Source organism: Pleurodeles waltl, chromosome 4_1 (genome assembly GCF_031143425.1).
Source record: "Pleurodeles waltl isolate 20211129_DDA chromosome 4_1, aPleWal1.hap1.20221129, whole genome shotgun sequence".
Lineage (NCBI taxonomy): Eukaryota > Metazoa > Chordata > Amphibia > Caudata > Salamandridae > Pleurodeles > Pleurodeles waltl.
This window is the reverse complement of record NC_090442.1, coordinates 1,021,640,926-1,021,713,014: the sequence shown is the minus strand read 5'-3', so window position 1 is coordinate 1,021,713,014 and position 72,089 is coordinate 1,021,640,926. Positions and strand designations below refer to the sequence as shown.

At 44.3% G+C, this 72,089-nt stretch overlaps 1 protein-coding gene across 2 annotated transcripts; it reads left to right on the top strand.

Moving 5' to 3' along the window:
• The first annotated feature begins 11,773 nt into the window (after window positions 1–11,773).
• On the top strand, window positions 11,774–61,631 carry LOC138288363 (zinc finger protein 250-like). Of its 2 annotated transcripts, XM_069229920.1 has the most exons (7): window positions 11,774–11,978; window positions 12,748–12,782; window positions 34,338–34,464; window positions 36,147–36,248; window positions 52,290–52,403; window positions 52,561–52,674; window positions 54,195–61,631. In XM_069229920.1, the coding sequence occupies exons 3-7, from the start codon at window positions 34,431–34,433 to the stop codon at window positions 54,941–54,943; spliced, it is 1,113 nt and encodes a 370-aa protein (XP_069086021.1). In that variant the 5' UTR covers window positions 11,774–11,978; window positions 12,748–12,782; window positions 34,338–34,430; the 3' UTR covers window positions 54,944–61,631. The 2 variants fall into 2 exon arrangements, with proteins under 2 accessions (XP_069086021.1, XP_069086020.1); XM_069229919.1 differs by lacking the exon at window positions 12,748–12,782.
• Window positions 61,632–72,089: the final 10,458 nt, after the last annotated feature.

Sequence of the window (72,089 nt, the reverse complement as noted above, 5' to 3'; positions counted from 1 at the left end):
AAGCTTCTGCCGAAATAGAATGGGTCTGCCGGGCAGACCGGAAATGAGCCAGGCCGAGATGGTTAGAGAGTGGTCGAGAATGAGATTGTGAGGGCGACCAAAAGGATCTAGAATGATGGACGGGAAAGTCGGAAGTAAGATGGGAAAATCCACCGTTAACTCTAGAAGAGGAGGAAACCAAACTTGGGATTGCCAAAAGGGAGTCAACAGAACAATGGAAGCCTTCTGACGTCTGACCTGGTTCAGGACTCTGTTGATGAGGATAAATGGAGGGAAGGCATAGTTGAGGGAACCGGATCAATCTTGTAGGAAGGCGTCCGTGGCTAACGCTAGAGGGTCCGGGCGCCAGCTGAAGAAGAGAGGAAGCTGGGTGTTGAGTCTGGACGCAAAGAGATCTACGTGGAAAGGACCCCATTTGCGTTCTATCTGATAAAAGACCGACTGATGTAATTTCCAATCGCTGGAAATACCAGTCTGCATTGGAATTTAGCGAACCCGGAAGATATTCTGCTAGTAGAGAGAATTTGTGGGACAGGCAAAATTCCCAGAGGCTCTTGGCCAGAAGGGCCAGGGGTTTGGATCTGGTGCCCCCTAAATGGTTTATGTAACGCACGGCTGAGATGTTGTCCATACGGAGCAGAATGGAGCAGCGTGCCCTGTTTTTTGTGAAGCTTTTGATTGCAAAGGAGCCTGCAAGAAGCTCTAAACAGTTTATGTGCAATCTGGACTCCTCTGCGGACCATATACCGCCAGTCGATATTGACCCACAGCGGGCGCCCCAGCCTGTGAGACTTGCATCTGATTCTAACACAAGATCGGGCACAGAGGGGAAGATGGATCTGCCGTTCCAAGCCTCTAAATGGGATATCCACCATTGAATTTCCAGCTGGGATTCCTGGTCTAGAGAGACAAGGTCGGAAAAGGCCAGACCTCGACGAAGATGAAGGATTTTGAGGCGCTGGAGGGCACGGTAGTGAAGGGGTCCCGGAAAGATAGCCTGGATAGAGGACGAGAGGAGGCCGACTATTCTTGCGAGAGCCCTGAGAGAAATAGTATCTTTTTGAAGAGTTAAGATAAGTTCCTTTTTTATTGCGGAAATTTTGGAACGAGGAAGGAAAAGAGCCACAGAAACGGAATCGATTTGGAAGCCCAGGAAGTCTATTTGTTGACAAGGCAGGAGAACTGACTTTTCGTAATTTATTAGGAAACCAAGATCTGACAGGAGCGTGGATGTAAGCCGGAGATGGGTCAGTAAAGATGATTTGCTCTGATGCATGATCAGAATGTCGTCGAGGTAAATAATGAGTCTGATGCCTAGGGAGCGAAGGAAGGTAACGACTGGTTTCAATAGTTTTGTGAAGCACCAGGGTGCTGAAGATAAACCGAACGGGAGAGAGGAAAAATGATACGTTTTTGAGCCCCAGAGGAATTGCAGAAACTTCCGGTGTGACGGATGAATAGGAATGGTAAGGTATGCATCCTGTAAGTCTAATCTGACTAACCAATCGAATTGGAGCAAAATGTCCCTGAGATGGATAATGGTTTCCATCTTGAAGTGTCGATAGACAACAAATTGGTTGAACGATCGCAGGTTGATGACCGGCCTTAACTTTTTGTTCTTTTTGTGAACGAGAAAAATGGAGCTGATGAATCCGGAAGGGTCTGGAGAACAAAGGTGAATGGCGCCCTTTCCTAAGAGCGATTGAATCTCTGAGGATATTAGAGAGGACATTTCTAGAGAAAACTTTGGAAAAAGAGGAAGGCAGAGTTGGACGGGAGGAGAGAGGAATTCGATCTGGTATCCCAGAACTGTGGAAAGTACCCAAGGGTCTGTAGAAATTGACTTCCATTTCGGAAGAAAGAAACGAAGACGCCCTCCCACGGGAGGGCCAGAAGGTAGGCTTACCTGAATTAACGGCCGGTCTGGAGAAACGTTGGCCACGGTTGCGGAACCCTCTAGATCGTTGCGGGTAGAATTGTGGTTTGAACTCGTGGTAGTATGAATTGAAGGAGGAATTGGCGGATCCTCTAGAGCCTTGATTCCTGTATGAGCGGCCGGTAAAGCGGCTCCTACCTCTACCGGCCCGGGAAAAAACACGCTGGTTAAAGACCTTTTTGAGATTCTGTTGGGCTTTGTCCAGAGAAGAGAATGTGGACACGAAACGACTGACGTCCTTGATGAAATTGTCACCGAAGAGTTTTCCTTCAGCTTGAATGCCAGGATCTCGAGAGGCGAAGTTGGCTAGCTTGGGATCCATTTTGAGAAGAAGGCCCTTACGCCTTTCATGAATAATAGCAGCGTTAGCATTGCCCAGGAAACAAAAGGCTCTTTGAATCCAAAGAGAAAGGTCCAAGGGATCAATAGGAGAGTCATCTAACCTGGCAGATTCAGCTAGGTCGAAAATTCTTGCCAGAGGACCCACCACATCCAGGAGCTTGTCCTGGCACGTGGTCCAGGCCTTATCCACTCCTTTGCGAGGGTCCTTACCAAATTTAGTAAAGAAAGTAATAAGAGAGTCATCAATAATAGGAGTTGCAGTAATATTAGAATTTAAAGACGGTCTGGGGCATTCAGATTTCAATTTGGATCTTGTCTGTTTATCCAGAGGGAGACGTAAACGGGAGGCAATGTAATCTCCTACATGGTCCAAAGGGAGCCATTCCGTCGAGTTCGGGTGGTGTATGAGAGATGGGTCGAACATAGGGACACCCTCCGAGTCGACAACACTAGAAGAGGGGTCAGCAACCAAAATTTTCCTACGTTTGGGGGAAGGGGATGAAGGAGAAACACCCTCCTCAGGAGTATCAGACTGGGATAAGACATCCATGTCCTCGTCATCTGTGTCCAAAATTTTTGGGATTACAATCTTTTTAGGCGCAATAATATGTTTTGATTTTGCTTTGCATTTGGATTGAGAAGCCGAGTTTTTTGAAGGAATCCCCTCCTTAGAAGGAGGCCTGGGAGGAACCAAGGGCCAGATGTAGAAAGATTCCAAATTGCGATTTGCAATTTGCGAGTCCCTGCGACTCGCAAATTGCAAGTCGGAATTTGGAATGCAGAAAGGTGTCTCAGACACCTTCTGCAACTCGCTATGGGGTCGCAAAGACCCACCTCATAAATATTTATGAGGTGGGTCCCAGTTTGCGACCCCATAGGGAGTCTAGGCACTCACGAGGATGGCGGCCTGCTGGAGACAGCAGACCACCATCTCCGTGACTGCTTTTAAATAAAGCAGTTTTTTTTTTCTCTTTGCAGCCCGTTTCCCTTAAAGGAAAACGAGCTGCAAATAGAAAAAAATACCGAAACCTTTTGTTTCGGTTTTTTTCAGAGTAGGCAGTGGTCCATAGGACCACTGCCTGCTCTGAAAAAATTATTTTGTGAGCATTCACAAAGGGGAAGGGGTCCCGTGGGGACCCCTTCCCCTTTGCGAATGAGTTACCATCCACTTCAAGTGGATGGTAACTGCGAGTTGATTTGCGACCGCTTTCGCGGTCACAAATCAACTTAAATCGCGGTGCGAGTCGCAAATAGGAAGGGAACACCCCTTCCTATTTGCGAGTCGGAAACACATTTTGCGAGTCGGTTCCGACTCGCAAAATGTGTTTCTGCATCGCTTGAGGGCTTTTGCACCTCGCAAACGGCGTTTTTCGCCGTTTGCGAGGTGCAAAAGCCTACCTACATCTGGCTCCAAGTCCTCAGTCTGGCGTGAGGAAACCTCACTTTGTTTGTGCGCCTTTGCTCAATTTAGAAGAAAATAGCTTTCGTTTTCTGCTTTCCCCCGCAGAATGGGCCATAGATTTGGACACCATGGACAGAACAGAGTTTTCAATGTTTTTTGACATCTTGTCCATGGAAGCCTTCATGGCTTGCTTGACAGAGGACTGGATAAATTTATTAAGATCCTGTGAAAAGGATCCCTCATCCTCCTCAGAGGCAGACCTGGAAGGGGAACTCCCCAAATCCATAATACAAAGAAAATGTGCCAAAACTCAGTAAAAATACAGCTAAATACTGTGGGCAAAAAACGCCCTCAAGAAAAATGGCAACAATGGGGTTAACAGAATTAATAGGAGCAACACGCTCCACAAGCTGAAAAATGACTCCTCCCCTGGGCGGGGATTAGACGCTGTCGAAACACGGAGAAGAACGAAGAACCGCTAAGGAGCGGTCGTGAATTGCTGAAGGCGAAGCTGGAGGCGCGCGGAGAAAAAAGAAGAGTCTGGCCGCTGTCCGAGCCGGACGCACGGACGAGAGCTGCGGTCAGGAAACGGTAAGATTCTTCTCGGGCAACGCGCAAATAAACGCGCTGAGGCAACGAGGGAAGAGCGCAATAGAACGCTCAAGACGGCGCGCGGCAACACGACGGTTTAAGCCCGGGGGGCTGACACAAAATAGTTAAAAGGCGGAATAACGGGTGCAAAGCGGCAAGAAAGTAAGATAAAAGCCACATTCAGAATGGGGACAGTAAAATATGCAAACTCAAAAGGATAAGAAACAGTAAAAACAGAATAAACAGAGCAGTAAATATCAAGACGACCAAAGAGAGTACTTATCTTGACTGCGAGCAGCAAGAAAAGAGAGCTGCTTGCAGTCAAGGGTACTCTCTATGGTTTATGGCCAGTTCCTATTGGTCTAGTTTTAGTTACTGTTTTGCTCCCATTGGTTAGTCCAATCCTAACCTTCATGGGAGTTGTAGTTTCTTGACTGCTGCTGTTAATATTAAGCATGAAAAGAACGCATAATAGAGCCTCCGGTCTTGTCATAAAATTGATGTAATCACTCAAACCTTTGTGGTGAGGAAGATTTCTTTTTGAGTGGTAGTGCAAAGAATTAACAACTGAACTGCGAAGTTCAAGGTTTTAATTAAAATTATATTTATAGTAAGTTTACTACCCGTGACAAGGTGTTGAAGAGACAGTTATGTCAAAAAAATAGCATAAAGTTTGGTCTGGGTATTTCCAAAATCTATATTTTGGAAGCACCATTTTATCTTAAACCTTTTTGTGCATTTTGTAGCAGACTACATTGTACTGTGTGTAATGCAAGTTTAAATGAATAACTTCATATATTTTCAAAGGCTCTGACCTCCTAGCACTACAAATATACAAGTCACTATTCTCCACTGCACCAATCAAAAATGTTCTAGCATTCGCATAAAGAATTTTCAATTCTATTAAGGACATGCAGGAGGGGATTATGCTATCTCCTTAACTAAGCAAACACAGCAGCCAATAGAAAAAGTAACTACATATCCCATGAGACCAAACAGTCTCCACATGACCCACCAGTCAGGGCCCACCATATACTATATAGTCCTTAGCAAACACAGTCCGTCCTCTTTCTTTGCTCATCACAGTCCGATGATAACACATTGAGTTATAACAATCCAACTGACAAAATAGAAGCTCAAACCGCTACTAGGTCTCCTCTTTGACGAATGGCGAGAACCAGCACAACCAACGCTGAAACCTCGTCACTTCTTCAACTTTGGATAGACTTCAAATGAGAGTTCTAGGATTTCTCATCTGTAAGAAAAAATAATGTTGTAACATCCAAGACTAGGAGAATATCATATCATGTTAAATCTGGCTGGAGAAACAATTTATCATAACACAATAACATGATGACATGAAAAATTGCCCATGTCTCGGGTGGGATAATCCTCGCCTCCGTGTCCTTAATAGAATTTAAAATTCTTGGCGCGAATGCTATACAATGTTTGATTCTGTGTCAGGACCAGAGGCTTCAGATTATGCTAGTTTAAAGCTGAGCGATAATACCAGAAGCAACATGCACAATAGGTTTATGATATAATAATTTAAAAGTTGAATCTGACTACCAATCAGCCGCTGTCATAATATCTTCTAATCTTGACCCTGAAGCAAATGCTTTGGAAGCCATAGCTCCCCTCAGTGAATAATCCCCAAATACAGTTATATCTGTCCCTGCCTCCTGCAACAACCATCTTGCCAGAGTCGCTGAAGAGACAGGACCAAAAGGTTTCAGCAAAGAAATCAACAACTGACCAGCCTGATATCTGCATAATTCATGAGTAATATCTTCGCATACCTTTATGCATTGTACCACACACAATTTAGTATTATTTCTGAAACTCGGATAACTAATACATTTGGAATTTGATTTGGTATGTTTAGAAATGTGGAAAGATACCCCGGTTGGGGTAAAAACTCTACCTGCAATGTTAGAGCTTTGACATCAAACACCCTCCGACAGGAAATCAAGCAAAGCAAGATTGTCAGTTTAGCTGATAGTTGTTTTGTGACAAATCTTCATTCGCCAGCCAGGCTAGTAAGAATTTTAGAATCACATTAAAATCCCAAAGAGATGAATACTTTGGAAGAGGCGGCTTTGCCATACACACACCACGCATAAGCTTACAAATTAAAGGATGTTCCCCAGTTGCCTTACCGTCAATGTGAGGAAGTTTAGCTGACATGGCTGACCTAAAATTGTGGGCCAAACTATGCAACGCTATGTGAGACAAAAAAATTAGCGATCATTTGCACCGATGCCCCGAAGGGATCCACATCCCTCTGACTGCACCAATCTAACCATCGCTTCCAGGCTGAGAAGTATCTCTTATGTGTAGTAGGCGCCAGGGACTGAGAGATTAAGAACCAAGTATCATCCGAAATTTCAGCAATTTGTTCAGGTACCCTGAAAGCCTCCACTCCATGTGCGGCAATTGCTCCTCTAGAATTAGAGGATGTGGATGCCCCATCGGATCTAACAATAGATCCTCTGAAGTCAGGATCTGCACTGGCTGGGCACAACTCAGATCTAGTGCTACTGGAAACCACAACTGAGCTCTCCAACTTGGGGTTACTAGAACCAGCTTCGCCATCTGACGGCAAACCTGGGATAGAACTGTGTGAATCATGGAAAAAGCATAGTTCAGTTTTCCCGTCCAAGATTGTAGGAAGGCATCTGTTAGGACTGCTAACAGATCCAGAAACCAAGGAAGGTGGGCATTCAGGCGGGACGCAAATAGGTCCACATAACATGGACCGCAAAGTTGATCCAGGAACTAAAACACCTGGGGATGCAATCGCCAATCGTTGGGAGCCCGGAGATACCGAGAATTCTAATCATCCACTACTTTCACCATGCCCAGAATATATTCTGCTGTTACTGAGATCTGATGCTACAGACAGAAATGCCAGAAATCCTTTGCGATTTCCGCTAGCATCTGGAATTGAGTTCCACCCAGTTTGTTGATGTACCTTACTGCCGAAATGTTGTCCATCTTCAGGAGAATACAGCATTTTATCTGGATCGGGGAGAGGGTCTTCAACACAAAAAACCCTGCCAAAAGCTCTAGTCAATTGATATGGTACTGAAGTTCCTCCAGGAAAAATTGGCCCCCTGTATCCAGCTGGCCACATCTGGCTCCCTAGCCCCATCTGCTGGCGTCCGACTCTATAACTACTTCCGGAATTGAGGTGAAAATCGCCCTGCCATTCAAGGCATCCAAATGAGTCAACTACCAGTAAGGTTCTGTTCGGGCTTCCTGAGACAAAACAATCAGTTCCAAGTAGGAGAGGCCTCTGCGGAGATGCAGAATCTTCAATCTCTGCAAAGCCCTGTAATGTAATGGACCCGGAAATATGGCTTGGATGGACGACACTAGAAGGTCGACCAACCAGGCAAGTACTCTCATGGAAATCAAAGAAGCAGACAAAGCTTTCTTCAATTCCTTCTTGATAGCCAGTCTCTTGGTCAGGGGAAATTTAAGTTGGGCCAAGACTGAATCTATCCTGAAACCCAGGAAGTCTATGCACTGGGATGGAATCAATTGGGATTTTTCTAAGTTGATAATGAATCCTAGATCCTGAAGCAATTGGATCATCCAAGATAGATGAAGGAGAATAAGACATTTTGCCTGTGCCATGATGAGGATATCGTCTAGATACACTATCTGACGAACACCCTTCTCCCTGAGCCACTGCATTACCGGGCGCATGATCTTGGTGAAACACCAAGGGGCGGAAGATAGACAGAAAGGGAAAGCTGAAAATTCGTTCCACCTGTCTTGCTAAATGGGGAGGAAAAATAGGAATGGTGAGATAAGTGTCTTTGAGGTCCAGACGCACCATCCAATCTCCTTCTTGTAAAAGGTATCGGAGGAGGTGAATGCCTTCCATCTTGAAATGCCGGTAGACAATCCAAGAGTTGAACTGATGCAGATTGAGCACTAATTGAGAACCCCCTCCCTTCTTTTGGACCAGAAAGATTGTACTTATGAAGCCCTTGGGATTGGGATGAGTCCGGACAACAGCTCCTTTTTGGAGAAGAGATGCTACCTCTTGATCTACAAAGCACTCTTGAAGGGAAAAAATGAGAGGCGGGGAGGGGACGCCTGGAAAGGATTTGAGTAAAATTCTAGACCATAACCGGTTATCATGTCAAAGACCCATGCATCTTGCGTAATCAGTACAGTTTTGAGCAAACAAACCCACTCAGCCCCTCAGTACCACATCCCCGGAAGGAATAGGCGTTACCTGCTCGAGAGGAGCTCTGGTTGTATTGTCCTCCTCGATGAGACCCTCTGGAGTAACGGCCTCTATATCCGTGGCCTTACGATGGATTGAAATGTGAATTTCCTTGATATCCAGACTCCCCTCTTCCTCTGAAATATGAGCGAGAGATCTGAGGGCTGACACGGGCTTACGCTCAACTTCTGGAGCATCCAGCCCAGTGAAAAAGGCCACTATTAAAAACTTTTTAGATCGAACTTTGGCCCTTGTCTAAAGCTGAAAAAGTAGCTACATATTTGGCCAAATCCTTTATCAACTTGTCTCCCAATAAAAGTCCATTAGCCGAGGGTCCAGCGCAAGAGGGAGCCATTTCCACCAATTTGGGGTCAATACACATCAATTGCGATTTCCGTCGCTCCATTGAGATGGAGCAATTGGCATTGCCTAAAAGGCACACAGCCCTCTGAGCCCACTCCATCAATACGTCTAGCTCGATGGGTTCTTGAGCGTCTTTGGCTAAGACTGCTAAGTCTAGTATTTTAGTAAGCAGTCCAGATAAGTCTAATAACTAGTCCTCGTATCCGCGCCAAGCTCTATCTATTCCTTTCTTAAGATCTTTTGCGTATTTCTTAAGGAAGGTGACAATGTGAGGATCTAGCTCTGGGGTCTTCACCACCTTGCCTGATAACGCAAGGCGAGGGCATTCAGACCACAATGTATTGCGAAGCCCTTTCTCAAAACCCTTCCTAAGACAAGATTGGACATATATTGCCATTTCCTGACATGGGGTCCTCTCCGTGGACCTAGGGAGCACAATATTATTTGGACTGAATTGCAGATTCTTGCCTGGAGGAGGGGTTGACAACCTCTCAGTATGGTGCATTTTGCGCTTACATTTGCCCTTCATTCTCATCTGAATCGGAGGTGGATTGATCTGTAGAGGGCTTAGAAGTCTGAAAAGAGGAGATGGCCTCTTGACTCTGAGAGGAGCCACAACCATGAACATTTAGGGATTACTCAATGGTCTGTTCAAAAGGGTCGGAGTTCGACTGGTCAGGCTCATTCATATTAACCTCTACTGGGGTGGGAGATCCCGAGCCTGCGCCAAAGCGCCTTAAGCCAAAGTTAAAAATATGTTGTGCAAAAGAGTGCAAAGCTTTAACTAATGCTTTATTGACTCAGTCTTGAACATAAAAGTCTAAAGCTTCACTAGGCGTTCCTCCATATGCTGGTCATACTGGTCATACTTCCCTGCAGCATAGTCTCCATATTGGTCATCATCAGGGAATTGTTGTTCCATTTTATGCAAGTTTGTGCAATTCGTTGTGCAAATTCGTCTGTCAAGAGTAGAGGTCTTCTATTGCACTTCAATATTTTTTTTTTGGGGGGGGAGACCCAGGTGCAGCAGGACACTACAAACAGGTCCCAGATGGTATTTGCCAGAAGAAGCAGGAGGAGGGGGCACACAAATCCCCTAGAGCAGGGCTCTCCTGTATTATTGCAGACCGAAGGTCTTTTCTGCTAGGGACTCGTGCTCGCACTAAATCCTAAAACCGGAGTTATGCGCATGGGCAAAGTCCGTGGCTGAATGAGGACTGCTCGAATGAGTCGCACAACCTCCTCAATCCGCTCCTCACCAGCTCACAAAATATATAGAATTAAGACAGCATGCTGTCTCAGAAGCATGGCGATTATAATACGGGTCACCAATCAAGAAATATGACAGGCGCTTGAAGGCAATAAGCCGTGCCACGTATTCAATACCGTTAATGATAGGGATTACTTGAAAAGTACTCAGCTCTGTGTAAGTAGCAAAGAAAGAGGGTGGACTATGTTTGCTAAGGACTATTTAGTATATGGTGAGCCTTAGCTCTGTGTAAGCAGCAAAGAAAGAGGATGGACTACGTTTGCTAAGGACTATTTAGTATATGGTGAGCCCTGATTGGTGGGTCATGTGGAGGCTGTTTGGTCTCTTGGGATATGTAGTTACTTTTTATGGGCGAGCGCAAAGCGCTCTCTCCATAAAGTACTCTCTCTTTGAGCTTCAAACCACGCCCAGGTTACATCAGTCTCTTTCATTGGTTCCTGGGCTTGCTCTTTAAAATCTGCTTGCTTTCATTTGTGAAAGGCATGCCTATGTCATGCCTTTTCCGGTGTTTAGCCCGTCTACACGGCACCGGTAAACTACCAAAAACATACGAGGTTTGATGTTTTGAGCCTGGGATCCGGACTACTTTATCTTTTAATTTTCCCCGCAGCGTGATCGCACTGGGGTTTATGTAGCGTGATGGCACTCAGTTTTTCCATTTTCAATTGCAGTGCGATTGCACTGCATTTTACATAGCGCGATCACTCTGTGTTTTTTTTCTTTTAATTTGTGTGGCAAGAAAAGTTAGGTTAGGAGTTTACAACACAAATAGCTCCAACTCGAGCAAATGCGAGCCCCGTTGCATTGAAAATGCTTGTTCTATCGGCTGCTGTGTTTGCTCAGTAAAGAAGGAGATAGCATAAGCCGAAGCCTCCGGTCCTGACATAGAATCAAGATTCTGTGGCCCTCAGGTTACACATAGATCTCGGCAGCGCATTAATTAATAGGTGTTTCATTATATACTACAGTGCATTTCCCAGGAACAGTTTTATTTATTTTTCATTTAAGCTGAGTTCCATTTTATATGTAGCTACCTGGCAGTGAGAGACCAAAAAACACGTACAGAATAATTTGTTGTTTATCAACACCTTTGACCCCGCCCCCATTCTCACTTACCCCACCTTTGCATGCAGTATCACAGTTCCCATACTGTTTTTTAATGCACTTCGACCACTGAACCAAGTACATGATTGCCTGGCCTTCCTAAAGAGTAAAACTATCCACACGGTATGATTCTTTAGCTGAAATGAGGGGGTGGGGGATAAGGGTTATTCGAAGGTTATCCCCCTTTGACACCTACTCCCAGCGAGATGACAAAAGTGACAAAAGATGTTAGTGATGGCACATTACAGAGTAAGTATTGAAGCTCTGTTATTTATGAGCAAGATGACTGCTTTTCCCTACACCCCTCCGCACGTGCGCTTCCCTCCCTGGTGAGACTAGTTTATGTTCAGTCAAATCATGGGGCTCTGTCGCTTTAAGTTCGCTCTGTGCCTCCTCCCCTAAGTAGTATGCCAAGCGGCGCGCAGCTGTAAAGGAGTTATACATTGGTTAGCGCGCTTGCCCAAAGAGTAGTATTTCACAGCCTATGCTTTCGCGTATCACACACTGTGCGCGTGTCTTTGTGATTAGTATCTCTTGGTGCGCACGCAAGTGTTTGGGGTCCAACGTGGTCGGTCACTTAAGTGCTTTTCAGTGAATTCTATTCATGGTATCAGAGTTGGAGTTTTTTGGGTGTGTTTTGCCAAATTCCCCGCATGTTTACTTGCAGGCCCTTCACTGAACGTTCACGCGCACAGTAAAGCGCCAATCCCGAGAGATGTCTGAGAAGGTAAGTGCCGGTCTGCGGATAAAGCGGAATTCGTATGAGTTTTTTCAATTTACGGGATTTTACGGGGTGAAAGGTGAGGGTGGGGCGGTTAAGTTAATTTTTTGACATGAGCAAGGCAAGCAGTGTGTTTAATTAAGTGGGTTCTTTGAGACTAACAGAAAGTGAGATTGCACTCCGAAGAAGAAGAGTTACTTACTCCGGTGAGTGACATAATTGTTTGTGGTAAAACTGTACTTCAAAGTGGGAGACAAACACCCAATCACTAAAGGTTTGCGAACCATCAAATTAACAGGGAGAACCGTTCAAGGGGCCCATTGTGGCCCAACGAGCTCGTACACATACCGAGACATGAACATATTTGGCATGTAAATCCTCGTATAAACAGCATGTCAAAATATGATAGTCTTTAAAAAAAAAAAGTTTATTTCTGTAACATGTGGAGGCGTGTTAGATTAGTACATCAGATCACTGCATTGAAGCTTTTATTGAAAGTGATAGTTTTCAGCGCTTTAAATGGAAAAAATAAGTGCAGGTACTCATCAAAAGGGAGGGATAAACTGGGGTGGAGTTTGGGGGAGGGCATACGGGCGGAACAAGGGGGGGGGGTATTTTTTTGACCTGTTTAAGCTTTGTATGCAAGAAATCTGCATGCATTGTTAGAGTGCCAAATGTATCTGTACAGTAATAGTTTTCTGCTAATAACCATTTATATATCACCTACTAATAATTGTTTATCACTACCCAAAGTAACCTTTTTTTTTTTTTTTAGCAACCTTAAAATATGAAAAGATTGAGTAAAAAACAGTAAGCTTCTACATATATGCCTTGTTGTTTGGAATCATGTCCTTGATGCAGGGTCATAACTCACTAAGTAAGCTATGTTACAAGGATGTTAACTTGTGACCTACAAGTAACACAGGGATCTATGCAACGCAAACAGTAGCCAACTAAGCTATCGCATAAAAAAAGCCCACAGAGAGATTACAACAGGGACAAAGCGCTTTGTGCGCTTAACTCAAAAATATTGGTGGGGCCCGTTCACATGACCCAATTTTTAATATCTTTTGAGATGAACTACAGGTATGACGGGTGTGGCACGCTTGACCACAGGTGAAATTTAAATAGTTTTAACCATTTTAAGGTCGGGGCAATGTTGTTTATTTCTTGGTCAGTTTTAACAGCTGCCCCATCTGCAAACACACTATCCGTGACCCATATGCTCACCCAGTGCCCCCTCTGCTATCTGACACATTTGCTCACCAGTGGTGGCTAGTGATCTTTCAAAGTGGCATGTCGTAATACTTGCTCGGAATTTCAGTAGGCAGACTAAACAAGTGAGTCAAACTTCTTTTCAGAGGGTGTGACAGTTCTTCCCCTCCCATTCATTTTTTCTTAAATAAAAAAAAAAACAGGGTCAAACTATGCATTTTATTAAGGCCCATTTTCACATACGTTTGTTTAAAAAAAACAAAAAAAAAACGTTTTGACTCTGAAAAGGCACTCAGTAAATATTCCATTACTTTTATCTTTTATCTTGTGTCAAGGAAGCCTGACCATTCCCAAGTGTTGACTGAATGTGCCTTGCGGTCTCCCTATATGTCTGAAATTACCTCCAGTGTTGCCATGGCTAGAATTGTGTCACAAGACTTCCCCTTCCCATTTTTATGCAAGCAGGAGCGTTTTGTCATGGGTATCAACTTCATGCCAAGAATTGCATACAATGTGCCAGCACCAGAATTTTGCCATTGGTTACTCTTGTATACCATGGGTGCCCACATGTAAAAGGTTCCTCATGTATGCAAGGGTCAGCCTTTTGGCATGTGTACCCATGCCATGGGTGCCCTTCCCCGTATCAAGAATGACATCCAATATTTCAGTGCCAGCATTTTGCAATGAACACCCCAATCTACCAAGAGTTACTCTACATTTTACCATGGGTAACACTCCCACACACATGCTGGGGTTGCCCTTCCTCCTAAGCCAAAACGTATCTTCAGTATGTGCGTCTGATGAGTGCACTTGCAAGTATAACACACTCAACCCATACAATCTCACATATGACATTTTCTCATGCTGTTTCACGCTTATAATCACATACGCTCACTCAAACCCCCACTGCCACCTCTGTCACTCTCTCGTACTATCAATCTCTCGCACACGCTCATTCACCTACTCTGCCACTCAAACTCCTGTTTTCTTGTTTTGTGCTGTGTTAGAATGGTTGCACTGTTTTTTCCCCTCATTTGCTACGCTCATCTCCAAATTACCACTTAGATCTCCATCTGATGATCTGTCCTGCCCCTGGAGAGAGCTAGATTCCTCAGTTGGGGAAGGAAGTTCTGAATTTTAGGGGTTAAGCTTTGCTCAACACCGAGACCTAAACCCAGCCGGTATGATCATCGGACTGCAGGGGAGATGGATATCTCTCGAACACACCTATCTTGCCCTTGAGCTGCTCTCCCTATTTTCTCCTCCCAACAATGTAATCAAAGGGGCTCACATTCTAGTTTTTATGCATGGGCGCTGCTCGTGTCCATCTTGCATACATATAAAACTGAACTCAACCATTAAGCCTTAGAAGGAAAAGAAGTAGATATCCACTGCTTATATATTTTTCTTCTCCGTAGTAGGATTAAATAAAGCAACTTATTGCTGTTGACCTGGAGTAATCATGGTTCTGGCATACACCCACAAACAATCGTCTCAAGGCTTACCTCAATGCTCCTTTGGAATATAACACTCAGGTCCTCCTTACCTATCTCTCCCCAAAACTGCGGTATATTAGGACTGGTCACAAACATGTGAAAGTCATTGGCATCACGCAGCCAGCACTTTCTGCAGAGGGCCTTCTCTGACCCCTGCAGCCTGGCCATTCTCCTAGGTGTCCAAAACGCTTGGTGGAGGGAGAACAAATTATTTCTTTTAAAAAAGCAGGTTTTACTGTGCTATAAAGAGTATGCATAGATACTAGCCATATATGTTTTATTTGTGACTTCAGCAAGTACTCTTCTCACAGGATCTGGGGCAGGCAGAAGTCTCCATCAACGATGTCCAATATTAACCAATACCATACTGACACCTTCTTTAGCTGAGGCCCGTTCACCAAACGCTCTTCCAGCTCATTCGTGCAACTACTTTTTTCCCCCAAAGCCCGGGCCCAGCTATTCAGCTGGTAGAACTTAAATTTGGATCCCCTGGTCAGTACTTGAAACTCCTCCCATGAACAGAGTTTCCCCGCCTGGAGCAACTGAACCCATTTTGATATTTCGGCTTATTTAAGCTCAATTGCCATCCTATCCTCCAAACACTCGGAGGTGCCTGAGGGAATCCCATAGTAGGGCATGCCTACTGTATAATGGCAGTCTTGATGCTCGCCGGATCAGTGCTCCAAGCAAAGCCACCGCTTGTAGTCATTTTAGCCTCCCCTTTTTGAAGTATCTAATTTCTCCAAAATTATACAGGAACTTGAATGCTCCTCCTTTACCCTTTACCACTTCGACATTGCTTTAGTCAAGTGGTTGCCCCCTCAGTAACTTAAATCTGTTAGTAAGGACCTGACATTTTTAAGCAGGAAGGACCCAAGCAGAGTTAAAAGTCTGGCAACCCAATATTTCCTTTGTCATGTTTCCTATGCAGTTGCTTCATGGAAATTCTTGAACCCTTGGAAGCCCATATAAAGGGGTTTATTCGCCTGTGCCATTTTTCTAACCAGAATCTCGGAAAATGTAGGGGTATGGCATTGAAAATAAAATTACATTTTGGAAGGATAGCCCTATTGAAATGTAATTCAGCTATTTTATCCAGAGTTTGACTGATTGTAATGCCCAGATATTTAATTCTGTTTTTATCAATTTCCTTCTTCCATATTCCACACCATGATTTCTGCCTTTGATGGATTTACCTCCTATACAAACACTTTTTTAAAGCCAGATATCAACCCATCCAGACTTGCTAGAGTGCGGGTAAATCTGCAGTCTAAATCATCACATCATCAGCATATAAAGAAATGTTCTTTTCCCAGAAGCCACTCGTAAAGGGCTTTATTTCCTTCTCATCTCTGATCTTACAGGCTAAGGGCTCGATTTACAGGTTATACAGTAGCGGGGAGAATGGACAACCTTGCCTGGTCCCGCTTGTTATATTAAAGCCCGCAGTTAATTTGCCATTTAGAAAAATTCTTGCAGACGGTGCTTTATAGATCTCACGTATCACCCCCAAAACATGTCCCCCAAGATGTTATGTCCTAAAAGTGTATTCAAGTATTGCCAGTTCACCCTGTCAAATTCTTTGGTGGCATCCAATGTTAAGATGGCAAATGGTGCCTTATTCACTAGAGCAAGATATATAGCCCCTGTCAGTTCATGCACAAAAAAGATTGGTTGCACTGTTGCTGCCACTGTTTTAGCTGTCAGGCCTGCTAGTGAACGTTAAAAGTCAAAACAGATGGCAGTCAAATTAGTATGTGAGGATCATTCAATCAATCAATCAGGGATTTGTAAAGTGCACTTACTCACCTGTGAGGGTCTCAAGGCGCTTATCATTCAATAATAGCATTGTAAATTAACTAAGTCACTTTACACATGAATAAATCTACGTTTATAAATGTATCTTTATGAGTAGGGCCTCTAGTGTCTAAGTGATCTTATGTCATGTGTGACTCCTTCATACAGTCCTGCCTTTTAGCCCGGGACACTTTGCATTTTGGGATTTCCACCTTCTGCTTACAACATTTAAAAACTGCAAGTACCAGAATGCAGCATTGGGGTGCCGGAAAAAAACAGGAGGATAAGAATTTGTCACACAAGATAATGGACCCCTTGTAATTAGCACTTATGTATAAAAAAAATTAACAAATCCAGAGTCTGTCTGTCTGATTTTTGGCCTTTGTTCTTTGTGTGTTTAATGGTTAAGTGTGTGTGTGTGTATGTCCTAGCTCAAAATCTGGAAGGTATTTACCTACAACTGTATCACTTGTATGCATCATAAATACTCTTCTAGGCATTTTATGATGTGTAGTGGGCTTTTTGTAGTTTGATTTCTGATGAGCATTTTACTGAGCTGTATTTGTTTTCCTTTCTTTAAATTGTACAATATTTGCTGGGCATTTCATGGCAATGTTTTGCTTAGTCATTATATCGTAATATATCTGAAAAGAGTTTCATAATGTGGTTGTCTAATAAGTGTTTTAAAGTGCAGTAGTATTTCTTGCATCTTGATGGTGATGGATCAGCTGGTCATTTCTGTGGTGCTACATCTGCTTATCATTCAATATTTGTGAATCGCAGGGGCATTTCATAGTACAGAATTACTTGGACTAATAATCCTGCTCTTTATCAAAGTCCTTAGATAGTGTTGTATCTGAAGGTCTTTATAGTTCAGTAACTGATGGATGTTTTTCAGTGCAGCATTATGAGGACAGGGCTAGAAAAATCTACTCGACCACTGTCAAGTTTCATTTTATGATGTCGAGCTATTTTTAGATTCCAGGACTCTTATGGCCCTGGACAAAGAACAGGTTTTCTGTTCAGGTAGAAACTGAGTTAGCAATTAAGATGCCTTTAAATCTTATTCTTGTCACATTTGCTCTGTGTTCAGAGACTGAGGTCAAAAGTCAATTTGTCTTCTTGCAATGAAGATACTTTTCCCTGTGACTGCAGAGTTCCAGGATTTTGTAACGTGAGCTGTCTGACCTGTGAGAAATGAAAGGCTTTTGGTATCAGTTTTTTCCTAACACAAAACATTTATATATCTACATCAACTTTACAAACATTTCAAAATATATTTCAGTAGCTGAGAAAAACCATTTGTTCTACTTCTGTGTGATGAAAAATATTTTAATAGAATGAAAACAAATTCAGAACACTTTACTTGGTGATGTGCAAATGATAAATGTTTTCTGAAACCCACTTTTCACAGATTATTGTTAATATACTAAATAGTTTTATCAGTAAAGCTGCAAGTTAGTGGGAAGGTTTTTGGACATTTCTTGGAAATTTACTGTCTGTAAATGACAGTGCGCCACCACATCAGGCTTTATTAAAATATTAAAAGTGAGTGTTTAAACATAAACTGAGAAACACTCCGGCCCTGATGGCAAAGTTTGTAGAACCACTTGCCCCTGGGGGCCAGCTGGTGGTGCAGGGCCCACCCTAAGTCTATGGGCTCTCAGAATCAGGAAAGGAGAGACCACACCAATCTAGAAACGAAGAAAACACATGTTTATTAGACAATAGTACAGCACAATCTCTAGAGAGGGAAGAGTGTCCAAGTCCACATCTAGTGCAGGCTCAGAGACTGTTCCGCCGATGAGGGGCACACAGCGTCCTTTTATAGGGCGTGTACACTCCCCTGTCAGTGCGAGCAGCTAGCCAGAAAGTCACATTTTGTCAAAACAAAACGTACTGATGATTGAAGTCCAGGGCTAATGGAACGTTTGAAGGTTGATGTAGATAGTTCAGACAGTCGCTCAGGTGCATCGATGTTTGCTTGGTTTCCTGTGACAGAACCTGAAGCCGTGATCTCAATCTCAACTGTTTTGCATTCTCTGTACGTGGAAAGTTGGTGACCTTTGACGGGACGCTGCAGACGGCAGTTGAAAACTTGTTTGGTTACGCAAGCTGCCTAGCCTGGGGCGAGTCTGATCATTATCAGTCTTGCTTCGTAGAACATCATGTGAGCGTAGAACACAAACATTCAGAGTTTGCAGCTGGGTTAATCACGCAAGCAGATTTAGAAAAAGCAAATGGATGATTATGATAGGAAATGGAGGAGCACATGGCAACTTAACAGAATTTCGTTTTCACAGTCCCTCCTTTTGCCATGGGCAACTCCTTAGGAAATGTCAATGTGTAGCATTGCGTTGACAGTCTCTTGATACAATATTGCTGCATTTTGCTGTTGTTGAGTGATAAGTGGTGGTTTAGGACAAATTGTTATCAGGGTGCAAAGGGTAGTGAGACAATGGACGCAGAGGCAGCAAAACAGGATAATACCAAGTGGTATTAATAGGAACATTAAGGCCTCGTACACCAAGGCAGATACTGTGTACCAGAACCAGCTAGTCCAGGTCCAGGAGCCGGTGTCCTGATGTATCTCTTGGGCTATTTTGTGTAAGTTCTTTATTGCCAAGTGGACAGAGGGGGCATTATCCGGCATATATATATTTATGCAGCAGCTGGACCCTATTATGCGGCATACACCACCACTGTCAGCTAGTATCATGTCTAGGGCGACCCTATTTTGAAGAGTCATTAGCCTATTTGCCTGCATCTCAGCTGTTATGTGGGCCAGGGCTCCTGCGGTCTCCTCCACGACGGCTTCGACTACACGTGTGAGGTGTTTTATGTCTCTGCTGGCAAGGCCTGCTCCTACTGGGAAGAATAGACTGAGGAAAAAGTCCTTTGTGACTTATCCTTGAGTGTCCTTCCGATCCACCTCTCTTTTGTGCAACTGGTGGTGCCTATGGTAATCTTCCAGGGCAGGGTAGACAGGAGGTTCCAGGAAAGCAATAAAACAAGTGCCTGACCAATGTTTTGGTAACCAGGTTTAGGCAGCAGCCCCACATATAAAATATGTGTTTGTGGATGGTACAAGCAAGGGGCAGCTGGTACAATTCAACGTTATCACTGAACAGTCGCTGTTACCCATGGAATGAATGCCATAGGCACGGATACATAATCTTCCTTTTACAGGGAGGACAGATATAGGTATTTTCTGTGCATTGACAATATTGTGCGCTTTGTACTCTATTAGTCAGGCTATTGAGGAATCATATTCCTCTACTTCCAGTGCCATACCTCCCATACAATTGTGCAAAATTCCATCAGACCAGCACATGTTGTAAATGTCGTCTAAGAAAGTGCGCATCCAATTATTCTGTCTCTTCTCTGTTGAACTAACCACTTTTGTTATTTCATAGTAAGCTCAACATGATCCATTTTTGGTGAAAGAAATGGGAACAAATAGGCTTTTTGTATCAGTAGAGTGAGGTAACAACCCACAGATGTAATAGTTGGATTTGTTATAGGCCCTCTGTGCGGCTTCTAATATTTTAATAAAGGTGTTGTTGATGTCTTTCGTTCTGTGGGCCTCCTTGTGGGGGGCCAAGGTGATGAAGTGATGTTCAAGAGGAGGAGCAACCGTTGGTGGGAGAAGGTGTCGGCAGACTGGGTATACTTCCTCCAGTATCCATAGAGGTAGGACCAATGTGACTGCTATTGAAGTCAGGACCAGGAGGGTACAATTCTTTTTTCCCAATAATTTTTTCTTTTTCTTGGTATTTTTGTTGAGGGGGGCTGCAGTGCCCTCTGTTCGGACTGTTTCCGTGCTCAGTCCGTTGAGATGTTGTATGTCACATTGTTCTAATTGTCTCTGTGAGGGATGGGTTGATAAATATGTTGTTCCATGGGGCACAATTTGTTGTAGTATCCAGAGGGTAACACTGTGTCATAATCATGAACCGTTAGTTGCATCATCGTATCCTTCTTCCATGTTGGTGTCGACAAGTATCCTGAGAGTACTGTAGTGACCATAAGAACTGCTGATAGTTGTTGGTATCTTCACTAACTGAAATATACTCCGGTCAACCACTAGTAGGAAGTACCAAGAGCCCTCAGTCGGTCTTTTCTACTGCCCTTCAGCAATGGTCAGCTAGAGTACTAACGGCCCTTGGGAGCCTTTGATCGCAGATAGTATCCGTCGTCACAGAGTTGGAGTTCAGGCTCAGAGTCAGGGTCACAAGGGATCGGTCTCTCATGAACCAGCACTTCCTGGTGCTCTGTAATGTCCTCTGCAGAAAGCGGTAGTACCTTTCTGCAATGGGACACGTGTACCCAAGACTTCTTCCCTTCGACCCGCACCGCCGTTCGTGTTGTTAGTAGTACAAGGAGTGGACTCTTCCACCTGGGTTGCAGAGATTTGGTCCGAGCAAAGTTCTTTACAACGATGAAGTCACATGGCTGAATATGGTGTCCCGGTCCCTGCATTTTACCAGTCATGGAAGCGCTGATAGTCTCATAAGGAGTGAGGTGGGAAGTGGAGTGTGGGACCGATCTAATGGATAAGAAAGCAAGGGGCAGAGCATTACCCAATTTAGCCCCGTTTCTACTGTTATTTTTGCCAATTTTTCCTTCAATATTCCATTATAGCGTTCCACCAGACCAGCTGCCTCAGGATGGAATGCGGCATGGAATTTCTGTTTTACACCCAACCCTTCCAAAATGTGGCATATAGTCTGGCCAATGAAATGTGATCCCCTATCGCTCTGAATCAGTCTACAAAGACCATATCTCGGGAAGAATTCCTTCAGCAGGACCTTTGCAGTGGGGATAGCAGTATTATCTTTTGTGGGTAGGCCTCCACCCATTTACTGAAAGCGCAGACCACCACCAGGACGTATTTGAATGTATTTACTCTGTCCATCTGAATGTAATCCATTTGTAAGACTCCAAAAGGCGCGGAGGGTAAAGCAAAACCTCCCATTGGTACTTTAGTGCCTTTGCCAATGTTATACCTGAGACAGGTGAGACCATTTTTTTTACAAACCTTTCTGCCATTGAATGTAGTTTCGGGTTATTCCAGACTTCCTTTAACATTGTTAACATAGCCCGGGAACCGATGTGTGCTGGTAAATGTCATTGTTATTAAGGGCAGAACATAAGCGTCAGGTAATTTCCAGGTGAAGGTGTTCTGAGATATGCAACACCCCTCCTCATCCAGAGCCCCACTTTCCCCCAATTTGTTATTTCTTCACTTGTTGCGGACCCCTGAATGTCTTTTATCTGTTTTCTAACATCTTGCCATTTTTCGGCTTGGGATCTCTGGACGTATACTGGTGCATTTTGTCTTCCTAGTGCAGCTTTTCGTGCTGTAGTGTCGGCCAACGCATTTCCCTGGCCTATCTCGTCCACAGTTATTTTGTGTGCTGGGCATTTTATAACTGCTACAGCAGTGGGAAGAGTTATTGCTTCTTAAAAAGCAGAAGTTAGTTCCCCATGTTGAATAGGTGCTCCGTGGGAAGTAAGAAAACCTCTTTCTTTCCATAGTTGTGCAAAATTGTGAACCACCCCAAAAGCATACTGGCTGTCCGTGTATATTCACTCTCGTGTGCACTGGTAATGCATGCACGGGTAAGGGCTGTTATCTCGGCAGCTTGGGCTGACTTCTGTAGTATTTGGGCTGTTTCAATCACTATTGTTGCTGTGGTGACAGCATATGCAGCTGATGTGGTACCGTCTGGAAATTTTAGACCGGAGCCATCAACCAACAAATGTCCTTCTCCATCTGGAAGTGCTGTGTCTTTCAGATCTATTCTGCTTTTTGTTTCTGCCTCTGTTCGAAAAACAGTCATGTTGTGGTAGTTTGTGTTGGGAATCGGTACTGAGTAGGGGCAAAAGTGTGGCTGGGTTGAGGGTAGTACATCGTTGTATGGTAATATGTGGATTTAGCAATGTTAGTTCATAACCGTGTAACCCGACACTAGTAAGGTGTTGAGTCTTTGTCCTATTTAGCAGGATATCTACAGCATGTGGTACCAGTACAGTAAGAGGCGAGCCTAGCACTATTCCCTCAGTTTGCCAGACTGCAACAGCAGCTGCTGCCACTGCCTGAAAACATGTAGGCAGTGCATGTGCCACTGGATCTGGGATAGCGGAAAAGTAGGCACAGGGTCTTTTGTGTGTGCCATGTGGTTGACAGAGCAATGAGAGGGAGCAACCTGATAATTCATGTACGAAAAGAAAAAATGTTTTTTGATAGTCTGGTGTCCCCAACACTGGAGCTGAACACAGTGCTTGGCGTAATGTTTTGAAAGCCTTATTGTGCATATCTGTCCATGAGATATGGTCTGGGGTGTCTTTTACTATCAAAGAAAACAGTGGCTTGCCAATGAGGGAGAAATTCAGTACCCATTGTCTACAAAAAGAGGTAAGTCCGATAAGGGCTCCGACATCTTTCTGTGTGACTGGAGTGGGAAAATTGAGTATTGTTTGTATCCTGTCTGGTGTAAGAGTGTCCCTCCTTAGACAATAGGTGACCTAGGTAGGTGACCTGTTGTCTACAATATTGTAACTTCTTCTTAGAAACTTTGTGACCATGTTGGGCTAGAAAGTCGAGAGTCTGAAGTGAGGTCTGGCGACATGCATCCATGGTGTCTGCTGCTAGGAGGATGTCATCAAAGTATTGTATGAGGGTCACATTGTCGGGGAGTGTTATTTGGTCTAGTTCTTTCTTGAGGGCTTGACTATAGATGCTGGGAAACTCAGAAAAGCCTTGAGGAGCACGACAGAACTGATAGGAAGTGTTTAATAGGGTGAACCCAAAGAGGTATCTGGAATTGTTATGGATGGGAATGGAGAAAAACGCATTCTTGAGGTCAATGACTGTGAAGGTCGTGGAAGGAATCATGGTAAGTATAGTAGTGATATCCAAAACAACTGGGAATTGGGGAACCACTATCTTATTGACTACCCTAAGGTCAATGACAAATCGATATTTTTGGGTGTCTGGTCCTGAGAGTTTGAGCACGGGGAGTATAGGGCTATTGCACGTATTTGAAGGAACTTGTTGTACTACTCCTGCTTTCATCAGGTCAATGACTGTCGTATAATGCCCGTTCACCTTCTTTTGATATTTTATATTGGGGTAAGCGAGGAAGGATAGCACCTTTTTTTACTTGTATGTGGACCGGGGGCATGTTGATGTTACCCACGTCGGTGTCTGAAGTGGCCCATAAATGCAGAGGTAATGGATCAAGGTCTGTTTGGATGTTGTGTTGTTGTAGAAGTTGCTTCGGATATTGACTATGCATGGGATTGTCATATAGTATAAACCTAACTGCATCTGGGGAACATCTAATGGTAGCCCCGAAGTATTTCAGCATATCTAGCCGTAGTAAGTTTTCAGGGCAATGTGAAGACAGGAGAAAAGTGGTATGGGTGCCATTCCCTCCTATGGAAAAGGGTGTCAGTTGAGACAAGCTATTCATTGAGGGCTTACCATAGAAACCAATGGACGTTATCTGTTTACCGGATGGAGGGGCCCTCTGGATCAGTGGTGTTGTTAATGTGGTGCGAGTTGCACCCGTATCAACAAGGAAACATCCCGGTGTGCCATTGACCGAGGCTGCTACATAAGGTCCCTGCTGATTAACAGGCAATTCCACTGGATCCTTCCCCCATCCCTGACATCCCTATGACCAATACAACTCCGTCATGTCATAATTGTCAGTAGCAAAGTCCTGAGCTGTGGCCTGATGTTCTGTCCTATTTTCAAAGGCGTTGTTTCTCAGCTGTATGTTAGATTGGGGCGTAGAACGCTGTTGAGGCGTTCGTTGTTGTGTTTTTCCTGAAGCTATGTTTGCCGCTAGGATCTGGCAATCGTTCTTACAGTGTCCTCATTTTTTGCAATAGGGGCAGACATCAGAAGGCATGGGCCCTGTTCGCTGTTGTTTTGAAGTGTTACTGGTGGACGCCTATTATTATAGGACATAGTTTTTGAAATGTTAGCATGTGGTACTGAGCGAGTTTGAATTTGGCTGAGCAGGACCTGCTCTTTTAATTTTTTCTTCTTATTTTCCCTGTCCTCTTCTATCAATTTATTCTGATTCTCATAATATTGAGCCATAGTGAGGATTGCTGCCAGCATTGCAGTTGGCCACCTGCTCTCACTAGCTATCAATCTGGAGTGTACCTGAGGTAATAACCCTTTCACAAACGTTTGTACCAACAGATGTCTACCTGTTTCAGTGGAGACGTCTTGCCCACTGAAATCTGTAAAGGCTTTTGTTAACCAGGTAAAATAGTCCGAGACTGTTTCCCCGTCATTTTGTTTGCATGCTGTCAGTAATGTCCAATCTATTTTCCGCGCCGGTGCCATAGTTTTTAGTTTTGTTAATATCCTGTCTGGCAGATCTAATATGAGTTGATGTGGCCGCTCCCCTGGCTTTCGGCCTTTGTCGTGTGTCTCTAACTGAGCCCAGGTGGCTCCCAATTCTGCTGTGTCATCTGTTGTCTTAAGGGGTTTCCAAATCTCTGGTGGTATGATCATGCCAAAAAACTGTGTTAAGTCCGTTAATGTAAGGGTGTAAGTGTCTAACACTTGTTGCACTTGTGCATAAAATCCCGTAGGATTTTTCCTAAGGTCAGGTATTTCTCTCTTTAACTGTAGTATTTCGGCTTTTGTCCAAGGGGTGTACACGAAATTAAAAATCATTCTTGAAGCAGTATTCGCACTAAGCGGATTCACGGCATTACTACCTTCCCTTCTCTGTGGTACGAATATGGGGGCAGCTTCTTTTACAGGCATCTGTTTAGAGGGTATAAGGGGGTGTGTGGAGAGTTTGTCAAGGTGAACTTTTATGAATGAAAATAGATTGTTTCTGTCTTCCTTGCTGTCCTCCCCTCTCTCCATCTTTCTGTATAAGTTACAAAGTTTGGGTGGGATGTCTAATGCGCGTGTCTCCATTTCTGCCATTAAATGATGAGCCAAACGCTCAAGTAGATAATTTCAGTGTGATCGTATGCTTCTCTTGCGGAGCTTACAATCCAAAGTGGATGGTGACGCCTTTCTAAATGTTAAACTAGCAGCCTTCATGTCTAAATTTGTTTTATCATCTGTAGTGACTCGGTGACTCCTAGCAGTGGAAATTACTTCGGGGGGAAAGGGACAATAGTTGGTCTAACGGGGCGTCTGCGTACATTGATTCAATGGAGGAGGACGATGAGTGTTTATTTATTAGCTCAGTCTTATTTCCGGTCGTTTTCGGGGTTTTGTGCCTCGTGGGAGAGCAGGTATTTGTGCCGGAGTGGATGGCGGGACAGAGACAAGTGGAATAGAAATTTGTGGTGCACCTGGTGGTGTTACAAGCACATGTTCATAATTTGGCTTCTTCTACTGAAGTGGCATACAGGGGTGGTCTAGCCAATAATAGTGAATCTTCGTCATTAATTTTTTTTTGGCAGGACAGGATAGAACCCTGTCGTATCTAACTTATGCTTTCTGTCAAATCTATGTTTCTTGGGCTCTCTTGAACCCTGAGTTGGGCCATTTTGTCGGGAAAAGTTCTATCTCTTTCCTCCTGTGCTTTCGCTGCCTCCCTTCTGTCCCTTTCCCGCACCTCTTTTTTTCCACCATCCAAAAACATCATACATACTAGCACGTACTTTCTTATCATGTAGGTGTTCCTCTAAAAAACTAAGTTTACTTTGTTCAAAAGACCCGTACTCGGGCCATTTGAGTTCTTTATTGTGTTTTGGGGTTTCTGGCTGGCTAGGGTATGCACCTAAGCCAGGCAGAACTCACCACTCTAGTAAGCGCTAGGGAGTTACACACCCAAGATAACCCCTGCTCACTCCCTTGGTAGCTTGGCACGCACCGTCAGGCTTGTCCCAGAGGCAATGTGTAAAGCGTTTGCACAACACACACAACACATGTGGCACAATAAATACACCACAAAGGAAACACAACAAGTGTACACCAGGCTAAAATGGCTTTATTATGAACAAGGTAGAGCGTTGTTTTACCATTCAGTTAAAGAGCAGATATTCTCAACTTACTATAGTGTTCATCTATGATGAAGAGCACTGGCACTCCCTTCTCACACACACTCAGCTTCTTTTTTTTTTTTTTTAACTGTACAACAGGAGTTCCTTGATGTACTGACCCTTGTCCATCCTTGGGTCGCAGCGGTCATCCCAAGTTGAGGCCGGCTCGTGCCCCAGTGTACTATAGAGCGCGTGCCTCATCCGCTCTTTCCGGGACTGGTGGCTGTTCTGCTGCATCATCCCAGGGAGGACACAGGGGTGGGAAGAAAGCACACCTGGGGACCCAACCACACCTGCTCGGACCAACGGAGCGCTTTCCTTGCGCTGGGGAAAATAAGCAGTAAAGCGCCCTTCTTGCGCTTTGAGGAGAGGGAAATGCAGGGGAAAAGGGGACACACCACCCACCCTCTGGAGGCCGCATTGGGGCACAGGCCTGCAGGGTCCAAGCAAGCAGGCCTGCACAAGGGTTCAAATGCAGTAGCAGTCCCTCTCAGTGACATAGCAGGTCACAGGTCAGCACCACAGCAGAGCAGTCTCAAGGTGGTTCCTGGTGAGTCCTTCCAAAACCTTCCCAAGTCCAGTTCATTAGTCCATTAGTGTCTCAAAATGTGTGGGAAAACCCCCTGTACTTATTCTCATTTTTTTGCAGCCTCCACAAAAGAGGAAGAAGGGGTTCCAACCACAACTAACCTCTTCCAGGGCTGCCTCTTTTCTTCTCCAGCACTAACTCCAGATATCAGCAGGAGTTAAACAAGCCTTTTGTGTAAGTCCAGGGCACAGCCTTTACAGTTGCAGGTCTGCCCTGCCTCTCCCAGCCTAGGAAGACCATTCAATATGCACATACACTCTTGTGACAACTTCACCCTCCCTTTGTACAGGCTGTCTGAAAAGTATGTACAAGACAGCTGTCACTGCTCCAGATGTGGATTGGAGTCAGTCCTCAAAACACCAGAGCCATGAGCACAGAGAAATGCCAACTTTCTAAAAGTGGCATTTCTATAATGGTAATCCACCTACACCAGACAGCAGCATTTCTCCCTACCTTTCAAACCATACCAAACATGCCTATGCCACCCCTCATAGATCAGGCAATATCAGTTAGACATATGTCAGGGCATTTCCAATGCAATCCTATAAGGGAGGCAGTACCCACAGTAGTGAGAAACCAAATAGGCTGTTTGTCACTACTAGGAAAGGCCACACAACCAGGCACATCTCCTGCCTTTTACCCACACCGCACCCTGCCCATAGGGCTAGCTAGGGCCTACCTTAGGGGTGACTTATAGGTAGTAAAAGGGGAGTTTCGGGCCTGGCAAGTAAATTTTGATGCCAGTTCCATGTGGCAGTAAACTGTGCACGCAGGCTCTGTGGTAGCAGACCTGAGACAGGTTTGAAAGACCTGTTTTGTGTGTGGCGCAATCTGCGCTGCAGACTCCCTAGTAGCATCTAATTTACAGGCCCTGGGTACGGGGATACTACTGTACAAGGGACTTACAGGTAAATTAAATGTGCCAATTATGTGTAAGCCAATCATACCAAGTTTAGAAGGGAGAGCACATACAGTATAGCACTGCACAGCAGTGCTAAAGTGCTCAGAGTCCTAAAGCCAACAAAAAAAGGTCCGAAAAATAGAAGGAAGAAGGCAAAACATTTGGGTGTGACCCCGCAAAAAGGGCCAGGTCCAACAAGTACCATGAGTGCTTCATAGTTCACTAATAGTTGTTTATTAGTACAGTAGTGTTTCATGGACAATTGATAGTGCTGTATCTGAGGTAAGGATTTCCAGTGGGAAGAAGAGCCTGGCGAATACATGGAGCCCCTGCCCCAAAATAATCTTATCCAAAGCAGAGAGCGGTGATTCCGAAAGGTAGACTTCATATATTTAATGGGTGATTTCATGGTGTTCTATGTGATGGGTTTCGAATAGTCTGCTGTCTGGCGGGATTTTATAGTACAGTGGCTGATAGAATTTACATTAAAAAATTTCAAAGCGGCCTCTTATTGTGTAGCATCTCATGTATGTCATTGTAGTATCTACAAGATTTGTTTTAGTCTAGTATCAAATGGAATTTTTAGAGCACATTGTTTGATTTTAATTGTGCTGTATATTAAAGTTCTGATGTGCATAGTGCAGAATCTGGTGGGCATTTTGTTGTGCTATTTGTTGTTTACTTGCACAGTACCCTATGGGCCTTTGTCACAAAGGTACACTCACAAGTGTAGATTTACGCATGTTTAATCTCAACGCACAGTGACAGTGTTTCCGGTGGAAGATATGGCACCATAATTTTGAACATTGTTTTAAATTTGGCACAACGTATTGAAGGGATATTTCCTGCCAGAGTAATAGAAATGATTCTCACAGTGTGTCTCGTTTTTCCTTGGCAAGCTACTCCTGTCCCAAAAAGAAAACATGAACATGGATTGTTTCTGGGCTTTTTTTACCACATAACTGTCCATCTCCTGGAACAGCAGATTGCCATTTTTCCTTAAAGGAATTTTGTGGCACTCTCAGTGGTGGGCTTTTCTTAGCAATCTCTCTGATTGGGCATTATATGGCAGTGTGCATAACGGGTCATTTCGCAAGACCTACCTTATCTGGGCATGCAGTTTCTGACGTGCGGTTTTTAGCTCGAAGCCTACCAGATAGCACAGATGGCTAGTTTGCCACCGACTTCTTGTGGGCATTCTAAAAGCTTCCCTGAGAATGCATTCCGCCCATTGTTGACCATTGGCTTTGTGTTTTGTAACTCAAAGTTGCATGCTGTTTGCTGGCTTTATTTACTTAAGGCTGTCCAGCGTATGTTCATCTATCTGGTAGAGTATTCCTTGTTTACTGTATCCTTCTGAGTGCCTCCTTTCTGTAATTAGGCCTTTAAATCTTGTACTTATCTTGTCACATTTCTATGCATTCAAAGACAGAGGCCAAATTCAGGCTCTGTCTTCCAGGAAGCCTTGTGTTTACTTCTCTTTCTCTGATTTAAATGTGAGAAAATGCTTTTACAATCTTGCTGTGAAACGGAAAGGCTTTTTTTCTAGCACACAACAAAAATTAACTGTGCTGATATTTCACAATATATCAGAATTATGAAAGTATAAATTACATTTATTTTTTGTATTCCTGAAATGTGGTGGAAGCAAATATTTGAATATGAGCACAGCATGCTAGGTGATGACATTACCACACATTATCGTTTATGCTAGGTAAAACTTCATATCTGTGCAAATGTAATAGTCATTTCAATTGAAAATATGTTGTCTGTGATGGCAGTGCGCTACCACACCATGCATGCTCCACACTGTACCACTGTACTTTACACTCTACTCCACTCTAAGCCCCTCCACTCTACGCCACTTCATTTTACATCACTACACTCTTTGACATACCCCTACACTCTGACATGTCAACCCATTCTCTGACACTCCACATCACTCTACTCTACGACATGCTACTCCACTTTATGCCACTCCACGCTACTCCACTTCACTCTATGGCCCTCCACCATACTCCCCTCCACTGCTTACCCTACTCTGCTCCAATTTACCCCATCCACCACTACAATCTACCACAATCCACTCCAGTCTACCCCAAACCACTCTACCCCAATCTACCCCATTCCTCTCTGCTCCAGTCTACCCCACTCCACTCCAATCTACCTCACTCCATGCTACACCACTCCAATCAAATCTACCAAAGTCTACCGCACTCCAGTTAACCCCAATCTACCCACTCCAGTCTACTCTAATCCACCACAATCTACTCCATTCTACCGGACTCCACTCTAGTCTATCCCACTCCACTCCAGTTTACCCCACTCAACTCCAATCTACACCACTCCAAACTACCCCATTCCATTCTACCCCAATCTGCCCTACTTAACTTTCCACAATCTATTGTACTCCACTCCTGTCTACCCCACTCCAATCTACCTCATGCCACTCTACCCAATCTATCTCACTCTACTCCAATCTTCTTCACTTCACTCTAGTCCACTCCAATCTCCCCACTCCTACAACATCTACCCGACTTTACTCGATTCTACCCCATTTCACTCCAACCTACCCTACTCCACTCTACTCCAATGTACCCCCACTCCTGTCTACCCCGCTCAAATCTTTTTAAACTCCACTCCACACCAGTCTATTCCCTCCACTCTACCCCACTGATGGCTGACTCAACCACAACAAGGCACAGATGTTTAGCATGGTAGCCCCAATGTGAAAGAGAGATTAGCAAGATAGTGAAAAAATACACTCCCAGATAATCACATGAACTTTCACGCGAGATAAAAGAAAGTTTGACGAAAAGTACCATACTCTTCAAAGCAGAATACACCAGGCTAAAAGGGCTTTATTATGAACATGGTAGGGCGTCGTTTTACCATTCAGTTAAAGACCAGATATTCTCAACTTACTATAGTGTTCATCTATGATGAAGAGCACTGGCACTCCCTTCTCACACACCCAGCTTCTTTTTTTTTTTTTTTAAACTGTACAACAGGAGTTCCTTGATGATGTGACAGCGTCAGGGTCAGATTGGCCTATGGAACAGTCAGACAGGGCTCATAGATCTGGTTCGACAGGTCAGTGTGTTGTACAGTTATTTTGCTGTTTGTGGGCATGTTGTGTGGTGTGGTGTGCTGAGCTAGGTTTTGCTGTAGATTTCACTAATTTTCAAACAAACATTGTCTGCAGCAAGCTTAATTCTGTGCAGTATTACATACCTTGCAAAGCACTTACGCAGCATATCTTTACAAGTAAAGAAATTGTCACAATCACTACTGGGAGCCACTTCTATTTTGCTGGCCTATTTTCTGTCCCAGTCCCGATCTACGCAGTAGAAAAATCCTACCTAGCCAATTTTAAGATGCCACGTTTGAAAGAAGGAAGGGAACTCCTTTAGCGTGAAAAAACACCTGATGAGATCTGGGATGCAACAGCTGTTTAGCTTACAGTAAGGGTCGTAGCTTAGTCATTGAGATTTGGGAGAGTGAATCTAAAATTTCCTCCCAGCCAATAAGTGTCAGGCCACAGAGTGAAGGGGTGAGATGATCAAGGTTCAGGATGGACAGTTCCCATGAGGAGCAGTGTCAGTACAGATTTACGTTCGGTGGGCCTTTTGTCTCCAGTAAAAGGGTGGGTGAAAAAAAACAACGGGTTAGAATGCTACCCAGAGTGATTGCCACTGGTTAGACTCTTTGAAATCATTCATCCCGTCATCTTTTGAGTGTTTGATTGCCATTAGTGTGCCTGGATATCAGAGAAGGTTGCAACGTTTCAAGCCTACTGCAGCAATGTTTATGAATTCTAGAAAGAAGTAAATCTGCACCCATTCAAGGAGTACTTTCGTGGGTTCAGATTTACCACTTTTTTTTGGTAAATTGGTCCATATATATATATATATATATATATATATATATATATATATATATATATACAGGGAGTGCAGAATTATTAGGCAAGTTGTATTTTTGAGGATTAATTTTATTATTGAACAACAACCATGTTCTCAATGAACCCAAAAAAATCATAAATATCAAAGCTGAATATTTTTGGAAGTAGTTTTTAGTTTGTTTTTAGTTTTAGCTATGTTAGGGGGATATCTGTGTGTGCAGGTGACTATTACTGTGCATAATTATTAGGCAACTTAACAAAAAACAAATATATACCCATTTCAATTATTTATTATTACCAGTGAAACCAATATAACATCTCAACATTCACAAATATACATTTCTGACATTCAAAAACAAAACAAAAACAAATCAGTGACCAATATAGCCACCTTTCTTTGCAAGGACACTCAAAAGCCTGCCATCCATGGATTCTGTCAGTGTTTTGATCTGTTCACCATCAACATTGCGTGCAGCAGCAACCACAGCCTCCCAGACACTGTTCAGAGAGGTGTACTGTTTTCCCTCCTTGTAAATCTCACATTTGATGATGGACCACAGGTTCTCAATGGGGTTCAGATCAGGTGAACAAGGAGGCCATGTCATTAGATTTCCTTCTTTTATACCCTTTCTTGCCAGCCACGCTGTGGAGTACTTGGACGCGTGTGATGGAGCATTGTCCTGCATGAAAATCCTGTTTTTCTTGAAGGATGCAGACTTCTTCCTGTACCACTGCTTGAAGAAGGTGTCTTCCAGGAACTGGCAGTAGGACTGGGAGTTGAGCTTGACTCCATCCTCAACCCGAAAAGGCCCCACAAGCTCATCTTTGATGATACCAGCCCAAACCAGTACTCCACCTCCACCTTGCTGGCGTCTGAGTCGGACTGGAGCTCTCTGCCCTTTACCAATCCAGCCACGGGCCCATCCATCTGGCCCATCAAGACTCACTCTCATTTCATCAGTCCATAAAACCTTAGAAAAATCAGTCTTGAGATATTTCTTGGCCCAGTCTTGACGTTTCAGCTTGTGTGTCTTGTTCAGTGGTGGTCGTCTTTCAGCCTTTCTTACCTTGGCCATGTCTCTGAGTATTGCACACCTTGTGCTTTTGGGCACTCCAGTGATGTTGCAGCTCTGAAATATGGCCAAACTGGTGGCAAGTGGCATCGTGGCAGCTGCACGCTTGACTTTTCTCAGTTCATGGGCAGTTATTTTGCGCCTTGGTTTTTCCACACGCTTCTTGCGACCCTGTTGACTATTTTGAATGAAACGCTTGATTGTTCGATGATCACGCTTCAGAAGCTTTGCAATTTTAAGAGTGCTGCATCCCTCTGCAAGATATCTCACTATTTTTGACTTTTATGAGCCTGTCAAGTCCTTCTTTTGACCCATTTTGCCAAAGGAAAGGAAGTTGCCTAATAATTATGCACACCTGATATAGGGTGTTGATGTCATTAGACCACACCCCTTCTCATTACAGAGATGCACATCACCTAATATGCTTAATTGGTAGTAGGCTTTCGAGCCTATACAGCTTGGAGTAAGACAACATGCATGAAGAGGATGATGTGGTCAAAATACTCATTTGCCTAATAATTCTGCACTCCCTGTATATATATATATATATATATATATATATATACATTTTTGCTTTATAAAACTGCAAATACACATTAATAGAACCACAACAAAATGAATAACTTGTTTTTACATATTGCCTCATAGCGCACCTCTAAACGCTGCAAATAACATGGGACTTCGTGTACTGACGTTCAGGAGGACAGAAGGCTGAGTCGGCCTTATCAGGATTCAAACTCGCCACATGCCGCTCAGTTTTGTTGCAGCTTGGCGTGATATCCTCATTCAGTTAGCCCTCCATATGAAGATGACATTCCAGACTTTTATTGTGACACTTAGAGAACACCAGTGCACACACCTGTAAATTGACAGTACAGGCATATGTAAAATGAATATCCCGACAATTGTAAAATGACGACACGATTGTTACAATATCCTTCTGTTAGTTAGCTCCGAGTACAAGGGTCCATTTTTAGACGCCCATCAACTCAAGTCTAACACTTGACTCCAAGGCCAGGAATTGTGCATCAATGGAGATCCTTGCTGCCTGACAGTTCCTATTTTATTTTTAGCTTCGAAGAAACCGCTTTAGGTTTGAGTAGGTCGTTCAAAAGGGGTACTTTAGAGACCAATCTGTTAATAACTTTTCCACAAGTCCTAGCTTCGTCGTTGGAACGTACGTGCACCTATATGCCTTCCTGGCATTGGTAGACAAGGATGATTGAGAAAATGGGATGGCGAAGGGATCAGAGAAATGTTAAAGCCGACCATATTCAAAATGAATAATTCATTAAACATACATTTCCACGGCTCGAACCACTATACCTGTCATGTATAATTTTGTTTTTCAGGTGTCGAAAACTAGCCAAGATGCCACAGCCTATTTTTCAGACGAGGAATGGAAGCTTTTGCACGAATGGCAAAAGGGGCTGTACAGGAACGTGATGAAGGACATCCAAGAAGCTCTGATCTCTCTGGGTGATGCAACTCTGTCTCCACGGGGTTTATAAACGGTTCAATGCTCAAATAACACTACTTTGAGAACATGATATTTTCAAGATCTATTTACTTTCCTTGGGAAATCTGAAAGAACAAAGGCATCTCGCTCTCCTACGGTAGAACGCCTTTCGTAGATGGGCATGAAAGCTGAGCTTAAAAAAATGAAAGCATGAACATAAGTATTATGAAACAGTGGTTTTCTATGGGGTGGTACTATGGGGTATTATTTAATGGGGTAATATTAGCTAGCCCAAACGTAAGTATAATCATTACAATAAATATTTCAAAATACCTATTGAGAAAAACATACTCTTTCACAGGAGATTATATGAAAGTAGTAACGTGCTACAGTAGTGAGAGAATGCAGGCAATATATACTTGCTTCTCTCACCCCATACATCTTTGTAAAGGTGTTTTTTGCAGTTTCTAAAATAAAAATCTATTCATGAATCTTTTATAATGTAGTGTATTTAGATGAATAACACATTGTTTTTTAGTACCATCTGAGATTTTCATCTGTTTCCACCCAGCTTATAAACAGCCGTCGCCTACTATTTTGGGACATATAAAAGAAATGCATACATTTGGCTGAGCTTCTTGCACAGTGAAAATTAAAATGTAAAACTTCGTAAATGTCCTGAGATGAGAAATATAGAGTAGGCGGCATTGTTTCGGCCCTTGTGTACACCGCAATAAAAATATTGCATATCACTACATCCTTCTAGCGTGATGTCATTTTGTGCTGCCGAGAAGTGTAATAACCACCAAAACTGTAAGGAAAATAGCATAATCGCGATCTCTACTGCTCACTGGTTGATAGGAGGCAGGAGACGAAGATTACCCGTAGCAGTACCCGACCACTAATTATGCAGTGGATGGCGGAGGATCATGCACTTATTTACTATGAGCCACTGTGACTACCACGAGGTGAATGTGTCAAACTGCGGTGTCAGCCTTTCTCCACCCATTTCAGCCACTGGATCACAGGGGCGTTTACTACCTCAATTTACACCAGTCACAACACAATGTCATTTTGAGGAGGTGTGAATGACAGCCCTGTGTGGACTTGTAGAAAGGAATAGCTAAAACAAATTTGAAAATCGTACACAGCACGGTTTTTAAACAACCATTGGTACTGTTTAGGTACTGCCTTGTCTCCTAATTATGTGCCAGAATGCCCACCCAAAAACTGGCCAACGAGACAGAGACCGGCCAGTGAAACGTGAGCGCGCCTGCTCCAAGCTTCTATTCTGGATCCGCGTACAAACGCCATTTTATCTGTAAACCTCTTACCATAATAAAGGTTGTGCCCGCTTGTGAGCATCCCTAATGGCGATCCATTATATTGCTGTAACATCTAGAGTGAGTTTAGTTATTACATTTTAAAATATATTATGCAGGCTTTTGAGTGTGCTGCTGGCCGAGGTCTCAGTTTTATGTAGTTATTGTCCATGGCCATTTACCTACCTAAGATTTTAAAACGGCAGTGCATTTTCTAGTTCCTGAGGGCTCTTGCACCTTTTAGAGGACTGCAGATCCTTAGGATTGGAGAGAACTGCATTGCATCATATTGTCAAAGTGCTGTAACATGCAAAGCCTTTTCGGTAGATCATTACACATAGCTCTATAAATTAATTTATTCTGTTTGCTTTGGATTACAGGTCCTCTGATTGCCAGTATCGCCCTATCTTTAAAAGCCAAAGAAAATGAAGATCTCTACACGGAGGAGTCTGTGAAACAACGCATTGTCAATCGGTTTTCAAGTGAGTGAGACATGCAGAAGTGTTTCATTGTCACTCTGGCTGTTAATTTTGGATTGTTGTGCCCCATCCCTCCAGCTACCGCAGCTGCGTGCACGCAGATACATTCTTTATAGATATAGTTTGTAAGCAGCTCACTGCACACATGCATGCAGATGCCTTGATTCATGTCCGGAATAGAAGCCAATAAATCTCATGATGTGTTGTGCCCAAATGTGTACAACGTCATGAGCCATGTGTGACAGGCCATAAAATCAGTAGTCTCGCGTTTTATCAGTATTTGCTTTAAGTTTTTTTTTAATTGTTATTGCCAAAGAGGTAATTCACAATGCATCCTGGCAAGAACGAGTCTATTTAAAGAAAATTAACAGTATTTCTAACGACTTTCTAATGCGCTACTATAGCATATTCATCTTGATAATTCATAGAATAGGGCATTTTCCTCTCTGTCTGAATTGTGTTGCTTCCAGAGGCTAGTGAGTTTCTAATCAATATTAATCCTAATTGTGGGTTTTATATACAGCCATGGTGTGGCCTCCAATCTCTTTCTTAAATAGGATTGCCAAGAAATGTTAACCTTAATACCTAAAAATAATTATCATTTGATTGTGGCTGAATAAATTCATCTTCTAGAGCCAGGTAACTTCTGCCTGAAGTTTTCTTACTGAGCTATGAGGGTGCAGTCACACTAGACTGGAACCCTTCACATTAAAGAATAGGGGTATTTTCATCAGCCATTATTGGACCTAAATGTTTCAGAAGTCTGTATGTCCATTAGCCTGTCGACCCTCAGAGTCCTGAGACAGGGCCCAGTCCCTTGACCACTGCCTCCTCCATGTTAGTGATGAAGAAGTAGATTCCTCACCTTTTGAACATTCCCCAGGTGTCAGACTGGATCAGAAAACTTTTGCATAGTCCTATGTGCTCTGAAAGGTGGTGCCATGCGGCCTCACACTGACGCTGTTCCTCTCTGAAAGTAACGTGCTTGGCCTATATAAGCACCACTCCCGCGTGCTCACATCAATCGCTTTTAAGACTGTCTGCGCCCCCAGATGCAGAGCCCCAAAAGCAAACTGACAGACCAGTGTGCAGATTCCTAGTTTTGGAATCTTATTAACAGGGAGAGTCCAGTCACAGTCCACAGCCACAAGCACACGCCCCATCAAATCCAAACTTTTGTGAAAAAACAGTCCAATTGTCGTAATTTCAATTTTGGAAGTCAACATAAGTTTATTATTCTTAAGATTCCTGGTTAGCCAACACGTGTTTCGTTGTGCTTACGACTTCATCAGGACTAAAAAGATCAAATGTAACACATTTGTTGTTAATTAGTTCCAATATAATAACACACCCCCATGTGTCATCACACATGTGACTATAATATTATAAGTATATTTGTCAGAAAAGGTAGTGGGAATACTGTACATGCACAATCCCAGTGATCTCTTATGGGTCCTATACTTGGCTCATTAACCTTATAAGAAACTCTACATACTGCATTACAAGCTAATTGCAAGACTGCCACCCTGCCACACAGTAGTGTGTACACACAGGAAACAAACCCATTCCAATACCATGTACTAAGACGTGCCCCAGAAAAAACCCACAATATCCAACCGTGAGTCAAAACACACCCACTATGTGCCTAATATTCATTACGTCAGAAACCGTAATGCCTGACAATAATTCCTTCACTCATCCTGTAAGAAGACAGAAACTTCACCTTAAAACAATACCCATTATAATCAAATATCATTTCCCTTGTCTCATTCCAAACACTAAGAAGACCGTACTTCCTCACAAGGTAGTATAAACTCACCAATACCATGCAAACCAGTATATAATTGATTTAGAGTGTGGCCATTTCTCCTAATATCGAACAAAATTATCTTTATCTGTAATTAAACAATGTACCAACATTATCATGTCAGTTATTTGCCTCTAATCACTTTCAGAATTTCCACTGAATCCTCCACATCGTCTTGGACTTACCTGTAGTAATGCCTTTTTATTATCAAGAACTTATTTAATCAGAGCCAGAAGTAAAGCTTTTAATCTAGAAGCCAATCAAAAATTGAAAAATAACATTATCCCATTGATCAGCTCTAAACTGGCCAAATACAACAATCCAAGTATCCTTGCTGATTGTAAGTACGCCTTCGGATCACAGCATGCCATACGGGCGCCATCTTGAAACATCTATTTATAATTGGCATGCAAAACTAAAGATTGAGTAAAAAGTATATATGCCATCTCAGAATGCTAGTTATTCAGAACACAAAATCTAAAGCAAAAAAAAACCTAAAATTCAAACATACTGTCTGTGGCAAGCCCGCCGCCCGATCATAGCATACCGAACGGGCACCATCTCAGATTATCTTATTCAATATATCTTTATTAATAAAGGCATGGCTAAAGTTAAACTACGCCGAATGGGCGTCACATTTGTGAGGAAAATTAAAGCTTTAAACAAACTAATACAGGGAGTGCAGAATTATTAGGCAAGTTGTATTTTTGAGGATTAATTTTATTATTGAACAACAACCATGTTCTCAATGAACCCAAAAAACTCATTAATATCAAAGCTGAATATTTTTGGAAGTAGTTTTTAGTTTGTTTTTAGTTTTAGCTATGTTAGGGGGATATCTGTGTGTGCAGGTGACTATTACTGTGCATAATTATTAGGCAACTTAACAAAAAAAAATATATACCCATTTCAATTATTTATTATTACCAGTGAAACCAATATAACATCTCAACATTCACAAATATACATTTCTGACATTCAAAAACAAAACAAAAACAAATCAGTGACCAATATAGCCACCTTTCTTTGCAAGGACACTCAAAAGCCTGCCATCCATGGATTCTGTCAGTGTTTTGATCTGTTCACCATCAACATTGCGTGCAGCAGCAACCACAGCCTCCCAGACACTGTTCAGAGAGGTGTACTGTTTTCCCTCCTTGTACATCTCACATTTGATGATGGACCACAGGTTCTCAATGGGGTTCAGATCAGGTGAACAAGGAGGCCATGTCATTAGATTTCCTTCTTTTATACCCTTTCTTGCCAGCCACGCTGTGGAGTACTTGGATGCGTGTGATGGAGCATTGTCCTGCATGAAAATCATGTTTTTCTTGAAGGATGCAGACTTCTTCCTGTACCACTGCTTGAAGAAGGTGTCTTCCAGGAGCTGGCAGTAGGACTGGGAGTTGAGCTTGACTCCATCCTCAACCCGAAAAGGCCCCACAAGCTCATCTTTGATGATACCAGCCCAAACCAGTACTCCACCTCCACCTTGCTGGCGTCTGAGTCGGACTGGAGCTCTCTGCCCTTTACCAATCCAGCCACGGGCCCATCCATCTGGCCCATCAAGACTCACTCTCATTTCATCAGTCCATAAAACCTTAGAAAAATCAGTCTTGAGATATTTCTTGGCCCAGTCTTGACGTTTCAGCTTGTGTGTCTTGTTCAGTGGTGGTCGTCTTTCAGCCTTTCTTACCTTGGCCATGTCTCTGAGTATTGCACACCTTGTGCTTTTGGGCACTCCAGTGATGTTGCAGCTCTGAAATATGGCCAAACTGGTGGCAAGTGGCATCGTGGCAGCTGCACGCTTGACTTTTCTCAGTTCATGGGCAGTTATTTTGCGCCTTGGTTTTTCCACACGCTTCTTGCGACCCTGTTGACTATTTTGAATGAAACGCTTGATTGTTCGATGATCACGCTGCAGAAGCTTTGCAATTTTAAGAGTGCTGCATCCCTCTGCAAGATATCTCACTATTTTTGACTTTTCTGAGCCTGTCAAGTCCTTCTTTTGACCCATTTTGCCAAAGGAAAGGAAGTTGCCTAATAATTATGCACACCTGATATAGGGTGTTGATGTCATTAGACCACACCCCTTCTCATTACAGAGATGCACATCACCTAATATGCTTAATTGGTAGTAGGCTTTCGAGCCTATACAGCTTGGAGTAAGACAACATGCATAAAGAGGATGATGTGGTCAAAATACTAATTTGCCTAATAATTCTGCACTCCCTGTATATATAAGGAAACAACCCTGACAACAAACGCCCACAGTTCCACAAATATTCCACATATTTGATTCAAATGAACTGTAATTATACCTTTATATAAAAATAGTTTTCTGTCCAATCCGGTGCCCGACCTTAAAGTATCAAATGGGCGCCATCTTGAACTGTCTTTTTCGTTGCAATACAATCTAGGCTAATGATGAACTACCGAGTAGGTACCTCGAATAGGTAAGTAATATGACTTTGCCGTATGGGCACCATCTAACAGTGTTACATTTTTAAGAGAAGTCAGTACTGTAAGCAAACAAATACACCTCCACAAATAATCGTGACCACAATACTACAATGAATCCATCATTTGAATTCAAACAGACTGTAATGTTGACTATATGTGAAATTATTTTTCATCAAATCCACTACCCGACCATAGAGTATCATAGAACTATGGCCCTCAATATGACTTCGGCTGTCTACAAGTAGACTGCCGAAGTCCCGCCAGCCACAAGACCGCCAGTGATGGCGGTCATCCGACCGCCATTTTATGACAGCTGGCAGCTCTCCGCCATAAATTAGACAGAGAGCCTCCAGCAGCCATACTGGTGGTGCAGTGGAGGTTGCTCCGCTGGCACCGCCACGTCAACACAACACCGCTACGCCTATTACAACCTAGTAGGTATGGCGGTGTTGTGTTCTCGGGCCGTTGGTGGCAGAGTTAGCGCAATGGACCCCGTTCCATCCTGGACGACCACCAGGTTAGGTAATCGACTGACAGGGGAGGGTGAGGGGGGGGTGTCGAGTGTTGTGTGCGTGAATGGGGATGTGTTTGTGTGAATGGAGGGGGGTGGGAGTGTCGAATGTGTTTGTGTGCGTGTGTATGCAAGTGTGTGCATGTATGAATGCGTGTATGCGGGGGGTGGGGAGGTGTTGAGACTGTGTGTGTGAATGAGTGTGCCTGTATGTGTGCATGTATGTATGTGTGTATGTATGTGTGATGTGTGCCTGCGTGGATGTACGAGGGTAAGGGAGTTTTGAATGGGGATCTGGTGGGGGTAACTGCTTGGGGGGCTAAGGGGCTTCAGGTGGGGTCAGGGGGTTGGTCCTACATGGAGGGGGGCGTTAGGGAGTCCTGCAGTGGCAACAGGAATGAGCATTCCTGTTGCCAGTATCGTTCCCGCCAAGGATTCCATGGCGGGGCTACCGCCACAGAATCCCTGGTGGTAAGGATGCACAAAATACCGCGGGCGGTGTTAGGTGGACCGCCGGGTCGAAGGTGGTCAACCTTCGGCCAGGCGATCTTCCACCCTGGCGGGTACAGGTGGTGATGTGGCTGCAATACAGCCAGTTCACTTCCATTGTCAAAATTTGGCAGTCCTGCACCGCCAAGCTGTCGGCTGTCTGGCTGCCGGCGTGGCGGAGCAGGACGTCCAGGGTCATAACGATCCTGTATATTCTATGACTGCATTTTTTATATGAAGTCATTAAATCTACCATATCATGTTCTCATATCGACCAAAAACACATGTCCCACCACCTGAGTAATATGCTTGTATTGTAGAAGATATACTGCAAATAACACACTCTCCTCCTTATAAAGTATCATAGAACTTTGCAAATAGCACACACTCCTCTTTGTTATTGCATTTATGATATTTATGTTCGATCTCCAAATGAATAAGTAAAACTGCCAACCATGTAAGTAAACCCACATTATAAAACCAATGGGGAGAAAGAGAATCCTCCTGCAGCTTACTCTTATGAAATAATGAAAATCACACTGGGATTAAATGAATAGTCGGAGAATATCCCACACTTTCAGTGATAGATTCCAAAACAACCCCCAAATCATATTTTTAATATGGGCAAAAAAGATGCCCCACTTTTATGAAATTGGCTTATTTTTTGTAATGAAGTGGCAATCTCGATAACATAGCAGTATGTAAATATACATAATCATAAAAACATTAAAATAAGGACCCCAGTGTCACCCATATACATACTCAACTTCTCATTAAATGGTCATAAACTCAGTATATTTATTATTGCAAAATCCTAACGTTTCAATCACCCTGGAAGTACTGTAATTCATGATCTCTATTCAGCCCATTCTCTACTGCCCTCAATTGCATAATCCACAGTGCTTCTCTCGGTCTAAGGCTCAATTTTCTACTTCCACCATGTGGATTTATACTTATGTGATCTATGCCAAAAAACTGAAAACTCCTGTATTGTCCCTGTGCTGAACACTCCATGGTGTGAGCCTCTGTCGGATAGCTGACATCACCAGATTTCAGTGCCTTCATATGTTCACCCACCCTATCTCATAATGCCCTAATGGTGCTGCCAACATAAATCGGATCACATTTGTATTTTAAAATATAAACCACAAATTTAGTACTACTATTAGTGTTGAATTTTATTTTAAACTCTTTCGTGTCACCAATCCTAAACCTTTTAACCTTATCCAATGCCCACCTACATACCCCACAATGTTCATTTGTGTAAAAACCAAATGTGTCCTGTGTTAGCCAATCACCTTTCGGTTTCCACTTAGGATAACTAGGGCTCAAAAAAATCTTCAGCAATTTTCCTTTCCTGAAAGTAATTTCAGGCCTAGTAGAAATAAAATCCAATAACATTTTGTCTGTCTGTAGAATATGCCAATGTTTCTGAAGGCAGTTACGAAATCTGTGTGACATCCAACTGTAGTTTGTAATCAGCCTTACTTTCCTTGATATGACAATATCACCTAATAGACTTTCTCAACTGTTTCACTTCCTGTATGTTGCTACAATTGTCTGGCACGTATCATTTTCCCATGGGGTATTACATTAATCTGGCATTTGGTACTGGATTACATGAGGATGTTTTCCGAAAAAGTCTGCTTTGTATTTCATTGTCCTTGATATAGAGTTCCACATCTAAAAACACAAGCCACTCAGCACTATATTCATAGATGAATCATATATTACAATCATTCATATTTAAGTACTGATAAAAGTACCAGAGTTATATGGTATTGCCTGTCCGTATCATAAAGTTAATCATCTAAAAAGTGACCCCAACATAAAATGGACTTCATCCATTCTGCCCTGTGCGGACCCCAGTTCCGCTCCTCCTCCATCCAGCCATAAAGAGGTTTGCGTAGGAAGGAGCAAACCTGAAACCTATCGCAGTTTCTTGTAGCTGTCTTTATCATTTGTCTCTAAACAAAAACACATTATTATTCAAAATCAACTCGATCATCTCTAACAGCATATTTGTGTGATCCCATAAGCTATCAGATCTACTATTCAAAGTGTGTCACTATACATTGATTTCTCTATCATTTCCAATGCTTGTATATAGTGAAACGGAATCAAGTGTCATCATAAGCATACCTGACTCCAATGTGATATCATTCAATAAACTTAATTTGTGTTTGGTGTCCTTTATATGAGAAGGTACATTTTTAACAAAGGGTTGCTAAAATACATCAACATATTCAGAAAATCTTTGTTGGCCCCTTACTGCAGACCTGCCTGGTAGGAATGACAGGTTTTTATGCACCTTGGGAAGATTATTTAGGCAAGGGTATCTGGGTTGATCAACACATAACTATAAATATTCATAATCTCTTAGTAAATAGTCTAGTCACAGAACAAGGAGGATGTGATGGTTGATGGGAATTCTGCAGCTAGATAGTCTCTACCAGAAGAAGCGTTATCAAAGGTAAGTAACTTATTTCTCTGATAGAGACTTCTAGCTGTAGTTTCCTCACCTACTGAATAGATAACAAAGCAGTACTTATTCAGAGTTGAGTCTGTGAATGGACTCAAACCAGAAAGTCCTGCAGGGACAGAGCGAGCAAAGTGCTCTTCCAGGCAGACTTCACTGTCCAGACGATAGTGCTTTGTGAATGGGTGGAGGGATACCCACCCACGTAGCTGCCTGACATATGTCTAGAAAAGGGACTGCACGCACTAATGCGGTGGTACCTGCTTTGGCCCTTGTGGAATGGGCACAAAACCCTTCTGGAAGCATGTTTTTGACCAGTGCGTATCAGATCTTAATGCAGAGCACAATCCAGCGAGCCCCACAAAAAGATGATTGTTCATGCTATGGTTTTTAGTACGATCGATGTAGACGCAGAACTCTTTTGGGGTCCAAGCAATGGAGTCACTCCTCCTCCTTTGAGGGGTGAGACAGAGCATAGAACACCAGCAAGGTGATTGTTTAACCAACTTGGACTGGCTTCCCAGCTTTCGGTAGAAAGGATGCCCTAGTTCACAGAACCAGATTATCTGGGAATAAGGTGGTGTATTGTGGAGGAACACAGAGCCTTAAGCTCACTCACATGCTGTGCTGAGGTGATGGCAGTAAGGAACACAGTTTTGATAGTGAGAAGCCTTAAACAACAGCTGTAGAGCAGCTTAAATGTAGTACACATTAAATAACTAAGGACCCGATTGACATCCTATTAGGGCATCACAAACAAAGAAGGGGGAAACATATGTTTTAGCCCGTTCAAAAAGCGCTTCACAATTGCAGTCTAAACAACGAGGGCTTATCAGGCAATCATAACAGGGCCATGAGGGCCAAAAGATAACCATTAACTGTGCCCAAGTAATGGGCAAGAGACAGAACAAATAAATAAGAGATTGACCCCTGGAGGGGGTCAATCCCTTGAGTGCTGCACCAAACCACAGATTTGTCCCAAAGACAGGCGTATACAATTTTTATCGAGAGATGCCTTTGCTGCCAAGATCACATCAACTATTTCTGGAGGAAGGATGAAAGTGTTCAGCTGATGCTGCTTAATTTCCATGCATGAAGGTGGAAGTTATGGAGGCTGGGGTGGTCAACCTGACCTTTCTGTTGCAAAAGCAGATCCTCCCGGATGGGCAGCCTGATCCAACGACAGATGCTCAAGCTCAGAAGTCTGGGTGCATTCCTCTCTATTCCTAGACAAGGAGCCACTTAAAATGGTTTGGGAATGGTCCGTCCTGGTTTTCTTGAGACCTTTGGGCAGGAGTGGTATCTGCAGAAAGGCATACAGAAGTCCCAAATTCCACTTGAGGCGGAATGCATCTTAGAGCAAGACATGCCTTAGAAACTCCAGTGTGCAGGAGTGCTGACATTGCATATTCTTTGTGGGCACAAACAGATTGAGCCAAGCCTCTCCCCATTTGCAGAGCAGGCCTTAACCACCTCCAGGTGTAACTGCCCCTCGGCGGGAGGCGCTAGGTGCCGATGGTGAAGTTCAGTCGGTCTTGTGTTGAATGAGCCTGCCAGATGGTTCACCACCAGGAAGATTCCCTGGTGGTCCGGCCATTTCCAGAGGTGCAAGGCATCCTGGCACAGAGTCCTTGACCCACCCACCCTACCTTGTTTGTTGCAGTACCACATGGCAGTGGTGTTGTCTGTGAGCACCTGCACCAGCCTCCTCTTGATGGATGGCAGGAAGGCTTTTGGCAACAAGCGGATGGCCATCAGCTCCAAAATGTCAATGTGGAGCTGGGCCTCTGTCGGAGATCAAAGGCTTCTGATTTCCAACCCCTCAAGTGGCCATCCCAGCCCAGAAGTGAAGCATTGGCCACCACTGTCAGCTCTAGGTTAGGAAGGGAGAGGAGTCTGCTGCTAACTTAATCGCGATCCAGTAGCCGCCACTGTAGTTTGCAGTTTCTTCTGAAATCTGGACATGGCCGGAGAGGTCCCCTTGATGTTGGGCCCAGTGGGACGTCAGATTCCACTGCAGAGCCCCATATGCAACCTGGCATGCTGGACCAGCAGGATTCAGGAGACCATCGGTCCCAGCAGCTTCAGAAATCTAGGACCGAGGCTAAAAGACAAGGTTCATAGCCTGAATGTCATGAACCCTTTCCCTGAGGGAAAGACACAAAACCGATCTGTGTTCAGATTAGATCCAACAAAGAAGTACATCTATAAAGGAGGGTTGATTTAAGGAGCTTTGCTGTTGTCTGGAGTTGGTTGATGGCTGCCTGGGGCAAACCTGCGCAACAGCCAATTGCTGATGTAAGGGAAGACTGGAACCGCTGAAGGTGGTCTGCCACTACTGCAAAGTAAACACTGAAGGGGACTGGTGAAACCAAAGGAGAGCACAGGGAGCTGAAAATGCTCCTCTCCCACCACAAGCCGCAGGTAGCACAGCTGGGCCAGCAGGAATGGGATATAAAAATAGGCATTATTAAGACCCAACTGCATCATCCAGTCTCCAGGGTCTAATCCAGACAAAACCTTGGTCAGGGTGAGCAGTTTGAATTTCTCTTTCTGGAGGAAAAGATTGAGATGGTGCAGATATAGAATAGGCTGAAGACCTCCGTCCTTCTTGGGCACCAGAATGTAGCGGGAATAAAGGCCAAATCCTACTTCTGTCATGCCTCTCAATAGCCCCTTTCGCCAGAGGCCTTGCACTTCCTGCTGTAAAATGGAAAGATGGTCCTGTCAGTTGTTGGGCGAATGGTGGAAGGTGCAGCAGGGGCAAATGGAAGAGTAAGGCATAACCTTTTGTGAACAGTTTAGAGGACCAACCTGCCAATCCGTATAGAATTGGTGGATTCTGTGTTCCACGGAGTGGCTATGACACTGGAAGGGTAGACTAAAGATGTTTGGCAGATGGGGCTGTGAAAGGGTTGACAGTGGACTGAGCAGCATGCTGACCATGGCCAAGGGACAGTGGGCACCACAGCCTCTCCTGCCAAACTCTTGGGTTTCGCTATTAAGGTGGGACAGGTTGGCGATAAGGAATACTTCATCCAAAGCCATGAAATTAACACTGGAATGTTTGCTGGTGAGGCTGGGTAGAGCAGCAAGGGAGCAGTAACCTTACTGTTCTTGAAACATTCAGTGGCAGAATCTGCCTTGAACAAACCACCCCACCCAATAGCATGTCTATCTGGTAAGACTGGACTTCACCCGAGAACCCAGTTGATCAGAGCCCTGCAAGGTGACGAATGGCAATGCTAGTCCCTATAGGTTGCCCAGTGAAGTCCGTGTTGTCCAAGCCACAACCATCTTGAATTGCCTGTGAAAAACAGGGAGAAGGTCTTCTGGAACATAGGGAAGGAATTGTGCCACTGAGTTCCAAAGGTCATGAGTATAGAGACCCAACAAACAGGAGGCATTGATCGATTGCAGGGCCAAAGTAGCTGAGGAGAATAAGTGTTTCCTGAAAGTCTCCACCCTCTTTGATTCCCTGTCAGGGGAAGTGGTACGGAAAATGGTACGGTTGGTACAGCTAGTGGAAGCTTGCACCTCACTACTTTATGAAAAAGAGTGCTGTGACTAAAAGGCCGGGTTACGTGGAGCAGGATGATGATACCTGGCAGTTGACTTGAGGCCCGGAACAAGGCTTAGCCTAAGCTCTAGAAGGGTGTCCGTCAAGGCTTCATTGAAGGGAAGGAGTGGCTCATACAAATGGCTTCCAGGCTGCAGGATTTCTGCCTCTTGCAAGTCTCATACTAGCTGTCAGAGGCATAGGGCTGAGCAGACTCATCATTCTTGTTGTAATCATTGTCAGAGTCCCTAAAGGGGATTACAAAGAAAATTGCCTGCCTTGTGTTAAAGCTAATGCAGAAACCTCTGTTCATTTCAGTTGTGAAATTGGTCGAAGTTGTATCGGCATCAAGTTGGCATCTGAAATGACAATCAGGACCACCTCTTTGGTCGGCGAAGACAGTGTCGATATACCCAGCCAGGCCTGTTGTGTGCAGCATCAGTGCTGGAGCCAAGGGTTGAAGTGGCTCACAGACCAGCTGGCCCCAAGGGCGAACCTGCCGGCAGTAATCCAGGTGGAAGGCCTCTCAGCTCTGTGAGGCCCGGAGGTGCTTCAGTGGGAGTTGGTAGGCAACCGAAGATCTAGAGCAAAGCTGCTTGGAACCCTTCGATCTAGCACAGTATAGCTGAAGGCCCCCTGAAACTTGGCTTGTGCTGAAACCATCTGGGGAATAGAATCCGCAGTAGGACGACTTACAGAACTGTTGGTGCTGCCCATGTGCTTCATCAGGTGAGTGAGAATGTGTGAAGGAGCAGAACTCTGCTTCAGCCTCTTATGTTTTTTGTGCTTACCTGAGGACTTGGAGCACGAGAAAGGCTGGCCTGTAGAGTGGCTCTGTAGACTCTGGTAAAAGGAGCAGGATAAGGATTAAGCTGTGGACTTGCAGCGGTACTTGGAGCGGTCCCTTGGCAACAATGTTTTGCCTTGTGTTCCCTAATAGGTTCATCAGTGTGCAGTCATTGCAGGTCTTGGAGTCATGGCTTTACCCCCAAACACCACAGACAAACCTAGTGGGGATCGGTGTCACACATCTGCTTATGACAATCCGTACATAGTTTAAAACCTGTTGTCTTAGGGGGTGCCATCCCTTGCAAACTGTAGGAGTTTGTTTGACTTGAAAGTCGAAAAAGTGGACTCCAAGAGGCGAAAGAAGCTCTGGGTCCACATCTGAAGGGGCAGAAAGAAAGGAACTGATGTCAGCAAAGCAGGAGTGTCGCCTACATAGGCCCCCAAATTTCATTTCTAGAGTGTTTCTGCATCAGTGCGGAGCAGCAGGGCACCACCTTCTGACGCACAGATGCACTGTGGAAAACGTTTTGGATATACCTGTGTTTAATTAGTGCTGTGTAGATTCACAGAAGTACCAAACCAGAGGGCCACTTTCCCGCTAATGAATCTCCTACCACTCGCTCGCACCCACCTGCCAACCACATACCACCACAGGATATCCATCACATCAAATTCTACTAAAGTTAAAACCTACATGTTTATATATTGTTGGAGAGGTTTCTATTGCGTTCATATATCATCCTTTCAGAGCTGTCCTGTCTATGCTGTTTCTTCTAAAAGAGTAGAGGCATCTGTTTTTTTGAGTGCTCGGTTACCTATATAAATGTCCTGATGCTAAGTACAAAGGTAAACCAGTAAAGGGAGCTATTGCACATACAGCCAAGTTTTACCGCCTTACTGCAGAGCTAGAGATCATGCTTTTTCCACAGCATTACTGGAAGTGAATTTCACATTTTAGCGACAGTGACATGAAAGGATCTGCTCCCAAGTCATGCCTGCTTAATCCTTCTGATTACCACCAAAGAGGTATCAATAGATCTTAAGTTAGTACTACAGGAATAGTGAATTAATTTCTACTTGAGGTATTTGTGTCTGTATGATTAAAAACCTTTTGTACATAATGACTTAAAATGGATCCCTTTACCAACTGGCAGCCAATGCAAAATATTTATTGCAGCAGAGGCACAGCGTGGCAAATGGCCGCATTTGCCACACTGTGCCTCTGGCCGCATTTGCTGCCGCATTTTTTATTAGTTGGAGCCTTTTCAAAGTCCGATAGCAACACCCAAAAAAGAGCATTAAAGTAGTTCAGGCGGCTCAAAATAGTCACCGCCACTTAGTGCACAGAGAATGAGAAAAGCAGCCAAGTGTTCCACACCACCCTAAGCAAAAAAAAAACAGGTAGCAGTGAGATGAATAACCTGCTTAGCAAGAGACCGATTACAATCCAGAATAAAGCTAAGAATCAGAACCGTCTCTATTTGGTGGGAGACAGCTGGACCAAGAGGGGGGCAAAAAGTGCAAGGGAAGTGGAGTAACAGAACAGTTGATCCACTGCACCTCTGTTTTGACCGCTTGAAATTTCAAATCATTACTCCCCCAGCCAGTCTGCCTAAACAGTCAGTCCCTTGGGCAGAATAATTTCACATCTGAAGCACACGCCAGATGATTGACTTGGTGAATATCACAGGATGCTTGAAACGCTCTTGATCACGCACACTTACACCATGATAGGCTGGAGGGATGTGGTGAAGATAGTTGTAAACATTGAACTGGCATTGAGAGAAAATGCAGATCATGGGAGCAGAAGCAGTTTGTAGTCTCCAATAAGTCTTAGGCTGGGCGATGTCCCAACGCCAGACCTCCTCCCAATTTGGAAGAAAGGGCCTCAAATGGGTGCACAGGAGTGTCGGCTTTGTCATCGGGCGGTAGAAAACCTGATGCATGTGGTCTGCATTTGCCCGGCCCTGGCTGAAGATAGAAAATGTTTATTGAAAAAAGAAATAAACGGCCTAGGGATTAGATCCTGCAGACAAACACTAATCGAAGCATTCAACCCACAAAACACCATATTGAATATTAGATTGGTTCAATTTTTGGAAATTTACTCCAGTAAAATAGCGTCTGCTGGAAGAAGCCTGGGATAGGGAGGGCGCAAATAGAGACATAGTCCACCCACTTTGTGTAAAAACGCTAAAGATAGAAAGGTATGTTGGTAATATTCACCACACGGCCAGACCACTATGAAGTACTGTATTAGAACCCGGAATCAAGTAGGGATTCTTCTTCTTTGTGAAATATACCTCCTCTCAGTTATTTAAAATTGTATGCAATTTATAAGTTTTAATGTATGAGCACGGCTTTGTTTACGTTTTATGTAGAAGGATTACTTTTATGGTTTTAATTAACTAATAAAATAAACAAGTAGTAGTAGGTGGCAAATTCAGTGCCAGAAACACAATGGCAGCGGAATACTATTTTGGCAGCTATCTACTAATAGTTTAATAAAGAATGGAATAGTCTCCAATCATAATTTTTTTCCTTTCTGGTTGAAGTTTTGTTTTGAGATTTTCTGTACGTAGTGTAAATGGTGCACCCTAAGGCAGCTAGATTAGTTGTAAATTAGTGCAAGCCAAACATACAATTGGAGAAGTGCTATTAAAATATGCACATAGATATGTAAAACCGATGCAGTTCAACAGTCCACTTTATTTTTCAATGCAGTATGGGTAAAGCAACCACGGTGAACTGGTGGTTAAATGTTCACTGGTGTCAGGGAGGTTGAAAGCATTGCCCTCCCAATGTACTGTAAGAATGGAAATGCTCGTATTGGCCTCCCTTTAGTACTACAGCAATGATTTCCATAACACGAGACAATCTAGCTGGGGTTTGAACATATTTCAATTGCTGAGCCTCCCTACCAGCTTTAACTAGTGAACATAAAATTAGAAGTAGATCAGTTTTATATAAGGTACCAGATGACTGTCTCCAGGAGCACCACATTCAGCTCTAGCATTTCCGTTTACATTTCATTGTCATGCAGACCTTCAGTCCAATTTATTCAGCTGAGGTGAATTGAGATTAAAGCGCATTGGTTTGGAAAATAAATGCCCAACTCTGAAAGGTGGTGTTCTTGATGACATGGTGTCATCTGGTATTCTTATGTTTGTGTCAGGCTGTCTGCAGGGGTTGGTTGGTAGGATTCTCAAAGTTCGGTTATACCAATGACTAAATCCCAGGGATCTTATGAGAAAGGCCCCTAGGAGATAGGCTGGCTAGTAATTAAAATACTCATACAGTGCATAATACTTTGTACTCAACCGAACCATCACCAGTATAAGCCCAGGACACAAAAGCTTAAAATACACCCCCAAATTCCCCCCTCCCCCATGAGACCCATGAGATGTCCAAGTACCCCCTAAGCTTCTTGGCCAACATCGCAATGTTAGTTTTTCACTTGTCACAGACTCTGTTTTGAACTCCTCTTTGGACATTGCTGCATTGGAATTGCACTCGAATAAAGGCCAAAATAATTTCCAGAGAAAATATCAAACTCTTCCCCAAGTATCCTCCTGCCACCCCGCCTCCTTTCAACCCCTCTTATTATAAATGCCCGCCCATTATTGGCGCCCTGCACATCTGGTACCGGAGCTCCTTGGAGCCACTTGTGCAACTCATGCCTCTTTACAAAAAATGTAGCTTTAGAATAAACCCAGTGGTTTGTTCTGGTCAGCCCTTCAGGAGATGTACTCATTTCTGTGTGTGGTGTGTGTTTAAAGTTGTGTTACAGTCAGCTTCATGCAGTGAGTCTAAGCAGCTGGTTTAGTGGATAAAACATGTTTACAGAAAAACAGTCCGAGCTCACATGTGACATGTTATTCAGACACACCAAATTGCATTAAATATCTTTCACTGGTTCATTGTCAAGTCTAATATATCTTTTATAGGGCATAAAGTTGCTGATTCTGACACTGTCAGAAATATTAATAAAAGCGAAGAGGGGTGCATCTGGGATCTGTCGGAACCAGAGGGAATTACAGACAACAAGCAAGCCAACTCTGGTAAGCACAGGTACTGAACATGTTCTTGTGGAGTTGGGGACATAGCTTCTAGGTGGGATGTTTAACATGTTAACAGCACAGGTCGTGTAATATCCCTGCCCTCCTGCACAGAAGTGAACCACAAGTCCTATACTTGACCCCTTTGTATTCTCCGCAGGCTCTGACCCGGATGCTCAGCCAGACTACATACTTCAGGTTGAAGAGGAAGAGCCGGACTGCATTGACTGGCCTTGCTCCAAAGATTCAGAGATTGCTAACCACCCCACCAACGGTGAGAATAACGTGATATTTAAATCAGTGACTAAATTGAATCACTTATTCTCATTCCCTGTGGCCTAGTTAGAGACCTAATAATAGCTGTAAAGTATGTATTCTGCACAATAATGTTCTCGGATATAGAATGTGTTTCTTGCGCACAAGTTCTTTCGCCATTTAGGTCTCTGCGGCCCACCTTTGGTTAGAATCCCAGCACATCACATCAGGACATGGCTGTACCAGGTGGTGTAGCATCATTCCTGCATTATTAAGGGAACTGCAGCCGAATCTCTTCTCCTTTCAGTAGTACAAGAAGCTGTTGACGAGCACTGCGAACTGAGAGGGCTATCAGTGTCCTATGGAATATTACAGAAATACATCCTTGAACTCGTGTGTTCATTTTGTTCTGTGTAGTTACTCCTCTACCGCAGATGAGAAACATTTACAAAGGCACTTGTATGAAGTAACACGTTTGTTCTGATGTCCCCTGCATGACCTAGTTTAAGTCGATATGTCCACACAAAATGTTTTCCTTTTTTAAAGAGAAACAACCCGTAATTGAGGATAATCATTTCAAGATGTTTGATAACGAAACTTTTTACCTTTTTAATACTAAAACTCTGGTTTATTCATCCAGAATTTTAATTGCTCACAGAAATGGCATAAAAAATTAATTTGTCCACAGTGGTAGACCTTTCTGCCATTTTTGAGTATTCTGCGGAATTACAGCGGAAAGCTAACGGGTCTTTTCCACCCATGGTCTAAAGCTCCAGAAAAAACCGTGCGTGAACTATTCTTTTGTAAAGTCAGTACAGTAAATTCTGCACACTGACATGTTCTCCATTTCCTGGTTTCTGTAGACTGAGCTGAGATGGCGTGTGCTCAGTTGCCATGCGTTCTGCGTGTATCTTCTTTTAAGTTTGGCTGGTTCCTCAAAATTGTCCCACCACAATGACTAAACTAATTCAGTCCGTATAGAAAATAAAACTTAATCGGGATAGCTTTGGTGTGAATGAATAATTGTTTAGGTAATTTTCAGGAACCAAAATACCTTTCCCTGTCAGGAAGCAGTGATATAGAGCTTCTGCACTAAAGTAATATCAGGAAAGGAGTGAGCTTTATGAATATTTGCATAATTAAACATGGATCCCGTCTGAGGTGAACATAGGGGTCTTTTCTATGATCTTTCCCAAGTGGATGGTGTGACATTCTCAGATCATCATATGGACTGTGTGTCTTTTGAATATTGATAAAACAATGCAGCAGAGCCAGGTTTAAGGGATTCATAACCACTACAGTTGAAATATCTGGGTAGCAGAATGTAGTTTCCGAATTCAGCTCTGTCCCTGCAGTAAATATTTGTCCGTGTTGCCAAAATAAATGACGGCCTCTTTTTTCGGAAAGTCTCGAATTTCATTTTAGCTTAAAGCATTGGACAAGTTCGTTGGTGATCGATTTCTACAACTTTAGTAATAAGACAATATTTTAGTAGTTTTTACATGATGTGTTAATGAGGGTCTTTATGTTTTTTTTTAGGTGTCAACACAAAAGAAAATTCTGTGAAACAAGAGCAGGCAAATGGCTGTGAGACAGCTGACACTATCGACTGTGAAGGAAACGCTGGAGCGTTAACATATACACACACGAACCGTGATGACAGCTTCAGCAAGCTTCACAGCGGTGTGGGGCATCCATCGGACAGAAGATTACGGAGTGAGACTGTGATCGACACTGAGCAGACGTCCTCTGAATCGACCACTGTCAGTCAACAGAGAAAAATGCAAACTGGGGTGAAACTTTACATTTGCAGTCAGTGTGGAAAATATTTCAGCCACTCATCAAACTCGCTCACACAGCAGCAGAATATTTGCAGTGAATGCAGTTTCAGCCAGCCAACACACAACAAAATAAAAAAGAAGAAAGGGGGAAAAACAAACTGTATATGTAGAGTGTGTGAGAAAAGTTTCCGACATTCAAGGTCATTAATGATACATCAGAGAATACACACCGGGGAGAAGCCCTATTCGTGCAGTGAATGTGGGCGGTGCTTCAACGTCATGGCAAACTTAATAACGCACAAACGGATACATACTGGTGAAAAGCCGTACACCTGCAGCATTTGTGGAAACCATTTCAGACAGTTACCGCATCTTATCAAACACCAGCGAATGCACACGGGTGAGAAACCCTTCATGTGTAACATATGCCAGAAGCGATTTGTTGACTCATCAACCCTAGCGAGACATAAACGGACACATACCAGAGAAAATTTATACATGTGTTGAGAATATAAAAATGGTTTCGGCTAGTCGTAATGATAAAACTCAGTTGTGTGCAACTATCCTGACAGGTCCAGCTTTACGTGTTCTGAACCCCATCATGCACAGAAGAGACAAGATAGCATGGCTCTGTTCCCACCCTGCGTTGGTTCACCATCTTACTCCAGTGAACGAATTGGATGTAGAGCGGGGCTGTCTCTCTGAACCAGGGCTCTCCCTGACTGCAGCGCTCTTGGGGTTCCCCAACTGCAGGCAGAAACTCTGAGCGTACTTGAGAGCCTCTGCCTAAAGATGGAAAGTAAGATGTCTTTAAGAATGTCAGTCGCCTGTAGGTGTTTTTACAATTCTCAAGTGCACTGGTATTTCGGATGGTTAAAAGGCAGGGTTTGGTCCTGGTGTGTTCCTCTGTTCAGGGTGAGGAATGTTAGCTTTGCCTTTCATGTCTCTTCAGAGCGATATCTTAAGTCACAAAATTTAAAAAAGCTCTTTTTGTGAAATGATCTTGGCAGTGCCCATGCAGTCAAGTGATTCTGGTGCTTTGTCTGGGATATGGCGACCTCTTCCACTGGCACTGCACTTTCTCCTTTTTTGCAGCTGCATCAGAATCATTACAGTGGAGACCTATGAGTTGCCCTTGTAATGGTTTATCGCTTTAGGAGGGGTCAGTCAGAGGGGTTGATCTGCCTTCCTGTCTACTGCAAGAATCAAATGGAAAACTGGTGGAGTCTTCTAATTACAGAATCAGCTGGTAAAGAGGTACTTTGTTGGCTTTTGAAGTTGCTAGTAGCGCACAGACTAGAATGAGGCAGTTCTTCTTCTTTTTTTGTTGTTGTTGTGAATTACGATTCTCTTATTGCCCTAAAGGTCTATTCCCAGCAACAACATACAAACTTCAACCCCCTTCGTGCACCCATTCTCCAACGCAGCTCCTTCAGCTTCTACTTGGCCCCCCACAAAACTTCACCCCCTGCTTACTCGCCGCTTGGGAGGGAGGTTGGGCAAAAACTTTGGGTTGCCCAGCCGGCCACTGTGTTGCCTTTCCTAAAATGGTAGCACATACCTGAGATGGCTCCTAAATATATCTCCCCTCATAGCCCAAAAAACGCCCAAACAGCACCCGTGGGCTGTGCCACTTCCCCAAACATCCCAGTGGGGAGACCTCTCATTCCTCCGGCAATCCCCCTTCGGGACCCCCTCGGGGAAGAAGGACATCACCACAACACCTCTTTGTGTGTAAAAAGGCCGCTTTATTGGAAACGGGTGCACTTGCAATGCAACAAACCCTTGGCCTCACAAAACTAACAACCTCACTATACATTTTTACCTTTCAAACACTCCCCCCTCCCCTACTCTCCCCCTCCCTTTATCCTTAACCTTGCAGTCTCTAAATATACTCTTCCTTTTGTAATGATTTCTTCACTGAATCCGTTTTGTCACCTTAATAATCTCCTGCTGCCCCCTACCCCCAAAATATTTGTGTCTGAGTTGTCCTGCTGCTGTCCACCCCCTTCAAATGTGAATGTGTCTTGTCAAATCTGCCATCCCTCCCTGTTATCGTTGTCATGTAAAACTGTCTCAGTCTCCGCCACCAGAAAAAGGAACCTCCTTTTTCTGCCCCCACCCTTCTGCGTTGTCCCTCACGCCATTGAATGTTATGTCGCCCATCGCTCACGCCCTGCTAAAAGGCTCGCCAAACAATGCCTTCAAAACTTCCTTCATTTGGAGCAGGTACAACTCCATGCCCATGAAGGACAGGTGTACGCTGTCGCCCCTAAAGACTTTGCGGTCCTCAAAACAAAGCTCTCTGTGTTCCAAATAAGTAATACTGTTTTCCTCACAATTTTTTTTAATTTTCGTAATAATTTTCCTGCGTGCCCTTTCAGTAGCACCTTGTTTTCTTGCCCCTCTCCATACCCTGCACGGGACAAAAGCTGTCCAAACCACGTGACACCCATACCACTGTTGCTGAATTTCCTGCAAGTTCCCTTTCATACCCTTCATGATATCTAATCCTGTCCTCTGTACTAAGTTGCTTTCCCCCCAAATGGATTAATAACACATTCGGGCACAAACCTCTCCCTCTGATTTTATGCAACATCGCTAACAACTCCTGCCCCCTTTTCCAACCCAACGCACCCTGTACCATTCCCGATCCAAACCCATATGTTCCCCAATAGCCGTTCGTCTTGCTTGCTTTTGAGCCCACTTGACGAAGGAATGTCCGATGACCCAGATGGCCAGGAAATGTGCCTCCGGTCCTGGTACAGAACCTGCAGCAGGAGAAAAATATGTTAAACTCACACCCCTGACTCCCCTTCAACCCCTTGCCTTACGTATCTTTTGTAAGCATCTGATTTCCACCTCCCGAGCCTCATTATCTGACGTGTGCGCCATCCCCTTGACCTCGCCTCTGTCGTCATGCCTATCCGGAAAGAATGTGTGTCAAACTGAGCAGCATTCCGCCCTACGCACTGCAAACCTGCCCTCAAAAGAGCTGAAAGCTGATGCGCTATGACCCTTTTCCCATCCCCATCGTGAAAAACCTCCCCATAACCTCCCAAACTTCGTGCCTTGAACTGCATACCCAGGGAAACCGGGCATGCCCCCTCAATAGGATAATCCGTAAGTACCACCTGTGCTCCTCTGCCCTGTTGTAGAACTCCAGATGTGCAATACCACTCTGCTCCTCCTGAAGGTCACGTCACTCCACCTCAAACCTGTCTTATGTCCTGAGCCTACCAACTCTGAAACCCAGAAGGCACAGAAGAACATCCAAGACATTAAGGTCCTAAATAAAAGACATTTGTCTTCATCATAACATACTCTCTGAAGTGCTGGCAAAACCTCCTTTAGCAAGCCTAAAGACATAGGCTGCCGCTCATTACGTTTCTTGTCTTGCTCTCCAGGATCCGACGCCCCAGCTACCCTGCTGACGGTGAATAGCCCCACAACAGTTTTCTCATGAAGGCAATGCCCGACAATTTCCATGATATGGTGATCCTAGATTGCCGTCTCTCTACTAACTGCATGATAAAACGCACTAAGTCCTACAGCCTATGTTTACCATCTTCCCTCCTGACCGCCCCCGACCGCCGAAACTCCTGCCACGCCTGGACGTACACTTGCTGTGTAGATTGCGCCAACAAGTTCACCACCAGGCGCAGCTTCCAGCGTTGCCTATGGTCCACAGAGCAGCCGGCATTGGTATCCTGCACAGGGGCTCGTCCGCAACCATCCCATGGAATCTCTCCCACTGTGAACGAGACAAAGCGTCCGCAGTGTCATTGTTTACACCCGGCACATGTTTAGCCCTAAAATGAATGCCACGGCGCAACCATTCTAGTACGAAAACTCGCTGCAGCACCTGCACATCCCGCCCTAATTGCCTATTAACAACCTGCACCACCGCCAGGGTGTCAGTTTGGAATAGCACTTTTTTGTGCTCCAGGAGATGACCCCAAATGCGCACTGCGACCACAAATGGGAACAGCTCAAAGAACGCGATGCTCCTGCCCCCCGCCAAGCCCCCGGCCAATCCTCCGCACAGTATTGTCCCTGCTAATACAGACCAAAGCCCAACACAGTAATGTCACCTCCTTCTGCCTGGTTACGGATATAAATATCCATTATAAACAGGTGTTGAAACACTCAAATAATGAACGTGAAATTGAACACCCCATGGGGAGGGCTTTGTCCACGTAGCAACTTCCTTGGAATTGTATACTGAAAAGTTCAAAGTCATTGGGGCTGACTGGTAGGAGCCGAAAGGCTGATTTTATATCTGTCTTTGCCCTCAAGGGACCAGTTCTTAGACATTCCACCGTAGCAATGGCCACGTCTACCGACGCATAAGACACCCGCGTCCTCTCCTCTGAAATGAAATCATTCACAGAGGAGCCCTCCAGCCAAGATAAATGATGAATCAGCTGGTATTGCCCAGGTTCCTTCTTCGGGACCACTCCAATGGGGGACACCAAGAGATTCTCCAAGGGCCAGTCTGAAAAAGGACCTTCCATTCGCCCTTCATCCACCTCCTTGTCTAGTTTTTGCTGTACGATCTCCTCCTTCCTCTTGACGGACTTTAAGTTATCAGCCCAGCAGCGCTGTCGGGGCCCTGTGTCGGCCAATTTGAAACCCTCCAAAAAAACGCGCAACAAAACCTGTGCTGCCCGTTCATCGTCGTAACGTTCCAACCAAAAACGCAGTTTGTCAATTTTAACTGGAGTACGAGCTTTTTTCCCAAAGGACCCTGCCCGCCTCTGGGCAGGCTGGGTCCCTGCCCCCCCTTGGCTGCTCGCATAGGAAGACTGACTTTGACCTGCCACCTGGGCTCCTTGGTTTCCTGAGGCATAACAGTGAATAACCGCATGCCTTCCGAAGCAACGTGAACATTCATGTCTAAATTTGCAGTATTCAAGGGTGCAAAGGCCCTTGTTGTAATCCCAGCATGCTCCTGACTTGAGTGACCCACTTCCCACAGTTCCTGACCCACCCTTTGTGGTTGCACTTGCCCCACCCTGGGTGGGGTGCTCCCAAAAGGGCCAGTACATTATAGGCAGCCCGCTAGCCGTGAAAACAGTTTTGCCAAATTTTGACAGGCTCATGGTGTGCTGTCACAGGTCTGCGTCAATCTCCCCCCATTGTACTTCCGAATCGGCTGCCATCCTTGCCCGAAACTCTTCATCGTACTGGACCCAGGTATAGCCCCCATAATTTAGATGTGCCTTCCAGATGACGTCCTTATACTTAAAAAGCGCTACTGCCCTCTTGGGAAAGCGCTCGCAATAAACACTCGCAAATATTAAAAAGGCTGCTGTCCAGTTCTCAATGTTAACTGGAACCCTCTGCCTCTTGGCCAATTCATATTCCTCCTCTATAGAAGCTTCTTTGGATCTGACCTCCCAATGAAGAAGCTTTAACATTTCTACATACTCACCTTTCCAAATCTTCTCCTTCGTTGTTACCATGAGGTGCGCCCCTAATGGCTTAGCTGTGCCCATGTAGGGTAATTTATTTTTATTTTTTCCCTGACTGTCTCCTTACCAGAGTCATCCTTAGTATCCCCGCCCTCCTTGCTCTCCGGTACCTGTGGCCCCGCTGCCGGTCTCCGGCCCGACCCTGCCGTCTATGACATATACCCCTTTACACAAATGCTTTTTCGCGTTATCCGCCTTCGCCTCAATTGCCACTGATACCACATCATGGTGTGTAGAAACCACCTCCTTACCTAGCGCCAAGGACATGGGCCGCTCCTGAGCCGTCCGCATCGCCATTTATCCTCGTCCTTTGGCCTCACTCACCACCTGAAACGACTGAGGCACAAGATTAGACACCCCCCTCTTTGTACCCCACCAGTCGTCCTTCTCCTCATCCCTCAACTCTCCTTCAGTATTTTCTTCCTCCTAATCCAATTCTTCCTCCACTAACATTTCTCCATACTCACCAGGCAGGGCACCACTGTAAGCCCTCCCCTTATCCTCATCCATTGTGGTACCTCCCGCATGAGGTAAGGACCGCTGCAGGGCCCTCCTGCCCCGTCCAGACTGCCATGTGCCAGGCTGGTCGTCCAGAGCCGGTCACCGGTGGGCGCAAAACCCATTCCATCACGGGGCCCCTGAAAACCAACCTTAGCCCGTGGCTCCTTGCCACCTACATCCCTCTGTGATGCCATCCGGCCGGCCGCTCAGGGCCCATCTGTACTTCCTCCCAAGGTTGCCGTGCCACCACAGACCCGCTCGGGTCCCGTCGTGCCGTCTTCTCACCCTGCCAGGAAATGCCCGATGTGCCGGTGAGCCCAGAAACCGCACTCATATCACCCCCCGACGCACCCCGCCACCCAAGCACCCCTATCCTCCCGCTCACCCCCCACGGGAACTCCTCCCTCCCCAAATTCTCGACATCGAAAGCATCGCCCAGGGCCTCCAGGCCCCAACGCTTTCCGTAAGTTCACCTTGGAGGACGCACCTTCAAGGTGATCCCATCCTCCTCAACAGCCAGCCCCTCTGCCTCCTCCTCGTCGCTCCATTCTAGAATCGATTCCCATTATTGCGCAGGAAACCCCCCCATACCCTCCTGAACTGGGGGCCCCCTCCCTCAACCCAGCAGACCCCCCTCCCACCACCCCCAAACTCGGTGAGGTCGCCCTCCAGCTCATCGCCCTTGACATGGCCCCTTCCCATCTTCCCCCCCACATCAGGGTCCTCCCCTCCCCCACCCAAGGTATGTGCTCCCCCTTGCACTGGTGGAACGTGTACTCAAGTAGTCCCTCCTAACTCCCAGTTTCCTTCCCTCTGCACCTCCTCCTCCCACCCCTTCCTCACTCTCCTTCTGCTCCTCCTGTGCTGAAGGGATTCTGTCCTCCACCTCCTGCCCCCCCCTTCCCACCCGTCGAACGCCCTCCCCACCCTGCCCCGACTGCCTTGGCAGCCTCCCAGCTGCCTCCTTTCTATCGCAGCACAGCTCTGTGTGTCCGCGTCAAGGCAAGCCTCCCTGAGGGCGGGAACAGAGTATGCCTGCCCCGCCCTCCTTTCTCCACCGGGGTATCCCCAGCCCACCTCCCTCCTCCCCCGACTACCCTTACCGCCGCCTTCTGGGTCTTCATGCTGCGCGGAGGCGAGCAAGCCAACACGGCCACCGCCACACCGTTCTTCGGGCCGGGCGCAGGTGTTTGACAACAGCTTTGCGCACCAGGTCTAAGAGCTGCCCGCACTCGCCGTCTGCAATCCTCCTCCGGCCTGCCACAGAACCTGCGACCGCCAAACGCGACTCAAGGTACGTCAAACACAACACGCCCGCCGCCGACACCACGCGCGCTGTATTTCTTGTTAACGGCACCCAGCGCAGAAATATAGGGAAAAAACCTGCCACGCTTCCAAAACATTAATACCGGATTTTTTATGTGGAAAAAACTTCGCTTAGAAAAAAATTCACGAAAAACTTCGGGTTGCCCAGCCAGCCACTGTGTCACCTTTCCTAAAATGGTGGCACATACCTAAGATGGCTCCTAAATATCTGCCCCTGTAGCCCAAAAAACGCCCAAACAGCAGCTGTGCCACTTCCCAAAACATACTGGGGGGGAGGGGGAGACCTCTCGTTCCTCTGGCAATCCTACCTGCGACCTCCGTGTGGAAACCATTTCAGACAGTTACCGCATCTTATCAAATACCAGCGAATGCACAAGAGTGAGAAACCCTTCATGTGTAACATATGCTAGAAATGATTTGTTGACTTATCAACCCGAGCGAGACGTAAGTGGACGCACACCAGAGAAAATGTATACACGTGTTGAGAATATAAAAATGGTTTCAGCAGATCATAATGATAAAACACAGTTGTGTGCAACTATCCTGACAGGTCCAGCTTTACGTGCTCTAAACCCCATCATGCACAGAAGAGACAAGATAGCATGGCTCTGTTCCCACCCCATGTTGGTTCACCATCTTACTCCAATCAAAGAATTGGATGTAGAGCGGGGCTGCCTGTCTGAACCAGAGCTCTCCCTGACCGCAGCTCTCTTGGGGTTCCTCAACTGCATGCAGAAACTCCCGGCATACTTGAGAGCCTCTACCTAAAAGGGAATGTAAGATGTCTTTAAGAATGTCAGTCGCCGGTAGGTGTTTTTACAGTTCTCAAGTGCACTGGTATTTCGGATGGTTAAAAGGCAGGGTTTGGTCCTGGCGTGTTCCTCTGTTCAGGGTGAGGAATGTTACCGGTGCCTTTCACGTCTCTTCAGAGTGATATCTTAAGTCACAAAAATTAAAGAAGCTCTTTTTGTGAAATGATCTTGGCGGTGCCTATGCACTCAAGTGATTCTGGTGCTTTGTCTAGGATATGGAGGCCTCTTCCACTGGCACTGCACTTTCTCCTTTTTTGCAGCTGCATCAGAATCATTACAGTGGTGACCTATGAGTTGCCCATGTAATGGTTTATCGCTTTAGCAGGAGTCAGTCAGAGGGGTTGCTCTGCCTTCCTGTCTACTGCAAGAATCAAATGGAAAACTGGTGGAGTCCTATAATTACAGAACCAGCTGGTAAAGCGGTACTTTGTTGGCTTTTGAAATTGCTAGTAGTGCACAGACTAGAATGAGGCAGTTCTTATTTATTTTTTTGTGAATTACGATTCTCTTCTTGCCCTAAAGGTCATTGTTTTCAGTAATACTGCAACCAGTAAAATAGGGATTTTCTGTTTGTCAAGGTGTGTGATGTGAGCAAAGCTATCCTAATATTCTTGTGGAATACCGTTCAATGTTGGGGGCTGTCCTGCTGTTGAAGCTGACAAAAAACACAGGGTGAATGAGGAAGTCAAAAGCTATTTTAATAACCTTACCATAAAGTTATGAAAACCCATCCTATTTGAGAAATGAATATTGCTTAATTTGTCTCAAGTATTTTGATTTCAAGGGCACCATTTTCTCAAATGACTTGGAATTGTCCTTTTAGTGGCTATTACTTCAGCATGCATAACTAACATGTTCAGAACTTCTCAGTCAAGTAACTCTAGAGGTGTCCCATGGCAGGTGTTAGGACCACCCTAGTTATCCTTCTTTAATGTCTAAGATATTCATAAATTACAGATTATCTTTCCACCATTCTTACCGACCTCTCTTTGGAGGTGAAAGGACCCACCCTATGGAAGGATGCTGGAAAAGCTGATCTTGCTGCTTTTGAAACATTGACACTTGAATGATTATATGTTTCATACCTGAGCAAGTTTTCATGTTCCACTCAATCACAGAACAGTATTTATATCTAATCGGTATACCTTACTACACTTAAAAAATTGGAGATTTGGCAAGTACAAGAGTATGCTGTCATGAAGGAAGGACTTCCCAAAATCTCAACAGTTGGGGTTTTTAACAACTCAAGTTGGTAAGATTTCTTTCAGGAACGAGCAGTGAGCTTTTCAGTTTACAGAGGAAGTTAACCAAACTAAGAGGTCAACTCCAGATTAAAATGTAAAAGGTGTACGGCTATGTTAATTGAGCCCCTTTGGCTTTGGCATATGGAACATTTTTTGCTATGCATATTATGTTGTTTATTTTACATTCACAATTGAGAACATTTATATTGTGAAGAATACTGTGTAGTAATGTGTATTTAAATTTGAATTTAAAAAGAGGAAATGCAGTCAGATCAAAGGGGTGTTTTAACTGCAGACCTTTAGGGAAGCTCCTGCGAGAATATACTTCGTGATTGCAAAATGGGTCAGAGATAGAGGAAGCTGTATAGTGATACCTTAAATTTTACAGAATGTGGAATTAGATCAGAAACATGTAAAGTGGTATAACGATGAAGACTGTATTATTTGGTTGCCCAAACAGATATAAAAATAATAAATGCATCATTGTATGTTGACGGTATCTGTACTGCACTGTCGTATAAGAGTTTGGACTCCATTTTAAACACTCTTTTGTACCCTAATCTCCGTTTACAAAGATTGTCTATGCAACAATGCTGTGCCTATATCCAAGCGAACAAGGATGAGATGTTTGAAGGTTTTTTTTTTTTTTTTAATACTGCTGGCTTTTATGCCCTTGTCTATGTTCATCTGTCTCATGGTGAGCCATCAGAAAGGTTTATTATTCTTCTGTCTTTTAATATGCTTTAATGAAAAAAAAATTAATTGTTGTAAATTCATTGTAATTAATTTGCATCTTTGTATGGAGTCCACTACTGAAAATTTGTATAACAAAATTAAAAAACAAAAAAGTTCTGAAGCTGGCAAAACTGTGAGATTGCTTACCTAAAGAATTCACTTCTATAGCATTTAAGTTGTATTAGCCATGCTTTGTAATGCTTGGACAAAACTACAGAAAGGCTTATACCACCACGGCGGACATTGTAATACAACAGGAGCCCTCTAAACGAATCCAAACCACCCCTCCACCAGATTTTACATCTCATTGTACTCACCCTTGGGCTCAATAAAGGTCCTTCTACTCCCTCCACTGTTTTGTAGGCCTACCCACCATCCAACCTGTATGCAAAATCTTGGTCAAGTTCCTTTATTATATCTGGTGCCTTCAAGCATTTGGTGAACCCTTTCTTTTCCAGTCTTGTCAAGTTTTAATTCTTGCCACATTCATGGCTAAAAAAAAATAAAGTAATGGGTAAAAACAAACCATAAGATTCACTGGAGACACATCCACACTGTCTAACATCTGCTCACATGCTATGCATTAGTTTGCGTGATCTTATTGACATGCTTGTTTGTCCCAGCCTAGAAATCCAAGAATGGTGAGTATCAATAAAACATGGGAATGGCCCATAGCCACTTCACTCTAGCTGGGACAGGCTTAGGGAGAGACATCTTTTTCGCATATTCTGTTTCATTTCTACAATTAAAATACTCTAGATGAATAGAAGTCAAATGTATGAATGAATCCCTTCTTGGAGAGCACCTTTGACCTAGGCAACTCATTGTCCCATAACTTTAATTCCTCATAGTTTGTGAGTAGACTCTGCTAGCTTGGAAGTGTTGATTCAGCCTGGCTGTATCCAAGGAGATTCTGAATAGAGCAGCAGCTGCCTCCTCCCTGGCCACAGAGACTGGACTTAGCTGATTGGCTCTCTGAGTCCCTGGCAACCTGAGCCCCCACCCCCACCTGCTCTGGCCCCTTAGGTTTGTGGAGGGAAGCCCAAGACAGCCACCTCCATTGTGTGAGCCTCAGCATCCTCCCTGTGTCCTAATACAGCCCAGTGTTCAAGGATTGCTAAAAGACCTAGGTAAGGAGCCCCCAGACTTATGTGGGTAAATAGTATTATTTGTTCAAAAGTGTTTATTTCAGCTACCTGTGCCTGTTTTACTGTGGGCTCTCTGTGTTTCAGGCAGCTTGGCCTTTTAAAGTGGTGATTGTTTTTTTAATTTCGTTTTTGCCGTGACTATGTTAATTACCTTGCTAGCTTGTGGCACGTGACTTCATAACCGCCCCCCACTCTTTTTCTAAGTAAAAAGGCTGCATACATCTTGCAGAGTGTGTTTAAGGAGACTGTTTTAATCTGTTTCTGTGATTTAAATTGTGTTTAGAAACTGTTTGCTCCCCCCTGTTTTTTGCCTTAAAAAAAAAAAGCCACATTTCTGTGCACGCGACCAGCAGTATTCCAGTGTTTATTTTTAAACAATCTCTCCCTTACCTGGAAAGTAGACTCGGCTAGCTTGAAAGTGTGGATTCAGCCTGTCTGTATCCAAGGAGATTCTGAATAGAGCAGCAGCTGCCTCCTCCCTGGCCATAGGGACTGGACTTCGGTTAACTAGCTCCTTATATAAGTTCCTATTGGTTGTTGCATATGTTGTTGTGATAGGTTGTTGGGAGCTGGTCTTTCCATTGGTTGCTGGCTCCAGGGCTGGGTCTGTGATTGGTGGATAGGGCTGAGAATCTGATTGGCTGTTGGTTCTAGGGCTGTGATTGGTGGACATGGCTGGGAATCTGAGTGGCTGTTGTTTCTAGGGCTGTGATTGGTGGATAGGGCTGAGAATCTGATTGGCTGTTGGTTCTAGGGCTGTGATTGGTGGATAGGGCTGAGAATCTAATTGGCTGTTCGTCTAGGGCTGTGATTGGTGGATAGGGCTGAGAATCTGATTAGCTGTTGGTTCTAGGGCTGGGGCTGTGATTGGTGTTTAGTGCTGGGTGTCCCATTAGTTGGTTGAATCAGGATTAGAAATTGGATTGGTTAGGGTTAGGAACAGGTTCCAATTAGCCAGTAGGGCTATTTAAGCCCAGGACTCAGGCCGTATCAGCAAAGGACGGAGAGGACAAGGGCAGTTGCCTGTTTGGGCCTGTTCGGGACATGTAGGGACTAGGGCCAGAAATGCTGCCCAATTCTCAAATGATCAGGATTGATTTCAGTCCCTACACATCCATCAACATGCAAACACATTATCTGCAAAGGTATCCAACTCATGCATCACAAACTGACCGCAGACAGATTGCAATGTCCCATCACCCAACACAATACCCATTATACAACACATATCCTCCACAACTACAACAGTCAAACACCTGCATTCTCACAACAAACACTACTCTGTCCAGTCCCACTAACACAACCTGCCATCACCCTCACAACACAAAACCACACTATACATTTCTTTCAGTCTCAGCCTTCCTGATACACACTCCCTGTTCATACTAACCAACAACTCTATCCTCTGTAGACTCCACACAAACCACCTTTCATCATAACAATGCCCAAACTCAGCCTTCCAACACAATCTACAAACACCCTTCCCCTCCCTTCACCAATTACACACAACCATATAATCCCCACACTTCACTCCACCACACATATTACCTCTTCCTTTCATCACAACTAACACTAACTCCCCTGACACACATCCATCGCCTCTTACACACCTCGCACATTCATCTCCAAAACACATCAACACCCCATCTAACACTGTAATTCCATTCACCAGCACTATCTCACATACAAATCCCTCACCAAAAACAACATCAATGTCCCCTCTCACTATTCCACAGAAACAATACAGACCACACACATCAGCACATCAAATCAACCCAAACTTTCATTACACTTATCGTCACACCCACTCCCACCCACAGGACTACACAAAGAATACAAGTCCCATCCTATCTTTACCCCTACTTTCTCACTCTTCACAAACACCTACCACAAGCACCCCAACCCAGCAACTTTCATTCACTCGCCTCTCCTCCATTGCACAATTTAGAGCCTTACATCACGATCCACATGCTCCTCCACCACCCCTAACCCATACTCCATCCACACTAAACAGACGCAAACAAAATAAACAACATGCCACTCTGAATAACCTTGCATCCCCTTGTCTATTACATAATAAGATTAGCCTACAAAAAAACAGTACACTCTTCATGTCTCTCTCTGCCACCAAGTCCACCACCCACCCACACAGACCCAACAAAATGCCTCCTTAACCTTCCGGAAGAGGAACACTATATTGAAAAGCAAGACTATGGTGAGCCTCACACAGTTATCACAACTAACAACACTCCTGCTTCAAGCTCATATTATACTACTTACCCTTCTCCTAAACAAAACAACACTACCACTAACACACCTTTTCTAAACTGCCAGCTCATAAATGCTCGATCACTCTAAAAAAACAAGCACCACATCTACGACCTGCTCACAGACACACAACCTGACTTACTATTCATAACGGAATCCTGATTGGGTGATGACATGGCCCCAGTGTTGCACGAAGCCCTTCCCCCGGGTTATCAAACCATCACACAAAACCGTATAGGCAAGAGAGGAGGTGGACTAGCTATTATATTCAAACAGGCAATAAACTTCAGAAAAACAGACATTTCCATACAAGGTTGTGAATCCCTCCTCACCAGATGCCACTCTACTCCAACTTCCTCCTGTAACTTTCTCCTCCTTTACAGACCTCCACCTAACAACTCCACATTCCCAGATGCTTTTCTTGATATAATCTCAAACCTTATTACACTATACTCCAACCTATGCATTCTTGGGGATCTAAACATTTGGTTTGACAAACCCAATATGCCCCATCCAAAAGCTATCACCACTGGCCTAGTCACATTGAACCTACATCAGATTGTACACAATCCCACAGACATCGCTGGACACATCCTAGATGTCATTTTTGCTAAGCCCGAACTAGTTACCGTTCATAGCATCACGCCAATCACTTGGTCAGACCACCATTTGATAACTTTCCAACATAAAACTCCACAAATCAACACACCCCACAACTACTTACATACATTCACCTATCGACCATGGAGCAAACTCAATTTGGATGACTTAGAAACACAACTAACAGCCAATACAGATCTAGATACAATTAATTCTGTGCCAAAACTTTGAGTGGCTACAGAAAGCTTTTGATATCCTTATACCACTCAGAAAAACTAAACATGACAAAAGAAAACCAACACCTTGGAGAAACACAGAACTTAAAAAGATAAAGCAACAAATCAGAAAGTTGCAGCGGACCTGGCTCAAAACAAACAACAGTCAAGACAAACTGCAGATACACAAACTCAACAGAATATACAAATCATCACTCAAAAAAGCTAAAAAAAAAAAATTAAAAAAAAGGTACTACTCAGACAGAATTCAAAATGCTAAATCATATCAGAAACAAAATAACCAAATACATCCAACAAAAAAACCTCCGCTCAAGATTGACACCCCGCCTTAGATCACCAACATACAAGAAAAAGACTATGGGTGGTACATCCTTCTCTGTTCAAGCAGCCAAACTATGGAATTCATTACTTTCTTGTCTTCAGAAAACTACTTGAGTTGGCTCTTTCCTTCATACACAAACTCAACAGAATATACGAATCATCACTCAAAAAAGCTAAAAAAAAAAAAAAAAAAAGGTACTACTCAGACAGAATTCAAATTGCTAAATCTACAACCAAGGAATTTTATAAAATTCTCAATGAATTTCAAAAACCTACATGCATGGAAGGATGTCATCCCACTACTCAAGATTTCACAAACAAATTGCCAACTTACTTCACAACCAAGGCAGACACATTGGACTCCTATTTAAAACAGAAGAAAACCATCAGCACCAACCCCTTTCCTAAAATACCCTCTAAGAATAAACCAACCCAGCCTCTACAGTCCTTCCAACAAATATCCCAAGAGGAATTTATGGATTTGGTCAAAGGAAGCAGTCCTTCTGGTTGCCCTTCTGACCCTTGTCCACCACAAATCTTCAAGAACATTCTTCTATCTACTTCTGCTGCCACACCTGCAAGAAAAATCATCAACAACTCTTTAACTACAGGAACTTTTCCTGTAGACCTGAAAAAGGCATACATGCGACTGTTATTAAAGAAAACAAACCTAGACCCACGAGGCCCCAACAACTACAGACCAATCACAAATGGACCTTTCCTGGGCAAATTGATAGAAAGAGCAGCATTGGCTCAGATGTCACAATTCATTGAAGACAATTCTATACTTTCAGGCTTCCAAACTGGATTCCGCCCAGGAAGAGGCACTGAATCGGCACTCATAGCAATCTGGGATGATCTTAAAAACACAGTCGACCGCAATGGAGTTGCTGCACTACTTCTCTTGGACCGCTTGGCTGCCTTTGATATGGTTGACCATGACAACGTAATTCAAAGACTCCACAAAGCCGGCATACAAGGGACTGCTCTTGACTGGATTACTTCCTATCTTCAAAAAAGATCTAATATCATCTACTCGCTCCCCCCTTCTCGTCCAAACCCTACCTCACAAAAGCAGGGGTCCCCCAAGGATCAATCATCTCACGTTTGCTTTTCAACATCTACATATCATCATTACCATAACTGATCAATGATTTCCATCTCACATGCTACAACTATGCAGATGATACACAAATACTACTTAAATTAGAATGCCCCCAAAACATTAAAAAATCTCAGAAATCTTCAGTTGCCTCAGAGCAGTTGATCAGTGGATGACCTGGAGCCATCTCAAACTAAAAACCTCCAATACAGAAATACTCATATGTGGTGACTGGAAAAGTTATGACCCTCTGTGCGTCTGGCCTGATGATCTCGGACCACGTCCTCAATCATCCAAGGAAGTTAAAAACCTTGGAATCACCATGGATTCCAAGTTAACTATGAATGCCCAAGTGGACAAATTAGCACTAACAAGCTTCATCACCTTGAAGACTCTACGACGCATCTTCCCCCACCTCAGATTTCCACACAAGGTGCAAGCTACAATCTCACTTGTACTATCCAAACTGGATTATGCCAATGGCCTCTACCATGGATCATCTCTATCTATTATGAAAAAACTACAACGTATTCAGAACTCCGCAGCCAGGCTACTATTACATTTAAAGCCGCAAGCCCACGTCTCCCCTGCCTTGAGAGCACTACACTGGTTACCCGTTGCCAGAAGATGCACTTTCAAGCTGCTTTGTATCACCCACAAAGCTATACATGGAGCAGGACCGATTTTTATCAGAAACAAAATAACCAAATACATCCAACAAAGAAACCTCCGCTCAAGATTGGCACCCTGCTTTAGAACACCACCGTACAAGAAAAGGCTCTGGCCCTCATTACAACATTGGCAGTAAAAGCCGCTTACCGCCGTGCAGAAGACCGCCAACACACCGCCGCGGCTGCGGAAAACCGCCACAGCTATTATGACCCACATTTCGGAATCCGCCAAAATTCAGACACCCACACAAGTCCGCCACACCAAAGGTCAGTGATGAACTGGCGAAAACAAAACCAACACCGTCACGCCAACAGAAATACCCCCACACTATCACGACACACGAATCCACGCGGCGGGCTTTCAACCGCGGTATTCCATTGGCGGTACACACCGCCGCGCTCAAAATACACACACTCCTACAAAACACAGCCACATTAAACAATTCAAAATACAAACACCTGATACACATACACACACCACTCCCACACACCCATTACAATATAAAACACACACCCACATCACCCACAAACCCCTACAACAAAAAATCTTGAAAGAAGGCCAGAGAGAGACACCACCAGCAAGAACAATAGCATCCACAGGCACACAACACCATCACCCACAGAGCTTCCACTCACCTCACACAACACACCACTACATATCAGCACACTTATCACAACACAATCCACCCCACACATCACCTACACCACCCCATGGCACGGCAAAGATACCCCAGGTTCTCGGAGGAGGAGCTCAGGGTCATGGTGGAGGAAATTGTCCGGGTAGAGCCACAGCTATTCGGATCACAGGTGCAGCACACCTCAATAGCAAGGAAGATGGAGCTATGGCGAAGAATAGTGGACGGAGTCAACGCAGAGGGACAGCACCCAAGAAATCGGGAGGACATCAGGAAGAGGTGGAAAGACCTACGGGGGAAGGTGCGTTCCGTGGTCTCAAGACACCACCATGCGGTTCAGCGGACTGGCGACGGACCCCCACCTCCTCACCCACAACTAACAACATGGGAGGAGCAGGTCTTGGCGATTCTGCATCCTGAGGGCCTCGCAGGAGTAGGCGGAGGAATGGACTCTGGTAAGTCAAATCTTAACTATTACATCCCCCACCCTACCTGCATGCTATTACATACCCCCACCCTCACCCCCAGCACCCCAACTCCTCACATATGTCCCAACATCACAAACCACCCATCCCAA

Coding starts and splice junctions, on each gene's coding strand:
- LOC138288363 (XM_069229919.1), top strand. Junction 34,465..36,146: donor AGAAGCTCTGATCTCTCTGG/GTGATGCAACTC, acceptor TTTGGATTACAG/GTCCTCTGATTGCCAGTATC. Junction 52,675..54,194: donor TGCTAACCACCCCACCAACG/GTGAGAATAACG, acceptor GTTTTTTTTTAG/GTGTCAACACAAAAGAAAAT.